We start from the raw sequence: 60,745 nt of genomic DNA on the forward strand, positions 1-60,745 counted from the left end.
TTCTTCGAATTAATAAATGACTTATTAAATGCATAACCTCTAGAAAATATAGGTAGGACAGAAATATTAAAATAAAGTAATTTTAATTCGTCTACAAATTGTCTAAATAAAGGTATCTGGTGAATCAATTACAGATGTTTTTAGTATATTTTAAATACAATTTTATAGTTACACAATAAGCAATAATAATTTAACCATCACACGGTTCCAATATGTCTGGTTTGTGTATTTATCATTGTATAATGAAGAATATTGTGAGAAAGTTTGGCTATTTTTCGAAATTGTGTGTTCTCACAGTGTATCATGAGATATTAAACCAGCATTAAAAAAGGATCTCATAGGCGTGATAATTACAGAGTTTAAAAATAATGCGAAATCGTTCTATTGTTCCAAAAAATTAACATGTAATTAAATGCTTGTAAATATTTTTTTGAAACGTTTATTGATTATAAACTCATGAAATAATAACTGTTTTATTTTTAATGTATCGCTACTTGCATTAAGCATTAGGTAAAATAGTTTATAAATATTAAGGTTAAATACAAATTACAGGAAGCTTTTTTTGTTAGAATTACTTAACACGCTCATGACAATAATATTTCGCTTTATGTAATTTTGTACAACTCTCGGAAATGGTGTCGTGAAAATTGGCTTGTTAGTGATATTATAACGTTTTGTCTGCACTAAGATATTATAGTTTTTTGGAGTTAATAAATGTGTTTATAGCAATTATTCTAGGCTACATCATTTAGACGATTATCCATCATCTCAATCAATGGTACGTTGCCAAGACGATTCTTTTAAAACAATAGTGTACAATGGCATGGCAGATTTTCAGGGTTTAAAATTAATAATTTCAACTTTTAGAAAATTTTTACTTGTTCGAAGCTGCACCCACTCTCTCTCCCATAGGTTGAATTTCTAAGTTAAAACAGATGGAGCTACGATGAAGCGAAATTGAACCACATTTTCATATTTTATAATAATTTTTCGATAGTTCTGCTTAGTTTGAAGACTTGATGGAGTGTCATTTCAGAGTGTGTACAGGGTCAATGACCTACCACCATAACATCAATACGGCCATATTGGATGACCTTAACCCCGTCGGCCATTTTTTAGTCACCCTTTTCGTTACGGTTGCCATCTTAAAAATCTGTAATTTTTAGCTAGAAATTCGGGAAAATTTTAATAAAAAAACTTTAATATAAAAACCATTATCCCACCATTTGAAAATATTGACGTCACCGTTGCACCTTTACCTTTCGTTATGGATGCCATCTTAAAAATTTTAATTATAGTGCAAAAAATTAGTAAACAAATATTTAATTAATAATTGCTGTTAAAACCCCAGTGATGGCAAAAAAAAATGGCGACGGGCCCTTCTTCCACGATGGCAGACTGACCCCCACCACTTTTTTCCCGAAGCATATATGATTTAAAATTCCCCCTCCAACCCCCCAATATCTCTTTTTTTTTTTTCGCAGCCACATAAATCCCCACCACCTTATTATCGGCTGGACCCACACTCCCTTGCGTTCTCGGCCATTTTTTTTATAAAATGTCGCCGACTTCGCGCATGCGCGGATGAATAAAAAAAAATTCAGTTTTCGCGCGGAATTGTGCTGTGCTTCTGCGTTTGCTTTTTGAAGAAGTTTAATTTCTCTCAGCATTGTGCTTTAAATAGCCAAGTCGACGGAGGAAGATAATTGAAATATCACGAATGTATCCATGTTTATGGAATAAATCGAAGGAAGAAATTAGAAGGCAGGATATGCAGGACAATGCCTGGGATTTGATGCCAAAGGGATATTGTCAAACTGAGTTTTAGTTACGTTCTTACTAGTAACTGCTTTATAAAATGATGAAAGCCTTCAATAGTTTTTTTTTTTTTAATTGAATTCATGAACCAATTTCTTCTTACGTTCCTTTACCGCGAGAGCCAGAATCATTACTCGAATCCCACGGCATGCATTTCTCCGACATAACATAGCGTAGCTTCATGTGTGTCCTCGTCTTTAAGATGCATTTCTCTTCCGAGGATTCTTCAGGCTGAAGGGCTCTGTCTAATTGTCTCGAAAAATACTCGGGATTGATTGCTCAATGTAAATGACACTTTCTGACGATTGAAATTTTATTCGATTAGGCAGTGAAGTCGCCTGAAAAAGTAATCCCTTAGCAAGATGCAACGCTCTGCATATTCGATGTAAAATATACTTAAAGGACGTGTCCAAATTCGCCTGAATGTGTACTTAGCACCTATACGAACACGGAAGTGACAAAACTAATTTTGTCCGAACTGGAAGTGAACTATGGAAGTAAAAGAATTAGAGTACGTACTTTTCTCGTACTTGAAAAAAACGTCACCATTAAAAAAAATATTTGATTTAACATTTACGTAATTCAAATAATTGTAAATTCATATTCACTTTGCATTCTACCGATATTATTAAACTAAATAAAAAATCATTCATACATGTTTATATGCATGTTACAACATTTTTATGTATATAAATACCGTTCGTAAAAAAACGAAACTAAGGTAGAAATATAAAGTAAATTACCGTAACTTTGTGTGAAAATTTAGTTGCAAAATAATATGAAACCATCTGTTTGGCTGGCTGATACCGTTTGACGAGGCCAAACATTGATACCGTCCGTAGTCGCCAAGGTCACGTGTACGGGAAGCCTACGATTCACTCGTCCTTGTTGACATACCCGAATACTCACGTTGGCAAGCCTTCTTTCAACAGTCGAGAGAGCCAAACGTCCGATCGTGCATCTTCGGTGTTTCTTTTTTGGTTCATTGTAAATAAATATACAACTCATGATAACTAATTAGGTTAGGTTAGCTACATTATAAATACTTTAAAACATTGTGGACGGTTGATTTGGTTAGGATAGCTACATTAAAGATACTGTGAAATCTTCCCCTGAATAAATACACCTGTTGTGGTACGGAAAAAAAAGCTAGCATGAACTGCGGGGAACTTCGGGTTTGGCTCTCTCGTATGTGAAAAGAAGGCTTGCCAACGTGAGTATTCGGGTATGTCCAGAAGGACGAGTGAATCGAAGGCTTCCCCACGTGTACACAACTGCGTACTTGAATTAGCACACGGCATTACGCTCGCAGTGTTGCACACAATTGAACTTGTCGAGACACGCTCGTTGCTTACCTTCCAGCTGACACGCCCGGCTTGCTTCGTTCGTTGCTTCGCCAGCACTGACATTTCTTCTACTGTTGCTCGTGCCAACCACACGTCACTGGGAGACCCGGAACAAACATCTCTCTCTCCGCCAAAAGCTTTTCCAGCGAAGCGTTCACCGTTTGACGTTCGGTCGACTTCGTAATCGCCATCTTTACTTAGCAGTCTTCGCTTGCGGGCAACTTAACGTTTTCACAATTTCTTTTTAAACTGTGGTAATTGTTACCAATTCCGTATCCAGTTGTATTTTATCATCAAATAACAAAATAATTAAAGGAAACCTTTGTTTTTCAAAGTTGTGTGGTTATCTAAATATATTTGTTTTCGAAAATATAAGACTTTTAAGGAACATGGTGTGACATAACGATTTGTATTTTAAATTAAATATTTAAATAAAGTTTGTGATTGAAAACTGTACTCTTACCAAAAAATAGTTGATTTTAAAAATATGAATTATAAATCTTTGATATAAACTGTATATAAGTTATAAGGAAAAAAATGCAAATAATTTGAACGTTAGTACTTACTGAAAAAGAAATTACGAAGGTTAATTCTAAAAACTTATTAATACTTATATTATGATTACAATTTATGGTAAATGTAAGACAAAATATAAGTTTTTCCTGCTTAAAAAACTACCGACGTAATGTAATTTTAAAATACTGAAAAAAGTGGAAAATATTTTAATTGAAACAAGTTTTGTTAGAGGGTTTGAAAAATAGAATATAAATGCGCACAAGGTCAAAATAATTTTTATTTTATATTTTGTGTTATTTTTGTTTATCGCTTATTTTTTTAAAACTACCTTCAGTACATCCATTGCAGGATAGCAGAACGCAAAGTTTCTTGGTTGAGATCAAACTTTAGGAACATATAAAGAAAAAAAATATATATATTTTTTTTGCTGTAGTACCAGTAAGCCTACTAGTGAAATATGATTTGGTTGGTTCTTTGAAATAGAGACTTTCTCTAAACCAGGCTACCTAATATGTTGATATATTTAAGAGAGGCATAACATTATTTATTTAATCTTTCAAAGAGACCCCGTTATAGGACGTACAAGCTCTAAAAGCAAGAGGGCGCTAAGGGCGACACTGGCTCGCTCATCGCATGCTTCTTCGCCCCTACGGGCCAGGAATCGCACTGGCGTGCAGCCTATATAATACTTCCTATACTGTTCACAATACTGTGTACATAAATGTTCATAAGTAAAAACGTGTGAGACGACACAATTTTTTTTGAGTCTGTAGCATCGTAGAAAAATATAAATGTCAAGAACGGAACCATAAAACTAAACTTGTGTAGGCTAATATAGTGAATTTTATTATTTTAATAATATAGAAAATATCTTAAGCACATTGTAAATAACACGTTAAATTCTAGAACTCTACATGCAGAGTTTGGTAGTCACCTTAAATGATTAGTATGTGTTTTTTTAGCAACTTTTAATGTGGCCCAAATATCAGAGAAAACTATAATTTTTGTTTCCTCAGGACTGACCTCCATTCCGCAGCTGTTAAACTAATCTAATAATAACCTAATGGAATGCGAATACATTTAAGCTAATTGTAAATAGGAAGTGTAATTAGGTGTGTGAGATCTTTGCCATTCAAACAAATGAAGTCACAATGAGAACGAGTTGCAACCCCCCACCCAAAAAAAAAAAACTTTTCCAATCTGGATAGTAATACATATAGGCCTATTGTTTTTTGTGGTTATAATGAAGTTTTATTTTTATTCCTTTATAACGTTTAACCGTTTTTGTTCAACCCGTTTTGACTTGATAACTTCTTATAAATCGATGAACGCCGGCTGCACGCACGAAAAAGCATGACTCATTGTCATGTTCCGCCTGAGCCGAGCGTGCAAGAACCGGCCAACCACCGTGCGAGAAAATCTTCTATAATATCAAACAGGTTAAGGCGGGCTTCTAAACTAATTGTTCTTGATTATATTAAAACAAATTATTTAAATTAAATTTGCAAAAAACTGTAAATAATATTTGAAAATTAAAAAAAAGTATGCAATTTTTCATCAATGTTTTCTTATGACGTTATCACGTAAAATTATCGTCCGTAAACCGACTTTACGGACAACCCTTTTTTTTTTATTAACGAGTTTCTTTTAAGCAAAAACAATTTCTAGCATTTGCCTTTATTCAGCAAGGTTTGTTTTGCTAGACATTTTTCACACTCATATCTAATTAGTGCATTGGCTTAAATATTTTTTCCCTTATCCTCCCCACGGCTCCAGGAATAGGACTGACGAACTTTCGACTCGACGTGAAACGTGCAGGGGTTCAAAATTACAGACGAGAGAATAGGATTGATTGCTTATCCTTATTGTCCAGCGCCGATTTACTGTGGTAGCAGTGCCTTGCAATTAGTTGCAGAGCAGAGAAATTATATTCAGACTATTTTTGGAATTCAATATACAGATATTTTGAAAAGAAACTTGAAGAGGAAAATAATTTATAATCCGAGTTACTTCAACTTCGGAACGGGCACGTGTCGAGATGAAAATGCACGTGCGCACACGGGTGTGAATGCGTGACGTCACCCAGTGGCCAAATCTTCGGGAAGCCTTCTTTTCACAGACGAGAGAGCCAAACGCCCGATCGTGCATCTTCGGTTTTTTTTTGTTCATTGTAACTCATGATAACTAATGGTCAATTAGGTTAAGTTAGCTACATTATAAATACTTTAAAACATTGTGGACAGTTGATTTGGTTAGGATAGCTACATTAAAGATACTGTGAAATCATGTAAGCGGTTTCCTAGCCCTGGATATAGCTACATATTAAAAAGTTATTTGCTAAGCAACCATAAAATGATTTTACAGTATTTTTAATGTAGCTATACTTACCTAACATATAACCAACCATCCACAATGTTTTAAAATATTTATAATGTAGCTAACCTATCCTAATCGACCGCAAAATTTAATGCCACACCGGTTTATACAATGAGATAGAACGGAAAAAAAAGCGAGCATGAACTTCGGGTGTGGCTCTCTCGTCTGTGAAATGAAGGCTTGCCCATCTCCAGGGGACGAAAAGTGGCGCCGCTGGAAAGGAAGACGGACGTACGGGGAACCCCCAAAGCTTTCTCGCAAACCGCTCCAGAAGCCTTTCCACGCTAGCTGATCGGGGTGTTTTTTTTCTTCTTCCTTTCTCGGCACGCCTTTTTCGGACGCGCGGTTAACGTGGCTCGTGAGTCATGACGTACTGCAGCACCGCTTCGCAAGTGGGTCGGGCTGCCTTCTTTCGCCACAGGTCAAACTGGGCCGGTGTTCTCACGCTACAACCTTAACCCCCTGTCCCTGATCGCGAGACGGCTCGATCATCCCATTAGTTTTTTGTTTGCTACATTCAAAAAGAAACTATCCTTGGAAACCCCGTTGACAAAGATAACCCTTGTATAATTGCAAGGCAGGTTTTTTATTTTATTATATATGTAGTTTTACAAAGCCCTGCCTCGTGGTTTTACAAGTGATACCGTTGGCAAGTGCGTTTCCAAGGATTTTCCTCGTGAAAAGTACACATTTTTTACAGTGTATCTTAAGGCCTGGCAGGGCAGGCAAACCACGTGCACACAGTTAAAAAAAATTCACATTAAATTCACGGAGTACGCTGGTTACACATTATCCAGGGATCTTCGTGAGTTTTTCTATTTTTAGTAAACTTACGGGTACTTAGTACTTTAGACATGAATCCACGAGAACAATCTTGGAATACAATCAAATCATTCAAAAATTGGTAGTCTACTGTAAAAAAACACTGTTATTATAGCAAAACAATTTTCTGTTGTAATGAATTTTAACACTAATTCCCTGCTTATGTTGGTATTATGTTTGCTCAGCGATGTTCACTACATGATGGCATCCTAACGATTATTCTTAGCGAGTTATTTGGTTTGACCCCGAAGGGGAATGAAGCCGGATCGCTTTGGTGGGAAACGAGTTAAGTGAAGAATTTTGACGTGACAACGTCTAATAAATCGATGAACGCTGGCTGCACGCACATAAAAGTGTCCCTTTACGCTCATTGTACGCTTGCGTCGCATCTATCTCACTTCCACTCGACTGTTTATAAAGTGAAGTGAAAAGTTAATGTGGTTTTCATTGCTTATTACAACAACAATTTCGGCAAAAAAGGTTAATTATTCTTGCATTTTAAAAAATCTGATCACTAGTATAATTTCAAGTATTTATTCTTTTATTATTAAAATAAAAATTATTCAATTTTATTCATAAAAGTATGCAATCATTTCATCAATGTTTCGTTATGACTTTACAGACAACAATTTTTTTTTAAAGGAATATAACTGTCCCGTTGTTAATTTTGTTTGCATCACTAATGAGCCAACCATCCCCTTTTTGAGGGACTGCCTAGTCAAAGATGTATTAGTGTTAGTGAGGCGGGATGATAAGCGCGGTATCGCCTCTAAGCCCAAGGGTACGGACTAGCGCGTAGTCTTCTCGTCGTCCATTTGACAACTAAGCGATTTTAGTGGTCACCATAATATTATATGGCGGATGAATGAAGGTAAAGGCGAATTGAAGTACCTCCAGTGCTTTCAGTTATCTGTACCTGACTTTTCATGACTGAAAATTATTACGAATACACGCGTTTTAATAATTTTCACACTATTAAAAATAGTTAACAAAAAAAAACGGAATCAGAATACTCATCCGACCTTAGCATATTCTTTTCTCTAACTGACCCCATTCGAATATCATGACCAGTTTTCAATTTGCGTGTTTTTATTCTGAAGCACTGCACACCTCGTGTGCGCCCAGGAAGGCGGGGTCCTTTTTTTTTTTTTTGTTTTTACAAGAATTATATTCATTTTGGCAGAGACAAGAGTTGTGCTTTACTCATAAAATTAAAATAAAATTATATATATTCGTGCCAGACCCAGGACTCGAACCCAGAACCTTCTGTACCGAAAGCCGCGGCGTGGCATTCGCTATTCCTCGTGCCACAATTCAAAAATAGGTTGTTATCATTCACATATTTCACTTTACAGCTTTGGTGTTTACATCAAGACACTTCAGCACTCAGTGCTCTTTTGCCTGATCTATGTTGACAAATATTTACATTTCTAATTTGGTAATCGTTAAACAACACGAGTTGAATTAATGGAAAATTTCAAAAGCCTTTAGTGTTGTGCTCGCACCAAGGAGGTCGACTTCTGACGGCGACGCAGGAGTTACCAAGCAGTTTAATTTCCCGAGGTAATTCCTGTCACAAGCGTGTGTGGTCCCGGCCGCGCGAAATCCAGCGGCAAATGATATTGCGCTTCAGTCGCATGTTAGTCTCGCGTGGCTGCAGTAATGGCGCGGGGGGCGGCGTTTGGCTACGCAGTCTGCACACACTGTTAAACATTTTTCACCTTAAATTCACGAACGACGATGGTTATAAATTATCCAAGGATGTTTGTAAATTTTCCTGTAATCTTAGGAAATTTTACGTTCAGAAAACATTCAAAAATTGGCTGAGATGACTACATATCACAATTACATATTGTATGTGTGTTTGTAACCGGGTTTTCAAAAAAAAACTAGAACCCGGAAGTCGAAATACGACGTTGTTTCTACACTGTTAAAAATTTTCAACGCAGTTAAAGAAGAACGTTGGTTACAAAGTTATTTAGGAAGCTTCATAAACTTATCGTTAACTCCGTGAATTTACGCATACAAAGTTCGCTTATTTTGATAATGAGTCCACAAGAATAAGCTTTATATATATATATATATACATATATACATACATACATACATACTTAAAAACAGGTTAATACTCATGAAAAAACCCGCTCATTTCTTCCAAAGTGTTTACAATGTCTTACTCAAGAACAGAATCCAGGCGGTTGAAATACGGTGTAGGTTACACGAAGATCCAGCTATCTGAAATTACGAAACACCCTTCCTTTATTTGAAGTGAATTCTTCATTTGAAATTCCGTAAATTTACTGCAATTTCCAACAGCGCAGGATCCATTTAACTCTGGTCTCTGGAACCTCGTACACTTCGAGGTTTCCGAGCCGTTAAAATGTCATGCTCATAATTAATTATGAGCGCTACCGTTATATTTTTGAGACGAAATATAATATGCAAGAGTACTACACGTATTTTTTTTAAATTGAACAGAAATAATAATGCGATATTAAAGGTATTTGCTACAAAATAGTGTTCGCAATAATACTGGGTTAGAATTCTTACCCAGCTTTGTGTGCCTGCAATAAAAAAAGTTATTTGTAAACCGTTCCCTGAATAGCTTTCCAGTATTAATTGCGCAAATTAAATAGCATAGTAAAATAAATTAAGTCTAATTATTGAAAATTTTAATATAATTTCAATGGTTTAAAAATTCTTCTTCAATGGAGTATTAATGAAAATATAAAATTATACAACAATGTTTCGTAAGAAATACTTAGTATTATCTCAGGAAACGTATTTCATATATGCAAAAATAACCGTAGCTTTGTTGTGTAAGGTTACAACATCTTTGTTGTAAGGTTACAAATTATTAATTGGCGACAGGTTTTAAAAGTTTATATCTTTGTAAAAGTACAGACATTTTTTTTTCTGTTGGTCGTGAAAAGGAAAATACCATTCTAATAATAGTTAATGGCAAGAAAATGAAATAACCAACAACGTCTCATTGACTTTGGGTTCATTAAAGACGACAGTTGTGATCCATGGGTTGAGAATGGAGCATGTAGGAGTACTGATGCAATAAAACGGTTGAAAAAAATCGTCCGTCTTGTTGTACCCGGTTGCGGAAAATCCGTGTTTTGACCACGCCGGGTATCGAACCCATTGTTATGACCACTTAGACATCGTGGCCCGCTTAAAAAACGAGGTGTGTGTACTTATGTACGCACATTAGAAGTTAAAATTATTTTTTATTTAAGACATTGAACAATTTTGAAATTTACTTAAAAAAACTTAATTAAATAAGTATTCAATATTAAAATAAGTATGGGTATAAAACAATATTATAGCAATACGATAAACAAATAAAATTTATTAATATATATATTTTCTTAAAGCACAATTTGTAAAATATATTACTCTGTAATTAAAAAAAAAACTTTCACAGCCCCACTGCACTATGAGCCTACAATTGAAATACGTATTACAATTTTTATAACTCCAGTAAATCTACTTTTTTTTAAAAACTTGAAACTGCTATTTAATGTTATTATTTTAGTTCACCAAATAGAACTTTTATAATTTTTTTCCATAACGAGTCTAAAGAAACATAACTTAAAAAAAAGTTGGATATTATAAAGATGGTTAAATTAACTTGACATTTGGCTGTTTGCAAGTGTATAAGCTGTCATTGCAAGTTTTTATTAGCAATTGTTTTCCATTGTTATCACGTCTACTCTCATTGATACCAAACGTGCCGATGTTATAGCAAAAAAATGGATGGTACAGATGACAATCACATTAGTGAGTCAATCTAATTCCTTTTGGCTTCGCTCCCTTTCGTCAAGAAAAAAACCTTTCGCTTCAACAGCATTCTTCCATTTCCTCGTTTCGACTGAATTTCAAAATATTACCACGCTACTATCCGTCTATCAGCGTTCCAAAATTTACGTAAACTTTGCGTGATAAAATCCGAAATATCAAAAGAAACATAACTCTGTATTTTAATAGCTAATGAAATAAAACGAAACAGAGCTTAAGCCAGAATTTTATCTGTTTCTGTTTGATTGCAGATTATGTCATGGAAAATTAATTTTCTATCGAACCACTACTTCGTTACTCACTGAAAAATAAGTTATGAGGCGTTTGGTTGAATTTTTTTGGAGCATAATTCTAAAAATTTAGCTGATACAGACGAGCGTAATTTCAGTTGCAATGTTATATACCCGTGGCTGTTGTAAAAAGTCCCATTTCCCCTTCCGGGAAGAAATTAATGATAAAATATTTTTTTTTTTGCTGCCCACACGTACATGGAGGCTTAATGCAGTATTTTTTTTTTTTACCACACGGTAAAGTTCCCCAGTTAAGACGTAGACCAGTTTTGCTCTGAAGTACATTGAAATGCTCATAAAAACTGGAATGAACTGTACGTGTGCATTCATGCACCGTATCCTAGGTCTCCCCGCTTCATAGCGGGAATTTACATTTAGATTGGACGCCGCAAGTGAGCTACACGCAAATTACGTTTCACTGAGTAATTAACCACTGCAGAGAAACCACGCGTGTGAAATACCAATTGGCTGTGGTCTGACGGAGGATTCGCGAAGCTGCAACGCCGATTCGACGTTGGTTTCCCACCCAAACACCCTCAAAAGAAAGGATATTTGATTTGCGAATTTCTCTATGAACACCCATGCTCTTTCTAACGAGCACTATATGGAGTAATGTGTTTCGTAGTGATAAGGCATTAGGACGGTGTCACGCTATGCGTTTCTACCGCAGCGTTCTTGATGTGTAACATCTGGCAGGAGTAAATTCGTGAAATGAACAGTAATGGGAGACCACCGTGCTGCCATCTATGGTGGGTGGCGTGATCCAAGGTTCATAAAGCCAAAAGGAAACTTTATAGTATTAACTGTTTGATGCATTTTTAATAAGATGGGAAGTATTTAAATATAATTCCTTGTTTAGTTTTTTTCTTTTAAATCTCGCTTTTATCTGAGCTGTATCATTGTATAGCTTAACATTTCTCTCTGCAAATCGAAGGATTAGTTAGTCGACGTAGCTGCTCCGGCAGCGAATTCTAGTGGCGGGTGCGGAAACTACGACAGATTTACTTCCAAAAATGTAGTTGAAAACACAATTTGCGTGCATGTTTATCAAGTTCGGCATTATTATAAATAATTATACGTTAAATTTTGTGTCCAAGTTTCGTATTGTTAGCGTATTTTCAACGTGAGAACACGTGAATTGGTTTGTCACCGAGGTTAGATGTTACACATCACTGGCGAGTACTTAAAGACTGGCCAGCAATTCTTTCGATCACATTTATTAGACTGCATTTGATTATATTTATCAAAATCTTACATGCAAACAACTGATCCAAAAGACGTCACCAAGTTGAAACTAACAACCGCTTCGGTTCAGCTACATAATGCGACACACACAGTTCTACAAAGCTGGGAAATCCAAGTGTACGAAAACAGAGATAAACTTCTATCATTGAGGCAAATAATCGGCGTGCATAAAGCACACAACAAACAAATAGGCGTGTATAGAGCACACAAACTTAGGACCATTTGTATTTTTTTTTCCCCACTACACTACAAAGGTTATTTGTCTGTAAATTCTGTTCTTGTTACAAATAATAATAATAAAAAAAATACGCTCCGAGTGAATTAATTTTTATGTGAAGACTAATTTGCTTTTGATATTTTAATATCTATTCTGCCGGGAAATAAAAATTCTCTGTGTGTGTGTTAGAGTTTTTTTGCAAACATATACTGAGCATAAAATATATTAACTTGGTTTGCAGGAATGCCAAATTTATTTCTATTCTTTCATCACGTTGGTTTATATTTCATTTATCATTTTAATCAAAAGTAAGTGAAACAATCACAAAGATTTTTTTTACAACTTCTGCCTTGTGTGCCTTATGAGACCTCAATAACTAACGAGAAAGTACAAAGAGTAATGTCATGCAATTTAATAAAAAGTAAGTAGTTAATTTTAAACTTTTCTCGCTGTATCATTAGAGCCTAAAGGCAGAAATATTTGTCGGAACTGTTTCTATCTCAAAACAAAAATTTAACTCTGAATGTTAAAACAAAATTTAGTTAAAAAAAAACACTAAAAAGTTGAAGTGTTCCACTATCCACCTCATGGCTCCATCATCAGATCACTTCGATGGTACCAAATTATTGTATTGTCATCCGCATTTAATAAACTTGCAAAGTTTTAATTTGATACTATTATAAGAAGTAGTTTAAAATCGACTTCCAAGATTCGTTTACGTAGTTGGTTAGTTAGTTACCAGTGAAGCTAATATAAGTGTGTTAAAAAGTGGCATTGATTAGGGAAGAGATCACAGACTAAGAGTTTTTCAAAGACAATAACAAAGTGTTTTTGACGATATGTTTAGAGTTGCAATTATTCTCAAAATAAATTTAATCTAAACGAAACACCTACCTACAATAAACTTCAGGCATCCAACAAAACTACATGATGTGCTTTAATCAAGACAAGTTTTGAAAATCAAACGATAGAAAATTGTTATGCTTAGATAACGGGCGAAACGAAGATGGAGGTCTATCATTTCTTAACCCTTACATTAAAGAGATAGCCTACAGTTCACAGAGACGAAAGCCACAACGACAACCCGAACAATTTCGAAGTTTACCCAAGTCAAGTGTTAGGTTAGGTCAGTGTAATAAATAACAGTTATTTATTTATTTCTATGGGAGGTTTCGTTGAGGTAACTAAAATGAAAGGTCGGTTATGTTAGGTCAGCGTGATTTACAATACTCTATGATCGTAAATCAGTAGTGATCCTAGACTATAGCTTTATTATATTATGATATTCATTCCTGAAAAATTATCCTTGGGTCAGTTTTATAAATGCTCAAGATCAAATTTCCGGTGTAATCATATCATTATACGTGGCAATAAAATCTTTGGAAGTTATTGACCAGAATTGTTGGTTACAAGATAGTAAAAATTAAATTTTACTTTCCCTACTAATGTAGGCCTACATATTTTCTGACAGTACACTAGACAAAAAAAAGTAAAAAATAAAAGCACCACCGTGGGGCTTTGGACCCGACCCTGACTTGAATAATTATATAAATCCTTGCAATACGGTGATTTTTCAAGAGCGATCGGCCAACTTCGGAGAACTTCGGAACCGTTCGGAGCCATATTTTTTATTACACCGAGTAAGGTTTATACCAACGATTCAAAAGAGATTTGGTGGTAGTCTCGCTCAACGTAATGAAGGCTTAACGTTCCTTCAAAAATAAAGGTTTTTGAAGACATACGAGGGACATACGAGTGGCGCAATACTATTAGATGGATGGTAAGGGGGGTTGTGTGTAAAAGGGCGAAAACGGGAAAATAAGTACCCCGATAAACATGCCGTCTCACGAAAACGTCTGCCATGTTTTCCGGCATTACTCCACCGGGACTCGTGGCATATCGACTCAGCGAAAGGCGAGTTATCTGACCACTCAACCACCAATACCAACGTTGATTAAACGACTTTTTCAATATGTTAATTCTTCCGTATCACACATCCAAGTTTATCCCTCGACCACGGTGATCCTGTGAAATATGATGATTTCTGTCGAAAGATCCAGCTCACAACAAAAAACTTGTGATATAACAATTAATTTTGATCTTAAGTTGAATAAAAAAGGAAGTATATTTTGTATTCAACTTACAATCATAATTATTTATTGTATCAAATTGGTTTTATGTTCAGTATCTTTCGAGGCACTTAATTAAAAAAGCAAGCATCTTGTACCGAAGGACCAAAATCTACAGGATCATGCAATCAGGGATCAAGGTATGAACGGATACGTAAATTAATGTTTCCTGCTAATTACGAACCCTTTTGCCATAAACCAACGCTGAGATTCACACAGCTGTCATGACTAACGAGCGTTGGAAAACATTAACGTGTTATTTACTATAGTGTAACCTCACTGTGCAAGGTGATGCGTGACGGAGTGGAATAAATGGAGTAGCTGACAACTGACGTTTACTTCAACGGTCACCAACCTTCAAAGTAGATTTTCAAACACACCTGCTTCGGCGGCATTGCGTTCCGTCGCTCCCATGTGAACTGCGCGCGCGCGCCAACTGAAACCGGTCAATACTGCAAGCAAGCGGCGCGCTTCACATTGCTGCGTCTTACGCACATCATCTTCGTTATTATTGAATAGTATAAAACAGAATCGCTGTGCGCGTCTTGTATGTTTTTTCTCTTACTTCTTCTAAATAACAGAATGGATTTTGATGTGGTTTTCACCCCCATGTAGAAAATTTATTTTGGAAGGTTTGTGTGTAATACATTCTTATTAAATTTAAATATAGAAGATAAATATCGATGGTTTGTAATCAAGTCATAAAGAAAGTTTTTATGACACTTACATGGCTTATACATCATTAATAAATCAGATTAATGAACTACAGTATTGTAGATCTTAAAAAGGCCTACAGAAATCTCCGGGATAGCATATGTCTATCTTCTAATGATGACCTACGGTAATAATTTACGTCCTTCAAAATTGGTTCAAATATATTGAGTTACTTGCGAAGCTATTTTGACGGACGTAGTATTAATCCTTATCCAATGAAATGCGATAGATACCTTAGGCAACTAATATAGATTAAAACTGGCCTTTACACCATAAATGAAACTTATAAGTAGGCTACTTACTTATTAAATGTAAATGACGTCACATTCACAGACCAAATCCGTGTGAAGCCGGGACGGGTCGCTAGTCATTACTACACACGCATTGCGTCTACACCCCGTGGTCACAGAACATCTCTTTTCTCCAAATAACGTCAGTAATCAGCTCCTTAGTTTATTTACACTTCGTCATGAATCAAATTTTATTTAGTTCCAACGGCGCAGGCTGCGGGGAACAACAGGTAGAGTGCGCACGCAATCTGCGCAGTGACTGAGTCGTGGTTCGTGGTCCCAATTTTCGCTGACACAACAAAGAATTATATTTATAACAGGATAAAGTCCCTCTAGCTACAACCATGCATCGCAATAAGCATTCACTCAAGTTCTGTATAATATTTAACAGAGTTCGCCCTAGAAATAAATCTCGCTTCAATGTTATTGCCAAACTTTGATACGTTTCTGGTGAATCAGATGTTTGGAACGTCCTACTTAACCATCATTTTGTTTCAAACATTACGGAGTTTTTTTAGAATAATATTTTTTTTTTGCATTTAAATTTGAAATTCCACAGCTACTATGGATTTTACTCTAAATATTCAAAGAACCATTAATTTCTTAAGAGATAAAAAAACAAGCTTAAACAAGGGTATGGGATTAAGTTAATTTCCGTCTTGATTTTTCTCCATTGTGTTTTTTTGTTATGTTAATTATGGCCCCTATAACCTTCCATTTGTAATTTCTTAAAGGGGTACGTCCCATTACAGGTTATTATTTTTATTGACGTCAACCACAGTTAAACTTGTAGACTTTTTGGCCGAATTTTAACAAAACGAAAATTATATAGTGCATAACTTTCGTATACTTAGTTGGCAAATATAAATTATAACATTTTTGTGCAATATGGTTAAGGAGAAACAAATTGAATAAATAACTGAAAATTCTTTGATTTAAAGGCAATTGTGATGGCTACTGTGTGGTATGGTCTAAATTTCTTTCAGAAAATTTTATTTAGTCATTTAAAATCCTACAAATTCTGTGGATTTAAAAACACAAGGTAAAATTAAATATTTTTTTTAAAAAGAAATTAAACCATTCCACATATAAGCCAGTAAAATTGAATTTAACTATTATAGTTCCCGTTTTAAATTAAAAATTCATTCTCCTTATCCGAACTGCTCATAAACGTCAATAATTACACTTTTCCAGCTAATTATGAAAAAAGTATGCAATATATCTATAGTGAAAGTTCAACTTCTCAAAAACTTGTGGAAAGTAAATATAACATAATGACCTGTAATGGGGCATACCCCTGTAAGTTGAGTGTGTCTGGGCCTTAATTTGTCAATGTTAACCCCCCAAAAAACAAGCATCCTGGCATTTACAGTCGACACACTGTCGACGTTTTAAATTCCACTCACTTTGTTTTATTTTTTCAGTACACGAAGTGCTTGGCAGTAATTATAGTGGCCTAAGAATATGCACTGTGTCAAATCACAAATTTTAATTTAATATTTTTATTTTTTTACAGGAGCCACGCTGATCGAGTGGTCAGATCGTTCGCTCAAGCAATCAGGTGATCTCACCCGGAGTTTTGAAAGTGGAAAACGTGGCGGACGTTGCCGCCAGCCTGTGGGGTGTTTTCGGGGTACTCCCGCACACCTTCTCCTACAATTAATTCTTTCACTGCTCCATACCTACCTTATCCCACCTCGTAGTCTCTTCAGGACACTACAGGGGAATTTCAATTTAATGATTTTGACATCTTATAATAAAGTATGTTTTATATATATTTATACATAAGTTACGTGTCATTGATTGAATAAAATGTACTGTATTTTTTCTGACTAAATTTAATCTGCAGGTGGTTTAGTTGAAGTTACTTTTTAACCTCACCCTCTCCATATTGTTAAGGAAAAAAAAACATAGTGAAAAAAGTGCTTGATATCGTCTGATGATGGTTATCAAGTATGAACTACGATCTCCGCCGTTAAAAACAGTAACTTCAATAAAAAAAAAACCAATTAAAACTGCAAACATTACAATAATTCAGAAAATGTTTTAGGCGTGTAACCAATATGGTGCAACAGGAGGAGAAAAAAAAATGGCTTCACACACTTACCATGTGATAACGGTACGTGTCTGCCCCTGTAGTGTGTCTAGATATGTAACATTTGACATTAGCTGATAATGGCTTGCCTTCCATGTTTTTATGTATTAATATTTGTTGTACATCCTTGAGGATTTTTTTTCTTTGTCAACCAGTGTAAGCCAGTAATGGAGATTATGCAAGAAAATATATTTTATTTAAATTCTTTTAGAAAGTTTTGTTAGCAAATTGTAAGCCAATGGCGAACACGTGTGCAGAAGACGAAGATCAATCTACCTCATTATTTATCAATGGATACACCCTACCAATGAAATGGCAGAGACGTCAACAGGCAAAAACAAAAAAGAAGTAATAACGCGCTCAGGAAATGTTTTTCTTTTTAGCGTCCAGCAGAAAAACGCTTGATTTGTTATTTTAATTTGTAGCGTAAAATATTGGCAGCACTGAGGCCTCATGAGAGACAAAATGTCTTGTGAATGAGATGAAACCTGTTTTCAAGCTCTCATGGCACCACTGCATGAATCAAGAAGATGACATGTGAAGAAAAATGAGTGCGTAATAGCTTGCGATGAATACTAATGAACATACCATTTAACAGAACTTGGCTTTTGAGAATATCGCGATTTAACGAACCTGTTTCAAATATGGAAATATATCGCCTTATTATTGGCAGATCGAGATTGAACCAGCTTCGCGACGATTAAAAAAAAAAAAAAAAACTTGCCTCGGCGAGCAACGCTGAACTCACAAAATTACTAGCCAACATGTCGCTGGAGTCAAACATTGACAAGGAAAATAAGTTATGTTACATTAAACATTAGAGTTGGGTCAATCTAGAATTCAAATGTACCCCTCAAATCAGAATCCAGGTGTCAAAAGGTCAAAAATGAAATAATATTATTTATGGTATTCAATATTCTACCTTTTAAATGGTTGTTTCAAAAACTCAGTTTTCAGGATCAATACATTTCGTAAATTATTTCAATAAATTCATGTTAAAAGTACTGTATCTTAGGGAATGTTAAGAGGAAAAGTACAAAGAAATGACTTAGTAAACTTCAGACGTAATCAGTTAAAAAATTTTAATTTACTATATTTCCTGTCATATTTTTCTTGGAATATTTCTTTCCTGGAACATCGAAATTTCGAACACTAAAAATTTGATAAAACTAGGGATTTGATTGGCCCAACCATTATAAATATATGTAACTGGATTTTTCATACGATTAACAAAAACGAGACGTGCATGAAAACTTATGATACAGACAGGTACGGATCTAAGCTGTCCTTCTCGGGGGCAGAAATGTTGATTAGATTAGTGGTGTCTCCTCCCCCTCTCCCAGTAACTATTCATGAAATAGAAATAATTGTTTTATCCGAGTCCATTGTTTCTAAAATTTAATGTTAAATTTTACCAAACCACCGTGTACGTAAATAATCGAGCAACATTTTTTTATTGTTAAAGCAACTTCACCCTGAAGTTTTGTAAGCGTGATTCAGCATTTGAAACATTTTTCTAGTGACACCAGTAGGTAAATTTTGTACTTCAAAGACTATTATTTCTCTTTATAAGAGGTTTATAATTAAATAAAATTTTATTTAGTGATGTAAAAGGAAAAACCTTTTCAATAATAATTAATGAACTGAATTTATTTTACATTGATTAAACATTTAATTCCCAACTTGCATAGAATGCAGCATAGTATATTGAATTTTGGCTATATTTTAGCCTATAATGAGTAAAAACATAAAACATATGGTAAACAGAGAGCTCTAAAGATATACATGATTATGCGAGTACTTTGTAACTCCAGCGCTCGTTGTATCCATTACTGAAAACAAGTTTGTGGTCATGATAGCATCGGTAGCTTACTGGAGGTTTGTAGATGAGGAATTAAATTTTTTTTTTGAGGATATTCATGTTTTATTAATTAAGTAATTTTACCCAAAATAATTGTATTTTTATATTGAGCGAGGATCTAACCAAAAACAATTAAAGATCAAATCAATCATTATTTTAATAAGCGATTTTTCGAGATATTAAAACTGTTATAATTTATTGTATAATCCATAAATGTTGTCTCAAACTTTGGCTGAATTTTTTTTTGAAACGAAATACAGTTAAAACAGCGGTTAAAATAATAAAAAAAATATTCAAAACTTCCTCAGCATAAATATAGTTCAATTTTATTTTAAACGATCTGAATATTATCGTAATACCTTGGTCCAAAGCAAAATTTTATATGGCCACGTTATTGGTGCAATGTATGTAAACTAGTGTTTGAAGATCAATGATATTGAATATCTACGTTATTTGGCATAATATGAAATTCTTTCTAAGGTGTTCTATGATGTTAAACCTTTTGTAATATTTTCGCTTTTATGGAAGATGATATAAAGTTTAACAGATAATTTTATTTCTAATATTGGAGAACATAAAGATGTTATGTACATAAGGTCTTAAAATGTTCCAGTAGTTTCCAAAATATTTTTTAGAAGATGTAGGTACTAGAAAACTACCTACGCCTGTAGGCTGTGCCAAAAGGTGTTCCAGTGGCGTGGCAGTTTTCAGCGTGGGAAGCCTTCAGTTCACAGACGAGAGAGCCACACCCGATGTTCCCCGAAGTTCATGATCGCTTTTTTTGATTTTTGATTTCACAGTATCTTTAATGTAGCTTTCCTAACCAAATCAACCGTCCACAATATTTAAAGTATTAATAATGTAGCTAACCTAACCTAATTGACCATTAGTTATCATGAGTTACAATGAACAAAAAAAAAACCCGAAGATGCACGATCGTTCGTTTGACTCTCTCGTTTGTGAAAAGAAGGCTTCCCCTTCAGCGTCGTTCGCAGTGCTACTTCTCCTGCTGTGCGAGCCGAGGAAAGCAGACTGTCAAAGAATTCCACCTCTAGGAATCTTGTAATCTCTTGGTATAACACTGATAAAAACAGCAATTCTGAACCAATTAACACCAATACAAATGTGATTTCTTTTACTGGATCGGAAGTCGATTGGAACGGAAATATGCAAACACGGTGCTGCCCTCTGCGAAAGTTCACAAATCTCGAAAAGATGGCGGACCCGCGCGATTCATCATCATACATAGCTTTCGTGTACGTCGCAGAATTTAAACCATGCATAGGTTAAAAAAAACAATCCTTTGATATTTTGTTATAATTTATAGTCATCAAAAGAAATGACAACCAAAAAATACGTTAGAATCCTGGTGTTACAACCCTTAGTAAACATTTAAATGTAGTGATAGAGCAGCGTTCTTCACGCTGTAAAGAGACTGCAATTTGTGGGCCTACATATATTCGACACCAAGACAAATAAAAGAAATTCGGATTAAAATTTTTACTGTTAAATCTTAAATGTTGAATCAGCTCATTAAGGTTAAGGTTTGTCTATATAAAGTATTGACAAACTGATTTATATGACTATTTTATACATAACATATTTACACGACATTGTTATTTCATGAAAACATTAGACAGTTGTACGTGGCAAATGGCTATGCCTACAGAGCCGCAGTTTACAGCAAATCGTAACCTGAAGAAAATTTTAAACTTTATTTTAAAAATAATGACTTCTGAGGATTTTGTTTCCAATGTTTACGTTTGGTTTCTGCGCCTGCTGCTACTGTTTATTAGTCAGCGCTGATTACCAATCTGAACAGGGAGTTTGAAAAATAAGAAAATTTATACCTTTAAAACTATTACAACATTCTTCTACGATTAACTTTTGTTTCAGCAAGATACTTGTATGACGCCTAATGGTATTTAGGGGTATCTATAAGGTCGGGAATAGGAATCATCTCATTATTGATGTTTAATGTTATGTAAATAACTTTATTTACTAAAATTTGACCAATAAATCACCTGCGGGATATGCCAAAAGATTTATTTTATATATTTGAAATACGGAAGTAAGTCCCAGTTACAAACTATAAATTGCCAGTGTAACATACATACTAAGATGACGCCAAGTGTGTAATAGAAAAAACTAAACAAACCTTTGACTTGAAATGAACTTTTTCATAAACTGTAGAGTTTTATTACCTGATACAGTAAATTATTTTACCTTAACTGATAAAATTTCCCGTCAATTAACTTAAACAGACTATCGAGATAGGTACTCGCAACTCAGACTTCCTAAGGTAAAGTAAGACCTCACACTCTGAGACTGATCTAACTAGCTCGATATTTAAATTTTAAACCATTTTAAATTTGTTTATCTTAATATAAACTATGAATGAAACGAGATTTCGAGTGGCATTAAAAACTTTATCAAGAAACATTTGTCTTATGTGCTCTACATTGGATCAGTGCTCTATCAACAGCTTGGATGCACCAGTTTTCAAAGCAATACCGTTACGTAATAAACAACTTTTGTATCTAATTGTAAAAGATTCAATTTCTATACGTCAGTGTTAATGTCCAGAGAATACTCTGAAAATTGTATAATTATTTGTAATTCCAACATTTAAACAGAATATTAAGAATTTCGTAGCTTTATTTTAAATAAAATCTTCTTTCATTATTATTATTATTTGATTAATCCTAACCCCATATATTTTGTCTACCCATCCTCGTAATTAAGCTCAGTAGCAGAAACTGTAGAAATCTGTACGAACACACAGGGGAACAAATAAGTGCGAGTACTCCAGTGTTGGCGCCCTGTCACACACTGGTAGGCCAGAAGTTGCTGACACCAACACACCTGTGTACAGGTCACCCCTGGCTACCAACTCGCCCTTCAGTGAAGTTGCGCCGTGGAATGCGCGCACACCTTGCAGCTGCGCGAGCGACTAAGCTTCTCACCGAACGGCGTGATGCTATCTATCTCTCTTCGGTCTGTTCTACAACGACGCGGAACGGAGACTGCTTCTACAATGCACGGAAACGTAACAAATGGGTACCTACAAGATTGCATTCATGTTACGAAATATTAGTTTAATATTAAGAAAATAAATTATGCTTCAAGATCATAGCACGGGCAGAATTTACATATAAAACGTAGGGAAAAAAAATCAAAAAAGTTAAAATAGAACATTAGATAATCTCAAACTTGAAAATTTTTTTAACGTTTTGGAACAAAACAAACATGGCTACCGTAGCAGTCAAATACTCCGCTTCTGTTGGTCGCACGGAGCAATATACGGAAGAGCTCGGCACTGCTGAGCTGATCCGTACGCGTACGTCTCCGTCTGCGTGCCATTGTAGAAACTCTGTTCCGTAAGATCCGTTTACGTAATCCAACTCCGTTCCCGTGTCATTGTAAAACGGACTTCAGGGGGGCCACCTGGCCGCTAAGGGTTACACTGGCTCACACACCACACTCCTCATGGCCTCTACGTACCAGGCACCGAAGTGGCGTGCTCTTTTATCGTCGGTTACGCTCGAAAATAAAATACAGTAGTCTCCCTGAAATGCCCTACGCCAATTACAACAACGCTTTTATAATATTTATTAACAAAAAAAGACGGTGAAAACATCCGTTTAAGTCTTTTTCGATTGTCAAAAAAAATATTAAGAAAGAAACCATGAAACGAAAATTGTTTTATATTACTATATTGTTATTATTATATTAATACTAGCTGCAGTACCCGGCTTTGCCCGGGCTGAACACCGGGGGATATATTGTCCGCGAGTTACAGCAAAATGGATAGCGATATGTCCAGTGTGGTAGACATTAAGAAATGACACATAATTACTGTTTGTGTATCTGTGACCTATGGTTTTCTGTTTACCCATGGCGATCGGTTGAAAGGTTTAGAAGTTGATGCGCTACAGCGCCATCTAGCGGCGATTTACAAAAAAAAAATGGTTAGTATAAAAACCTTCTCCATGATAAAAACACTTCGATGTGCCAACTTTCATGGCGATCGGTCAAACAGTGTAAGAGTTTATCGACGTCATACATGCCAACATCCAATTATATATATTCTAATATTTCGAAACTTTGGGGCTTTCACTTTTGCGGAAAGTGGATGTTCAGGACCTCGAATGGTTTGGAACACTCCATCTCGAAAGAATAGAATTTTGAAATTACTGAAATTGTCGAAATTTTGGGGCTTTGTTCCCAGAGGGGGACTGGGGGTTCGAGGACCCTGAATGGCTCGAAAACACTTAAAATCGAAAGATATAGATTTTTAAATTTTTTTAAACTTTCGAAATTTGGGGTCTTTAACCACCTGGGGAGGGGGGGGGGGGGGTGATGTTGAGGGCCCCGAATGGCTCGGAAACACTCCAAATTGAAAGAGATATAAAGGAATATAAGAATTTAGGCATTTACTGTACTCCTATCTACCATAACAACAATATTGACAAATAGAAAGCTTATTACCTACATATGAATACTTATCTAAATAAATTAATAAATAACTGTATGTTTAAGAATTTACGTACATACATAATATTAAACATCAAACTATACACACACAAAAAAAACCAAGGATGTTTGTGAAACTATTTTGTATTTGTCATAATGTTTAAAACATTTATAGGATTTGTTTATATGTAAAACTGTGGTGGCAATATTCCGCTTATCCAAAGGAGTTTAGAAATTTATAGAGATATCACTCCCTGTACACACCACAAAACTTTGAATTAAGTAAAATAACATAGTCCAAAATGAAACAAAAAGTATAAATAACAACTAATTTGACAAAAAAAAATTATACAACTGGAATGACAATGTTAACATCCGCCTGAAATTTAATTGAAGTAGGTAGGTAAGAATATATATAAGAAATTAAATGAAATTAAAACATACATAAATATAATTATCTCACACTCAACCAAACATAATGTTTAATATGAAATAAAGGCAGATGGCAATTACACGTAACTATTATAATTAATAAAAAAAATCTACTTTCCTGAAATAGTACAATTCAAATTTTTCAACAATATATCAACATATTACATAATTGATAAATATTTCTGGTCTTCGGTCTCGGCAGCCCTAAGACTCTTGACGCTCAGCAGATAAATTATAAACACTAAACCAAACTCCTTACAAATAAGTAGGTACTGTAAAATAATTACAATATTTACAAATAGAAAATATTAGTAGGCTCTACCAACCTATGAATAAATTTCGAATAAATTTATATGTTTAAGAATTTATGTACCTACATAATATTAAACTTGAAACTATCCACACAATAAAAACCTAAGAATGTCAGTGAAACTAATTTTTTTTATTTGTCAAAATACTTAAAATGCGTATGTTTCCAAAATAAAGCAAAGTATAAATAATGACCAATTTGACAAAAAACAACTGTACAACTCGAATGACATTGAAAACATACACGTGAAATTTAAAAGAATTATGAGTTTCCTAGGTAGGGAGAAAAAATATATATAGAAGAAATTAAATAAAAAAAATGGGCGCGTGTACTTAGGTACGCGCATGAGAAGTTATACTTCTTTGGCATCATTAAAAAATAGTTTTTAATTGCATGCAAAAATATTGCGTGGAGTCCCTCCGCGTGGAAGAAGTGAAACTTCGTAATGTGGAAATGAAAATAGGAATGGGTAGTAATTGATTTTTAGTGAAATCATATTGTATCAAATCAAACTAAAAACATAAAGGAAATAAATTTGTAACGATTCATAGATTGATCTTCAGAGAGAGCGAGACACCTATTGAATGTCTATAAAACTAACTTTTTTATGAGAGCAGATATTCATGAAATAAATCATGAAATCATTCAACGATAAAAGCTGTTTATTTAAGTAAGCGGACGGGTTCGCCCTAAGGAGAATATTGATGCGACGAGACCTCCTGGACATAGAGAAATGACACACACTCACTATTTATGTGTATATAAAACATTATTTTTTTCTGCAATTTATTTTTGTAATATACGAAAACGGTATTGAAAATTGAAACAAATATGGCGACACTACAAACTGTCAAGATATTTATTTTTTTCTTACTCTCTACAACTTAGTTCCTTACAATAGCAAAACGTAACTTAATGGCTTGAAAGCTATTGCTCGGCAGACATAGAGGAATGACACTAACAGTTTGTATATCTATGACACACATTACATAAAATTAAGATATATTTTTTTAACCCGTTTAAAATTTATTTTTTTAGACAAAAGATAGCCTATGTCCATCCCCAGGATATAATCTATCTCCTTGCCAAATTTCATTACGATTCGTTCAGCCGTTCAGCCGGGAAAAGGTAACAAACAGACAGACAGACAGACAGACCGAGATACTTTCGCATTTATAATATTAGTAAGGATTACAAAGAGCAATTACTATACTATATTAATATTACAAAGAGCAATGGTTTATAAATAGCAGCTCGTCGTCGTCAAAACAACGTTTATCAGCACGGGTAATTTTGTTTTCATTTAAACAATGACTTATGTTCCAAAAAAAGGTAGCTTTAGCATGGATACTGTTCTGTGAAGATTTTCGGAGTACGTTCGACAACTCGAGATTTCTTAACAGATATCAAGCCGATTCGAAGAGAAGCGATGCAAACGTGAGTGTTTCTAGTCGACGGCCAGGCGACGCGAGTGCAAGAGGCCTCGTGGGTAGAGAGATCACACTCCCGCCTCTCACCAGGAGGAGGGGGGGGGGGGAGATGTCCGGGTTCGACTCCCGGGTTGGGTCGGACCACGAGTGAGAGTCGAGGCAGGCAATGCAGTGAGCCGGTGGTTCTTGCGTGAGTTCACACGCCCTTTCTTCCCACAACCACTAGTTCCACCCGTGGTCCATCTCATTTCCAAAACCCCACGTCTTCTTGAATGATCCCGACGACGACGGGACTTCAACACAAACTCACTGATTCATTCTCAATTGATGGGGCAGTTGTTAAAAGTCACGGAGGTTTAGGAAGAAATGGAGTTGGCGTGTGTATCCTTTGCCATGTTTGTGCTCTGAAGTCAAAAATGAGATCAACCTTCCTCCCCCCTCCTCGTCATCAACCAATAACTGGACAGCAAAAATAATTTTTGGTTATATAATAGGTTTAGCGCTAATTTCTTCAACTTGAATTGTCGCCGTGTTGGTTTTAAGTGTAGTTTGCTACGGAAATTGCAGTGTCAAACGAAATGAAGTCGTGTTCTTGCTTGTCAACCATCAACCACGCGATATCAAGCACCATTTACGCAAGGTTTTGGGTGTTGTACATGACGATTGTGGGGTAGACTGCCTCTCGTGGCCATTCTTAAGATAATTGTTAGCATGCTAAAATACACGCTGAACTTTGGACGGTAATATTAGTTCCACGTATTAATGGGCCTGTAGAATTCAGGGCAATAAGAGTTTCTTAGAAGTTTATACAAGGAACGAGTAAAAAAAAAAAAAAAGGGTGGTTTGTAAAACATTCTTGGAACGTCCTGGTCAATCAAAAATGGTCCTTACGAAATCTTTCTGGCCTGGGAATTTTGCTAATGTAAGTTATATACGTACAAACAACCATGTTACTTGACTGAACTAATAGCTACGTATAATTTAGGGTTATATAAGGAATACTTACAATTAAATATTCCAATTTACGATTAAAATTCACTAATATAAAAAAAACAAAATAATTAAAAAAAAAGGTCGCCCATTGGCTATCAACAAACTTAATAATTCCAAAGACATTGAAAATAAATAAAATAAATATTGCTAAAATTAATGCACAGATGCAAAACACTTAATTACAAAGAGTAATTCGGAATAAGACATTAAATATAAAGCAAACAATTCCGATAAATTATATAATTTAAATAAGAATATTCCTTATAACACATACGAGCAAATAATTAATATTTTTTTTCAGTTAGGAAAGTATGTTTGTTCTCTGTAGGACACCGTGGCATTTTTCTTCTTCACGACAGATTTTTCAATAACACCATTGAAAGACTGTCTCATCTTTTAAATGGCTCATGATTACAGTAGGTACTTTTCAGCCTCAAATTATACTTCACTGACCAATCTTGTTCCAATCTTCTTCAGTTAATTAAATATATCCTTCTTCTAGCATAAGTTATGAAGATACACTCATTTCTTGCCGATAAGAGAGCCGTTCAAGTAATAAAAAATATTTTGAAATTGCACGGAAAGCTGAATTTGCCAGGTGGCATCCATTTTAATTCGGCCTGAACGCACCGTGAGCAGTCATTAGGTAGTTTTGCACGTTGGGTTGATATCTAAGCTTCTCGCTTCGTAACAGTTTTACTGTTGGAGACATTGAGCTATCGAATCTCGACCTTAACTAGCGAGCCAGAATGTAACACTAGCGGGTGCGCAGCAGGTGAATGGAATTCGTCATTGTTTCCAAATGCTGTCTCAATCTGTCAATACTAATAAACCATGCATGACACTTTATCACAGCGAAACACCAAGAGAAATGGGTCAAGGAACGGAAATGTGTAACCAAAACAGTGCTGCCACATGTGGCGGATGCCAGCGAATCAAAGTTCACAATACCACAGGAAAACTTTATAGTTTTAAATATTGAATGAATTTCAAGGACAAATACAGTAATGCAAAAAAAAAATTATTGTCGAAATTCAGGTACAAAACCAGGATTTCGTAAATTTTGAACTTTTTTTCTCGCTATTTTTCGGTGACATTTCATTATAAAATTTAAAATTTCATTCTGTTAATCAAACGATTCATAATCGACGCAAATGCTCCGGGAGCAAAAAAATAATATTTATCACACTCCGAATTCTATTAAAGAATTCTACGTCAAATCTCGTGCCCGAGCTTTGTGTTATAAGCGTATTTGTTACACGAGAACACACGAATTTGCCTAGTTTCAGAGGACAGATGTTGGTACACATCAGTGGCGAGTACTGAGAGACCCACTCACTTTATTTATCACTTTGTGCCGGCAGTGGCGAGGCGTCCTCGGACGAGAGTCGCGAGCCGGAGTCGCCGCCAGCGACGCCCAGGGAGCTGGGCATGATCAAGGAGGAGATTCCTACCCTCAGAGGTAACTCAGTACAGATATGACCGCCATCAGAGGTAACCCAGTACAGACATGACCACCCTCAGAGGTAACCCAGTACAGATATGACCGCCATCAGAGGTAACCCAGTACAGATATGACCGCCCTCAGAGGTAACAAGGTACAGATATGACCGCCCTCAGAGGTAACAAGGTACAGATATGACCGCCCTCAGAGGTAACCCAGTACAGATATGACCGCCCTCAGAGGTAACAAGGTACAGATATGACCGCCCTCAGAGGTAACAAGGTACAGATATGACCGCCCTCAGAGGTAACCCAGTACAGATATGACCGCCATCAGAGGTAACCCAGTACAGACATGACCACCCTCAGAGGTAACCCAGTACAGATATGACCGCCCTCAGAGGTAACCCAGTACAGATATGACCGCCCTCAGAGGTAACAAGGTACAGATATGACCGCCCTCAGAGGTAACAAGGTACAGATATGACCGCCCTCAGAGGTAACCCAGTACAGATATTACCGCCCTCAGAGGTAACCCAGTACAGACATTACCGCCCTCAGAGGTAACCCAGTACAGACATGACCACCCTCAGAGGTAACCCAGTACAGATATGACCGCCCTCAGAGGTAACCCAGTACAGATATGACCGCCCTCAGAGGTAACAAGGTACAGATATGACCGCCCTCAGAGGTAACAAGGTACAGATATGACCGCCCTCAGAGGTAACCCAGTACAGATATTACCACCCTCAGAGGTAACCCAGTACAGACATTACCGCCCTCAGAGGTAACGCAGTACAGACATGACCACCCTCAGAGGTAACCCAGTACAGACATGACCACCCTCAGAGGTAACCCAGTACAGATATGACCGCCCTCAGAGGTAACCCAGTACAGATATGACCGCCCTCAGAGGTAACAAGGTACAGATATGACCGCCCTCAGAGGTAACAAGGTACAGATATGACCGCCCTCAGAGGTAACCCAGTACAGATATGACCGCCATCAGAGGTAACCCAGTACAGATATGACCGCCCTCAGAGGTAACCCAGTACAGATATGACCGCCCTCAGAGGTAACCCAGTACAGACATGACCACCCTCAGAGGTAACAAGGTACAGATATGACCGCCCTCAGAAGTAACCCAGTACAGATATGACCATCCTCAGAGGTAACCCAGTACAGATATGACCGCCCTCAGAGGTATAAAAGTACAGATAACCACCTTCCACACAGGAACTTTCTGTTTCCGAGCACCTTAGCGGAGGCCGTACAAGGAAGTGCAGAGCTCCACGTGATACAAACCGCCTGGGACTCATTAACAGTGTCAGATCACTAATATCATTTAAAAACCATTTTTTTTTTCAGACATGTTGCGTTCCATGGTTTCCTCTATAACGTGCAATTTATTTTTGGATTGTGAAACAAGACCGAAAACGGTTTTTTTTTATCCTACATCATTTGGGTTTGAATAATACGAGTCACATAAATGTAAGGTGTATAGGAACGTGCAAGGAGGGAGCTTTGTTCTTTAATGTTCCACCACTAAATGATAGGGTCGACTCTACGAGTCTGGCGTTACTGGCGCGAAGACTGCGCGCCAGTTCTGTGCCTGGCGCTTTAGAGGCGAAGATACGAGTGATGCGCGAGCCAGTGTCGCCTCTATCAACCCCCGCGCTCTTTTAGAGCTTAGACACCTTCCAGTGTCCCACCCACCTGTGAACTTATACGGTGTGCAGAGCTTAGAAAAAAAAAACCACGAGATTTAATAACTGTCCGATTTATATTTGTGATGCGTGTTAACGTTAAGCATTTAAAAACGTTTTGAAGTTTTATGAATATTTCTGAATTCTGAAAATATTTTTTTTAAGAAGATTGATAATTGGCTAAGACATATTTTGTGGATAATTTCTTTTAAGGATGAAACATCCCGTACATATTCTTAAAAACACTCAATAGACTTCCATTACAGCTTTATGTTCATTTATTTTTCATAAAATATTATGGTAACCGCACATAATATATCATAGTTGCTCTATGTACGACGAAAAAACTGCTGACTATTCACACCCTTGCGGTTAGAGATACCACGCTAGAGGATCTTGCGATCGTCGCGCTTATTCCGCGTCACGAACACAAAAACACCCCTAAATAGTGAATTCTGCAAAAGGCCTTTTTACCTCCTGAAGCATCCTAGAATATAACACGCAAAAGGCAATCATAAATTTTTGTTAACATTCCGAATAATTATAACGAAGCTAACAGAATCTCCGAGACGCTGACATCATTATAGCATCCTTGTGGCTCTTCGCCATTCTTTAGTAGAAACGTAGGCCTAGATAGTTGGACTATTCACGTGTTGTAAGTAGATTTCTAAATAAAGGCTACCTGATGTAGCCGACATCATGTGATGACTTCCGGAAAAGTATTGCAAACAAAAAGTTTATATACACACACACACATATATATATCACATTTTCATGGACACGGTAATTACCAAATTTTACATGAATCACTTACAAACTGATACATTAAATAAAGTAATGGCAAATCCCAATCGATTTCGTCAATGGGTTAATTTCTCCAAACGGAAAAAATTGGGAATATTAAAAAACCTAGATAAATAGCTTTAACTTCATTAATATCATAGTCATTGCAACCATGTGACGTTAACATATCTCGTTTGAGTAATACCGAAACTTTTGTCTAAATAAATTTTCGATACGACAGATCATAACTTGAACGGGTGGGAAAAAAAGGGCTCTAAAGACAAAAAAAAATTAATAAATAACTTCCTTAGTAGGCACATAATCGAAAACTGTTCAATTTGTTTGTAAATATTATAAATATAATCTCAAACTTTTGTCTGAAACAAATATGAACTATCTTACAAGAGACTGAAAGACACGGGTTATAAACCCAATAAAATTTCATAATCAGTTATTTATGTTTTAAAAGTTATAGATAACATATACAACTTTCTTTTGAAAATCATCTTTATACAATCAACCAATTCAGCAAAGGAGGAAAAACAGATGTGAATGGACAAAAAAGTCTTATTTCCCATAATACGTAAAATATCAAACATCTTAAAAATTATTATAGAGCTATAAAGCCTTTATACTTATAATAATTTTTAAGGTGACAAACTAATATTGCAAGGTGTTAAAAAAACAGGGGTTGAAATAAAAAAATCATACCTCACTTATACCACGTACACTATCGAATCCGTTCTTATTTATTTTAACTTATTTATATAGAACATAAGTTAATTTTTATATAACTGATCTTTACTGGAAGGGGTGGAAATATCAAGGATTGAAGGACAAAAAATATTAGCAATCCTTTAGTATATACATACCAAATTCGTCATAATTTACTTCAATAAACCTAAACATTATCCAAAACTTTAGACACATTTATTTTTTGTAAATATAAACTATTATTGCAAGGAATTAGAAAAGGGGGTCAACTAAAAATTTCCTAATACGTACACAAATAGATTCGTAAAAACTTATTTTAACTCCTAAATATGATTTTAAATCTTAGCAAAAAACAAATTTTTATAAGTCCAAAACTTTTAGTGCATGGTATGAAATATAGTGTTTAAAGGTAAAAAAAATTCATAACTAACATTAGAAGGCATATTCAATTCTGGATACATTGCATCAAAAATATTAGAAACATTTTCGCTGCATTGAATATGAGTAAATGTTTTTTTTTTTTTTTTTTTTTTTTAATTTTGAGTATTGGAGAACATATAGTAGCAGATATTTCTAGAAGTTTCCACAATGTTTTAGAAGAAATGGGTACTTCGAAGTCTACCCATTGTTGTAGGCAGTGCCGAATGGATGTGAGAAACTTGGAACACGTGCATTCAAACATTAACTGGAGATAAATTGCAAATAGATCTGCAAACGGAAAACTCCTGACCGTTCTAAATGTATTTTGTTTTGATACACCAGAAACAATGAAATGATTCTAAAATTTTTGATCACTAGTTTCTCTGTACCATCCAATATATTAAATAAAGCTTTAATCAACGCTATAGTGGTTAGTAAATCATCCTTCCAATACGGAAGCAGATAGTGTTGATCTTTGATAGCAATGCTCCACAAGTCTTAAAAAAAAAGATTATAATTAATATGAAGAATGGGTTAGTTTTGAAAAACTAGCTGCTATTTTGCACGGAATTTAGTAAAAATGAAAAATTCCAAATTTACATTAGAAACAAATTATTTATATGCATTAAATACTAATAAATGAAGGTAAAGTTTAACCAAGAAGTTAACACTTATTACTAAAATAAAATTTTAACCATCATTGTATATAAGCAGAACTAAATTTTTGATCAAGTAATCATTTTAAGTTGTCATTTATTTTTTCATCTATTTTTTTAAAAAAATAAGTCCTATACATTTACGGTTTAAAAGGGCCCTCATGCGTTTAACACCAAACCCTCTGAAAAGCATGCTAAACTTCATTCAACTTTTTAAGATTCTAATTTAGCAATGCTAGGAATGTGCCTTTAAACGATCCAGGCACGATGGTGTGACTCAAATGATTCGTAACAAATTAAGAGCAATAGTTTACTGGCCTGAATAGAGTCGTCCAACGAGAGCTCACTAGAGACATCATGTCTTTGCTTCCAGCCATAGACCGCATCTTCAAGAGGGTGCCAGCGGCGGCCAAAGACTACCACGTGAGGGCCACGTGTGCAGCCATGGAGGCCGCCATGTTGGACATACGAGAGATGGAGTACGAGTTGGAATTTTTTGGTAAATAATCAATCTCGTCCCTCATAAGACTCTTGGGAAGATATTAGACTCTGTATTCGCACAGATTCTGTGAAGGTGATTGATTGTTTGGCTCACTCACAAAGTTGCACCATGTGGATATTATCGATACCACTCTAATCACAGGGGGGTGCTAATGAAGTTATTCATCATTAAGGCCAATAAATATTAGCTCCTGTTTTTATATCGCTCTAGCTGGAAAAAAAACCCAGTCTTTTGAGGTTGATACAAGATGTATATGTAAAGTTAGTATCTCGTAACTGTTCTCAAATTTGACTTTTCACGAAAAGATATATAAATGATACTTCAATTCACACACTATCACTTTCAAAGCAAAAAACGATTTTTGTTTACAAACCAATAAAGTTCATGCGAAGTTTGTTTACAAACACTTTTGACAGCATACGTAGAAAAAATTGTCATCACTCTTGAGAAATGACACAGAATTAATAATGTAATTTCATTCTGTAAGGAATGAATATTGCATACTTTAAAGCTTTGTATAACTGTCTCCAAAATAAAAAAGCGTATACCGGGTGTTACTTGGAGATGGCACTGGAACAGATAAATATAACATTACTAATCGTGCTTCGCAAGCATTATACGTGGGCAAACAAATTATTTAACCTTTCTTAGATTGTAATATAAAAATGGCATAGCGTATGTAAAATCATTGAAAAAGGACATGAAGAAAGTAAGGCATGTGAATACATCTTTTAATATACAAGTCCTCACACAAAAATGTATATCAAATGATAATAATGCAAGAAAGATAATATTCTTAATATAAAATTTACATGGGCAGTTTAAGATTATAATTGTTAACACACATTCACTTGGTTACCGTGCGCACAAAAGGACTAGTGCCAATAAGATACGTAATTACCAACCAATGTTAAAATATTAATATATGATCTGAGAACCGCGCGTGTTCAGAGTAAGTGTTGGGCAGTTACAACTCTGTAAGTCTTTAAATACCACCACTTGGTTCTAGTGGTCGTGAATCTCATCCTAACTCGCCTTGGTTTCCGCTGCTATGCGGGCGAGTTCCTATTCACTGGCGCCGGCTCTAGTAGTCGCGAATCCTTCGACTCGCTGCTATTTCGTAACCGTAAAACCTCTTACGTAACTCACGTAATAACACGTAAGCACCGTGGTCTCGTCCACAAAATTAATCCAATATACATAAAAAAAATTTCCTAATACGTAACCATATAATTCGTACAAACTTCTAAATATGATTTTAAATCTTGGTAAAAAATAAATTTTTAAACGTCAAAATATTTAGTGCAATGTATGAAATAATATGTTTAAAATGTAAAAAAACGTCATAACTTCCTTAGAAGCCATATTATGAATTATTTTCCCTTGTTGTTTAATTAAGGATAGGCTACACTGAATTCAAAATATTGGAAACATTTTCGCTGCATTGAATATGAGTAAATGTTTAATAAAACAAAATTGAATCTTGGAGAACATATAGTACCAGACGTTTCTAGATGTTTCCGCGATGTTATAAAAGAAATACATAATTTGAAGTCTATCCGTTGCTGTAGGCTGTGCCGAATGGCATTGTTTAAATATTGTTCTGTGAGAAAATTGGAACACTTGAAAAAAAAGTGAGATAAATTTCATATATATATATATGCAATAAAAAAACCACTGACGGCACTAATATATATATTTTATTTTGATACACCAGAAAAATGAAATAATTAAAAAATAATTTAACGACTAGTGTCTCTCTGAATCAACCATTATATTAAAGAAATCTTTGGTCAAAACAGCAACGGCAAGTAAATCATCCTTGCTATACGGAAGCAGCTAAAAATGATAGCAATGTTACATAGTCTTAAAATGTCTATAATTAATATGGATAAAGCGTTATTTGTAACAAACTAGCTGCTAATTGTCAGACAATCTTATGAAAATGAAAAATTACAAATTTACGTATTATTTCAATTGTGAAAAAATTTATCGTTTTTCCCAGTAAGTAAAGTTTTAATATATTTCTCTCGGTAGGCCTAATTAACTCAATTTATAAAGTAATGAAAATCTGTGGGCTTGGGCTGAAAACAAAGCGACTTATTAATTTTGTTAAAAACTTATTATATCTCTGTGTCAAAAATTAATTGATGAAGGTAAATTTGTCCAAAAGGTTTGCAATTCTTACCATAATAAATTAAAAATCAGTGTATACCAAAAAATTAAATTATTGCAAAAACACAGTAATAGTTAAATAGATCGTAAAATTAAAAATTGTTGAACAAGTTACACTTTTTGAAAGAGCCTTCATTTAGATGGAAAACGTTTGTATAAGCTGTATAAACGACGTTAATATATCTTATAAAATTATTCATTCGTTTAACATCAAAACACTCTGAAAACTAGGCTACATCTCATAAAAGATTTTTAAGATGCAAATTTACTAATGCTAGGAATGTGCTTTTTAAAGCTCTAGACACGATGGTGCGCCTCAAATGATTCGTAACACAATAGGAGCAATAGTTTACCAGCTTGACTGGGGTCGATCAACGAGAGCTCACTAGAGGCATCATGTCTTTGCTTCCAGCCAAGGACCACGTGTTGTGCAGGGAGCTAGCGGCGGATGAAGACTACCAGGCGAGGACTACGTGTGCAGCCATGGAGACCGCCATGTTGGACATACGAGAGATGGAGTACGAGTTGGAATTTATTTGTAAATAATCAATCTCGTTTCCTCATAAGACTCTTTGAAATATATTCGACTCTGTTTTCGCACAGATTCCGTAAAGATGACTGACTGTTTGGCTCACTCACAAAGTTGAATCATGAGGATATTCTCAATACCACTCTATCACAGGGGGGTGTTAATGAAGTTATTCATCATTAAGGCCAATAAATATTAGCTCTTCGTCTCATAATGCTCTCGCTGAAAAAAAAAAACAGTCTTTTGAGGTTGATACAATATATAAGTAAGTTATATGTAAAGTATCTCGTAACTGTTCTCAAATATGAATTTTCTCGAAAAGTTATAGAAATAGTACTTCAATGCACACACTATCACTTTCAAAGCAGAAAACGATTTTTGTTTACAACCAATAAAATTCACGCGAAGTTTGTTTACAAACTCTGTTGACAGCATACGTAGACAAAATATATTGTCATCACTGTTGAGAAATGACAAAGGATTTATAATGTAAATTCATTCTGTAAGGAATGAATATTGCATACTTTAAAGCTATGTATAACTGTGTCCAAAAAAAAGCGTATACCGGGTGTTACTTGGAGATGGTAATGGACCAGATAAATCTTACATTACCAATCGTGCCTCACAAGCATTATACGTGGGCAAACAAAGCAATTAACCTTTCTTAGATCGTCATGTAAAAATGGCATAGCGTATGTAAAATCATTGAAAAAGGACATGAAGAAAGTAAGACATATGAATACATTTTTAATATACAAGTGCACGCACAAAAATGTAGATAAAATGATAATAATGCAAAAAAAGATAATATTCTTAATATAAAATTACATGGGTAGTTTAAGAAAATAATTGTTAACACACATTCACTTGGTTACCATGCGCACAAAAGGACTAGTGCGAATAAGATACGTAATTACCAACAAATGTTAAAATATTAATATATCATCTGAGAACCGTGCGTGTTGAGAGTAAGTGTTGGGCAGTTACAACTCTGTAAGTCTTTAAATACCACCACTTGGTTCTAGTGGTCGTGAATCTCATCCTAACTCGCCTTGGTTTCCGCTGCTATGCGGGCGAGTTCCTATTCACTGGCGCCGGCTCTAGTAGTCGCGAATCCTTCGACTCGCTGCTATTTCGTAACCGTAAAACCTCTTACGTAACTCACGTAATAACACGTAAGCACAGTGGTATCGTCCACGAAATTAATCCAATTTACATAAAAAAATTTCCTAATACGTACCCATATAATTCGTACAAACTTCTAAATATGATTTTAAATCTTGGTCAAAAATAATTTTTTACACGTCCAAAATATTTAGTGCATATAGAAGCCACAACTGACAGGCTACCTCTACGAGGATGTGAGTATCTTTTCTTGCAAAGTGAATGCCCAAATAGCAAAATGAAAAATCTTACCTCAAGCATGAATATAATTCTGCCATTACAAGCCGTCAATCCTAAAACAAACTTGCTATGGCGCAAATGTTAACTTGAAGCAGGCTTGTTGTATCATTTTCAATCTTGTTTCAGCACGTTCATTTTTTGTGTAGGAAATTTGTTACAACTTGTATATTAGGTTTTCTGTAAGCTACTTGTTTTAAATAATATATACTTGCAGCAAACTTGTAACGTCATGTGCATTAAGCTTGTGGCAAACTTGTTATGGAGTGTATGTCAAGCTTGCAGCAAGCTTGTAATTGAAAATAATTTATGCTTTAAGTACCCTGTAATGAAATGTAAATTAAGTAAGTAGCAAATTTGTTATGATGTGTATATTAAGCTTGTAGAAAGCTTGTTATGTCAACTATGTTGTGCTTGCAGCAAATTTGTAATGGCGAATATTTAGCTTTTAGCAATATTGTAATGAAATTTATATTTGTAATGGCATGTATTTAATCTTACAGGAAGCTTGTTATACCGAATATGTTATGATCCAAGCAATCTTGTAATGTCAGGTATATTAAACCTGAAGAAAATTTTTTTTTTGGCATGCATGTTATTCTTGTAGCCAGATATGATACACAAATTATATTATTCTAGGCAGCAGTATTGTAATAGCAAATATATTTATGTTGTAGCAAACTTGATACTGTGTGTATGTTAAGCTTAAAGCAAGCTTGTAATGGCGAGAGTTATCTTACAGCAAGCTTGATTAAATGTAACCACTCTCCAATGCATCAAGCTTGCAGCAAAGTTTGCTATGCCAGCCCCCAGAAAATGCAACACAGCATCTAGGTGCAAAGATGAAGCAGAATTTTAGCCTTCTGAGAGCTTGTAGAAATAAAGTCTCAGACTAAATCAAGTGGGCCGTGAGAATTATGTGTCGAATTGTATCACTGGATCCTGCAAGAGTGGTGGGGGATGAGGTTTGCTTCCTAATAAGTCCCATACACTTGCGCTTGGTTGAAGAAAATATATAGCCTATATATTTTTTTAATTAAGTAACCCCTAAAGTAATTTTTTTAGGGTTTTATTTTTGGTAATGAATCGCAATTGTAAGAAATAATTGTGTTGAGCCTCTTAAACAACAGTAGTGACCCACTATTTTAATCCTCCGATGGTTTGTTGTATTCAAAGGGGGACGCACCACAATGCCAAAATACCACAACGCCGAACGTACAATAACGCCGAAAACCATAACGCCGAATGCCAAATTGACTATAACGCCGACAGCTAGAAAACTGCAGTGTACCACTACGCCAAAATACATTAATGCCGAAAAATGACATTGCAGGACTGCCACAAAGGTTGGGTTAGGTAAGGTTAGCACACAAATTCATTCAGTTGTTTTTCATTTTGCTCCTGTGGCCCCCCACTCCCCGCAGCAACATTTTTCGGCGCTACTGTATTTCGGCGTTGTGGTACACAGCAGTTTTCTAGCTGTCAGCGTTGCGGTCTATTTGGCATTCGGCGTTATGGTATTCGGCGTTATTGTACGTTCGGCGTTGTGGTAACGACCCTATTCAAAGCTACATCTCGCGATGGCTGCACGTGTTGACTGAAGTTAGACCTGCTCTGCAGATCGCTGGTGGTGACATGGGTAACCATGTGTGGAAGTGTGACGTGGAGGGGTGTGGCTGTCCACAGTGGAGCAGGCCCCGGAGATAAGCCCTTGTCGAGGCATCAAGCAGGGGCCCTGCAGCGCTGCATCGCTGCTGGAGGCCAAGTCGGCCAGGCGTTACGCGGGCTGCTGAACGATAAAAACCAAACTAAAAGAACGCAGCGACACATAAAAAAAATATTCACTTACCATCGAAAAAATGTCTATAATGTTTCCACAGTTGTAATAATTGAATTAAATGGAAATTATTTTTAAGCTAATGCTTTTTTTTTTTGTCGTTTCCAACATGAAATGTAGCACTGTATCTTCGCTCCATTTAACGCTTGCCCAAAAGTGGGGGGGATATGACGCCCAGTAATCCCCCTTCCCCTCTCCGACATCGATCGCCCCACTCCTTAGTTTTGGACTTTCGTTACGCTCCTGAGAGTCATCGCCTTGACCTACCCTACCAGTTGTTAATAAATTAAACTTCATAAAAAAAAGTTTAAAATCTAGCTAATGCTTTAGTCTTAAATTTAAAAAATATGTTTTTATAGTGAGTATAATTTTTAGGTGTGTTTATAGGATGTCACATAACTCAACCTAAAGAAAAGAACAGTTTATAGGACAATTAATCACGGTTCCGAAAAAAAAGGTGTCGCAGTTTTTGTTTTATAAGGCTTTTTACTAAAATTGTTTTTATTCCCAAATTGCACCAAAAGTTTAGATACTATAAATCAAAATTTTTGCTGCGCTGATAAATTACCCTACTATTGATAATAATTCAAAATAAATTCAAATATGCTATACTTATAAGTAAAAAATTAAGGTATTTGCTTTAATTAGCCATTTTTTAAAAGTATTACCAGTACAATTTATTACAATAGTTATGCAACAATAAGTCTTCCAAATTTTTTTTAATGAAAGTATAGAATGTTATATTAAATTTTGAATTGTTATCAAAAAAAGTGTTAATAATGATTGAGTAGAATTTTTAAAAAAATAATAGTATCTAATAATTTGGTGAAGGGTGAGGATTTGAAAACTTCTAAATAATACTTGTAACTCGAAAACTACGACATTATATATATATATATCTTATAATATATATAAATCAAGTGTCCTGATGTTTTTTTCCAGTGAACTCTTCACAAAGTCAACCGATTTCGATGAAAATTGGCATTTATGTGTAATTTTTTCCAATTTGAGAGATATGATTGTTTTTATTTCGATTAATGGTCTTAATAATTTATTATTAATAATAAACTGATTATCAATGTTGATTGGTGTTTAAGCCCGGGAAACAGCGAGTACTTCGTCTCCATGACAACGTTGCGTGCTCGAGAGTCGGGAAACCATCGGTGCTATTGGTTTTTTCTTCGGTACATTACAAAGCATTGTATTAAGTTTTTGTCAAAATTAATTAATTTTTATTTTATTTCATTTATTATAACTGTAAATAAGAGATTTGGTCTCATTCCCCCCCCCCCCCCCACCCTCATTAATACAACCGTGCGAAGCCGGGTCGGGCAGCTAGTATATATATAAACATATATGTATATGTATATGTGTATATATATATATATATTCATAAATGTAACATTAACTGGTATATCAACTGTACTCGGCTTGAGGTTGAGTTATGAAAAACACTGTATGAATATATCCTGATGAAACGAGTTTGACTCTTTTGCGTAAATTAATGCGATCCCTACCGTTATTACTTCTGGCGGCGACGTTCGCCTTATAGCCGCACTTCGCATCGCCTTGTGGTTCTGACAACCGCATCAGTTAGGAACTAAAACATTTGCGACGTATCGACTGGCTTCGACCGATTGGTATAAAAACGCGATCTGCGGTCGAGGAAAGCTCACAAGATCCCCCGACTTTCCTCGAAGGCTTCAGTGTTGTGTCAACTGTCTCTGCGCTCCAGGTAGGTGTCTCATATCAAGTGTGCACACGAAAAATAAATAAATATGAGCGAGTCTTTCAGAAAATATCAGTAGCGAGCAAATTCACGTGTCCTCGTGATGTTCATGTTTGCAAATCAACTTAGCTGTAATACCGAAACATGGGCGCTAAAATTTAACATAGTATTCTTTAATTTAATGCTTAGCGTGGTTATTATACGAAAATTGTGTTTGAACTTCAATTCGCACGTACTTTCTGCTGTGCTATTCAACAAGCACGATCTCCCTTTAAAATTCAAGATGGCGGCCGACGAAAATTCAGCATTTTGTCGCCATTTTATTAATTTAGACTAACACTGGCTCCCTAAAGGCAAAATATAAAAATAAATAAATAAATAAATAAATATTGCGGAAGGGAATATTTCGTATACTGGAAAGTACATCCCGACCTGGACTCATTGGAATAATTCACTTGTTTGTTTGTGATGTAATTTCACGTCGTGCGTACATGCACATGGGCTACGGCACACCCTAGATTATTGTAGGCTCCGTACGACTTGAGTGATGGAATATGAGTCATGATGAGGTGTTGGGATCACTCTCACCATCCTCGCCACATGAGTGTGGTGCATGTGTATCACTTGCAGTGCAATGAGTAGTCTTTTGCTTTAATTACATTATCTAACTAATATTTTACAGAATATTTTTTTTCTGCTCTTTTTTCTTCTCAGTGTTAAATTTTACTCAGTTCATATTAAATATCCAATATTAGATGACTGCCTTGCACTTTAAACGTACAAAATGATACGAGGATTTATTACTTCAGAATGGTAAAGCTTCAACCAAACAACATTTTGTTGGATCAATCAGAAGAAAAAAAAAGTTTAATGTTTGTACATTTAATATTTAAATGTAATGAATAACATGAGCGGGGAAAGAAAAAAAAAGCCGGCTTGTTAAAAGTTTACAAGAAAGCAGTAACCAAACTTCTCTACCAGCAACAGAATATAAAAAAAAGTGATGCAGGTACCGATGAATGGTACCCCATCAGATAAAAGTCAGTACCCACATATTTACAGTCTGTGTGTACATAATTATTATGGCTGCACCCATTCGGTAGCCATGTGGTCATTAATGCATGGGGCCACATTTTGTCCAAATGAAGGCCTGCGCCATTTTGACGAGACGCCCGAAACATTGGACAAATTTTTGTTTTTGTATTGCAAAAAGATAAAAATTAAATTACCGGTTTTTATGGCAGTGAATGTGTTTATGAAAATTAATAATTAATTATAAACTGTCATCAGACGTGATCAGGTACCGTTTGGACTTCGATTTTGGTGCTGCGATGGTACGGTGATAGCAATACAAAATTTTATTTTGACCACCTTCTGACAGTTCCTTAAACCATGCCTGCTATGTGTTATTTTTACAGTGTGTGCACTTTGCATGTGGCGACAACATAGCCACCAGTCTATGTGATAATGTATTTTTGATGTGTAAACATATTATCTCTCGGTATACTGCATTTGCTCGGAGTAATTTCGTGAATGGAACGGAAGTGGAATGAATGGAAATAAATAAATAGAAACGGAAGTCGAATGAACAGAAATGTGGTACTAACGTGCTGCCATCTGTGGAAGTATCAGAAATATCGAAAAGATCCGTATATATTGCTTCCGTGAACTTCGCAGAATTTACACCACGCGTAAGTAATAAAAAGTAAAACTATATGATAGTAAAACTATCCTTTAATATTTATGTTATAATTGGTAGTCAAAAAGATATAACGACAACTTAAATACGTTAGAATCCAATCCTGTCATTAGAACCCTTAGTAAACATTGAAATTTAGCGTTAGCGCAGTGTTAATCATACCGTAGAGATAGGCACAACAAACTGTTACGTCCATGTATTCGACGCCACGAAAAATAAAATAATTTCTTTATTAATTTTTTACTCTTAAATATCAATCCTGAATCAGCTCATTGAGTTTAAGGTTTGTTTGCAGGAAGTGTTTACAGATTGATTTATGTTGTTTAAGCAAAAAATAAATATACAAACATATAGAATACTTAGTGTTATGACATGAGTGTTAAAATGATTCAGGTTAATATATTTTTATTTTATTTTTAATAACACTGCGTTAAATCTCGTGTCTGAGTTTCGTGTTATAAGTGTATTTGTGACATGAGAACACATGTATCTGCTCGTTACCGAGGTTAGATGTTTTAACACATCTCTGACGCGCACTAAAAGGCTCATTCACATTTTATTTTTAGAATACTGCAGGCAACTATGATGTTCCACGGCATTGCTTTCTCTCTGCTGATGCTGACTCTGGCGCTGATGTCGTCTCTGGCGCACAACCTGAGGGTTCCCATGAACGGGGGCATGTATGGGAAGAGAGACGGATCTTCTGGTGAGTTCTCGTCGAACCTCTTCAAGTCTACTGTGACGGCGCGGCTTGGCTTATGTCGTCGCTCGTTAGTTATCATTCGTTCTCAGCAGAATGATGGTGAGAAGTAACGGAGTGTTGGTGTGCACATTCTTTTCCATGTTAATATTTGAAGTCAAGACGAGAACATTCCCAACCTGCTTTCCTATCTGCACAGCAAAATCATTTTTGGTTGTGATGAAGTTTAACGCTAACATCTTGCACGTGCGTTGGCATTATGTTTGTTTGACGATATACACTCCATGATTGCATCTTCACAGTTCTTCCTAGCGAGTTCTTTTAAATTTACTAACCAAATTTATAGCATATTAGTCTTAATGCAGCTACGATTTTTTTTGTCATACAACGTTTTCAGAACAGACACCCACTATGCTTTACAGTTACATGTTTTGACGTCATCGAAGTGAAAAATCACAGCTATTTCTGAGACAGAGTGGGTAAGCTACTGAAACTAGTAAATTATTTTAAAACATTTTTTATAAATGGTATTATTGTACGTAATGCTTCTACTTGGAAGCTAAGCTCGTTCTAGAATTATAAGAGAGGAGAAGAAACAGAGTAAACCGAATTGGCCCAAGCGATCATAGATAACATACTGAAAGATTTATTCTGACCTTAATTTCGTCGTTTCTCCAGTCAAGTCACTTCAACACCGAGTTGGACGAATGTCGATATAACTCGATGCATGTGACTATAAACACTGAGGACTCACGGTGTCCACAATCTCGTGAATCAGAATGAATCAGGGAAGTTGAAATGGTCAAACCGTGACATGGAATTCACTTGAAATCTCGGAGAAGTCATGGAAATTCCCCAACGATAGTAATTTCAGGGGACAATGTCATGCTCAAGTCTGTCAGCACGTGTACATGCAAGGTTCCGTGATAACAAAGCCAACTATGAGAATGGTGGAGGTTAGGTTTGTTTGTTTATATCAGAAAAATCGAAAAATAGGTAAATTATTTTTAAAACATAGAAAATTTTGAAATTTTACCCAGTGTAAAGTCAGGGAAACTACAGATTTGTGTGGAAATCCTGTAAATAAATGGATGATTTGATAACTTCGGATTATTTACCAACAATTATAATTATTCATTTTCGTGATCTTAAAAAGAACCAGGGTGGTTTTAGTGGACACATTCCTTGCAGCTGCTAGGACTTGATTTCCGGTAGGTTAAAAATGTGGATTTTACACTTTGTGGTGAGCCAGTAAGTTTACTTGGGGTACTTCAATCTTCCCCCCTTTTTTGTTTTCCAAAATTAATCTCTTTATGCTCTGTTCTCATATCGCCACTTCTGGTCGTCTTTATCGTGCCTCTTGATCTTCGTTTTTATTCATTTGAAAACTTCGCAAAATAAGGTTTATATATCGTTTAAATCTTCATTACGTGCTACAGAGAATCCTGTCCTTTGTTAAAATTTCTGATGCATAAAAAATAAGGTTAGGTCTTACACGCCGTTAATGATTTTTTTTAAATTTCTCTGCTCTATAGTTTTGGGTTATTTCTGTACATATAACACTACATCTCTTTTGAATTTGTCTTGCCGTCACAAATATTTTCAAGATATAATTACTAAGTATTGTATAATGAGTGTAAAATGTCGCGTGTTTGTAATTGTTATAAATTGCTCCAATTCTTATAGCAATTATATAACACTTAGTAAATATCTCTTAAAAATATTTTTTGTCATAATTAGAAATAAAAAAAAGTATAGTATTTAATTTACAAAAAAAAAAAAAAGCTCTGAACTATTAATGACCAGAAAAAAAACATGGCAGTGACAACCCACATTAAGGACCCCACACGCACTCAGTTTATGTATTAGTTTACTTAAATTCTGATCAATACAATAAACTGAAATATTAACTTAATTGAGTCATTGTAGCTAGAGCACGTTTTTCATCCTGTTTCTACGGGTTTTTCTTAAACTTTTCAGTACTCTGGATATATGAGCTAAGATTATTTGTTTTGTTGCCGCTTCAATAATAGTCCATGATTCAAATACTTTTAACTTTTCCTTGAGTACGTCTTAAGTGGTGATAGCCTGTTTAAACTCATAGTTGTAGTTAATATTTGCCATCCCCAAATGTTTCACGTAACTTACAGGACTGATCGAACACTCAATCGAACTGTCAGTGGACCAAAGGAAAATGAGTTTGTGTCCGAATTCACCCGAAGTATACACTTGTATGTACCTCTCCCTGTAAGTGACATCGCAAGGGCTGTCCTAAATTGAAGGGAAATATGCAAGTAAACGAGTCTGTGTACTTATAGAGTATTCCGAGCTAGAGAAATGTCGGCATTTTGAAGGAAAAAAAAAAATGTTTTTCGTAGATTATGTTTGACTAGCTGCAGTACCCGGCGTTGCCCGGGCTGAAAACAGGGTGAAGGGTACCTTTTTCGAAATCAGATGTAGTTAGTATTTGTCTTCTTAATTTGAATGTCAAGTGTGCAACATAATTTATATCACTTTCAAATCCCGACAGACTTTGTTCTGCCATTGTATAGTTATTCACCTGTATATATCTAAAAAATTGGTGGTCTGTATGTAATCTAGACTCTATAAAGTACTCTAGAAAAAAGCTGAAAAATAAGAGATTACTAATATTGAAAAGATTCCATTATCTAGCTAATGCTCGGCATGCATTGCAATGCCTCTATAAGTTTTTTTTTAAATATGTTTGAAGTAGTTCCACATATAAAAACATCAATCCATCTCTCTAAATATATATATTTATCTCTATACATATATATTTATATCTACATATATACATATATACCTCCCACTATAGTAGTATATGAATGTATTTCCGGCGGCAGGATTCAGGTTGCGGAGCTGTGTGTCCTTTCCGCCATCTTGGATTTTGACGTCACGGCGGCCATCTTGGACGAGTGTAACGTGACAATATGCGTAACGTGACATTTTTCGTGCATGCAGCCGGCGTAACGGGACACAGCGTAACGGGACATAACGTAACGGGACAAGTAGATCACGGCAGCCATCTTGGATCCGCCATCTTGGATCCGCCATCTTTGATGATGTCAATTTGTTTTCTAGAAAATTCCGGCATTGTGTTGTCCACCATATTGGATGATGACGTCACCGTTGCAATTTCCGTTACGGCCGCCATCTTTAACTTTTTTATTTATTATCCGATTTTAATGAAATTTTTTTTAAAATTATAAAAAAAATTAATTAATATAAATTTAATAAAATATTTATAAAAAACATACTTTTTAGACACGGAGTTCGGAGTCCTCGGTTCGAACCCGACGAGGTCAAAAAAAAATTAAAAATGGCTACCGATCCTTCCCTCACAGTGGACGCAGGCAGACTGACCCCCACCACTTATGTCAAAGTATACATATCTTCACCTAGTATGACGTCATGTCCGCCATCTTGAAATTTGGACGTCATCTTGAAAATCTTTATTTATTATCCGATTTTAATGAAAAAAATTCCAAAATTCATCAAAAAATTAACGTATTTGAATTCTGTTTGATTATATCGATGTACGTCCTTGGTTCGATTCCCGGCGAGAGTAAACGGTTGATCCTTCCTCCATGAAAGCTACCTAGACTCATATACCACCTCCAGTACCAAGGTATATTTCATCAACTGGTATGACATCATGTCCGTCATCTTGTATTCATACGCTGGAGACCGTCATCTTGTTTTCATCTGCTAGAGTGTGCCGATACCATGTAGTATAATTTTATGTTCACCATACCTTTGTCCTCTACTGTTGACATTGAACTTTGACCTTGACCTTGAACTTTGACCTTGACCTTGAACTTTGACCTTGACCTTGAACTTTGACCTTGACCTTGAAATTTGACCTTGACCTTGAAATTTGACCTTGACCTTTAAATTTGACCGTGACATTGAAATTTTACTTTGTCCTTGAAATTTAACTTTGTCCTTGTCGACCATCATGGATCCGACATTTTATGTTCAGTACATGCTACCAGGAGCTACCACCTGCCAGAGTACTCCATCTTGTGTGTGTACTTGTATTATGGAGTACATTTCCATCTGGTTAATTTTATTCTAACCCGCTACAGTGCAGTAATCATTTATTACCGAGGTGCCCCCGCCATCTGGAAATTCGACCGCCATCTTGAAATCATGTAATAATATAGCTAGAAAAGCGGGAAAAAATCCAAAATTCATTAAATAAATCACTCATTAACTTACATATTGATTCGATTCGCTACAGTCCTTGGTTCGATCCCTGAATGATGCAAAACATTTAATTTTATATAAAAAATAATTTCAATAAACCATGTTCAAAATTCTTAAAGAGACTTTAAATCCTCTACTACCATCATCCTATCAGACATCAAGACCACCATATTGGAAATTCATAATTGTAATGCTAGAGATTCGTGAAAAAGTTCAAAATTCATTAAATAAATTTGTAATCTATATACTGATTGATTAAATCGACTAAGGTCCTTGGTTCGATCCCTGGCCGATACAAATCAAATTTAATTTTAAAAAAATACCAGAAAAGTGTAAGGTTCGAGAAATAAAACACCTCAAAGTCTTTTACAAACATAATATTTATTACACAATTTCTATCCTACTACAGAATCACTTGCGAAAGCCAGCAATCTTATAAACATTTAGCCCTGCATAGACGTGCATCGACTACTTCTTAGCTCCAAATGGCTCCAAATGCTTCAAAAGGCTCCAAATGCTCCAACAGCTCCAAAAAAAGGCTCCAAATGCTCCAATAACCACCAAATGCTTAACACAGCTCCAAATGGCTCCAAATGCTCCAAACGGCCTCCAAATGCTTGACAGCCTCCAAATGCTTGACAGCTCCAAATGGCTCCAAATGCTCCAAACGGCTCCAAATGCTCCTAATTTCTCCAAATTGCTCCAATTGCTCCAAACGGCTCCAAATGCTCCAATAACCACCAAATGCTTAACACAGCTCCAAATGGCTCCAAATGCTCCAAACGGCCTCCAAATGCTTGACAGCCTCCAAATGCTCCAAATGTCTCCAAATGGCTCCAAATGCTCCAAACAGCTCCAAATGCTCCTAATGTCTCCAAATTGCTCCAATTGCTCCAAACGGCTCCAAATGCTCCAAATGCTCCAAACGGCTCCAAATGCTCCAAATGTCTCCAAAAGGCTCCAAATGCTCCAAACGGCTTCAAATTCTCCAAATGTCTCCAAATGCTCCAAACGGCTCCAAATGCTCCAAATGTCTCCAAAAGGCTCCAAATGCTTCAAAAGGCTCCAATTGCTCCAAACGGCCTCCAAATGCTTGACAGCTCCAAATGCTCCAAATGGCTCCAAATGCTCCAAATGGCTCCAACAGCTCCAAATGCTTCAAAAGGCTCCAATTGCTCCAAACGGCCTCCAAATGCTTGACAGCTCCAAATGCTCCAAATGGCTCCAAATGCTCCAAATGGCTCCAACAGCTCCAAAAGGCTCCAAATGCTTCAAAAGGCTCCAATTGCTCCAAACGGCCTCCAAATGCTTGACAGCTCCAAATGCTCCAAATGGCTCCAAATGCTCCAAATGGCTCCAACAGCTCCAAAAGGCTCCAAATGCTTCAAAAGGCTCCAATTGTTCCAAGAGCTACATCTTCAATTGATTCCAACTGATTCCAATTACTTTTCTTATCGAACTTGGCATGGTTACTAACATGTCTTTATTAGTATACATTTTGACTGGCAGTGGTAACGTATTTTGCACCTTTAAGTTATAAGTTTTATTTAGAAATCAGATTTCGATAAATGGTAGATACCATTTGGAAAGAAAATATATTAATTTATCTTCAAGTTTATACACATTTAATTTAAGCCATTATTGTATGTAGCCAGCTTCCCTCAGTTCTTTGAGTATGAAGGATATTTCTTTAATGTTCGAATAGTTTCCTGCACAAAGCGAACCATGTAGTAGTCGTAGCCTGTCAACCAATATGTTAGGATCTTCCCATGAGGTATAATCAAACTCTTCTGCTGCGTTCATCATCCTTGCATGTTTATAATAAATATTATTATCTCTGGTGTCTATCGTTTTAACACCAACCTCAAGGTCACTTTCGTCATCGTGCCAGTGATTATCACAAGCTTGATCAGGATAATTTATTTTATTACGACGTTTCCATCGTTTTGGTCTCAAACCACCATCACAGTCTTCGCTCTTGCATGCTTTTGGTGCTTCAGCACAGTACTCAATCATGTCAGCCTTAGATGTGTCAGCACAGTCTACGTTCACGCCAGCTTCTGATGTGTCACCACAGTCTTCAATCATGTCAGCACCACAAACTTGATCAGGATAATTTATTTTATTACGTCGTTTCCATCGTTTTGGTCTCAGACCGCCATCACAGTCTTCGATCTTGCCTGCTTTAGGTGCTTCAGTACAGTACTCAATCATGTCAGCCTCAGATGTGTCACCACAATCTTCAATCATGCATGCTTCAGATGATTCATCAAAGTCTTCGACCTTGTAAGCTTCAGATGGTTCTCCATCTTTCTCATTTTCATGGAGACGACTAGATATTGGAGTAAATATATTTTCATTTCTAATGTGGTTACAACTTCCTTCGTTTGTTTTAAATTTTAAATTATTATCTTGATCTAGATCAGTAATTTTAGCATTAGCTTTTTCGCCTTCGTTCCTCTTCCGCGATGTTGTAGCCCAGTCTTCGTTATCTTTATTCATCTTAATTGTACAGGTCTTGTAATGTCTATCCAAGTAATATCTTCTACCAAAGGATTTCTGACACTGACTGCAATGAAATGGTTTTTGACAAGGACCCAAATTACACTCGCTTCTCTCATGTCGTTTAGCGTTCTTTCTCAAGGTAAACACCTTGCTACAGTATCTACAGTGATGACGTTTCGATACAGCGTCAGATCCTAAATCGGAATTCATATTAGTTACCGAGACTAATGCCAGATGCAAACTAAGAGTTTTAAATTAGATATATTACTTAAATAGAATTTTTTAATTATTTCATCAGCGAGAATTAATTTATCTCATTCAAAGGTACTTTTTGCAAGTAGTTCTGCTTTTCAACAACAGATGTCGCCACATGTTACTTGCAGGTAAATAATATTTAGTTCTTTTATGCGGGATGCAGGATGCTCACTAACGATCGAAATAGAACGATGGCTTCGCTAGACTCCAAGGAGAAGGAAGTTCGTCCATCCTGTTAGTGCTTCTTAGATTTCTCAGAAATTATTTGACTGAGTAATGATAATTTTTTTTAATTTCCGCCTGATAAAAATATTACAAGTAATGATTGAGTAGCAGAAGTTCACTAATTATATGCAACCTTGAATAATAAATGACATGCTTCATTAAGTAAAAAAATCCTTCATGCAGAGATAAATTCCTCATCAGTAACCAGAAGCACTCGGAGAAATAAATAAAAATAAATAAAATAAATAAAAAAATACATAAAATTCTGGCTTGTACTAGAACTATATCTTTTCTCAACAATGAGAAGTTCACAAGCTAGCAGAATCTGTTTATGAATTATTTTATTTTATTTTTTTAAATTTTTTATTAATTTTTTTTATTTTTTATTAATATTTTTTCCTGAAATTTTATGATATCAAAGAAAACTTGTGGCGGTTTTCTCCGTGTGCTTCCGATTATTCTTGTCAATATTATGGCGGTTTTCTCCGTGTGCTCCCGTTTATTCTTGACAGTATTATGGTGGATTTCTCCGTGTGCTCCTGATCATTCTTGACAATAATTTGATGGATTTCTCCGTGTGCTCCTGATTATTCTTGACAATATTTTGATGGTTTTCACTGGGTGCTTCTGATTATTCCTGACTAGACATCTGATGGTTTTCTCCGAGTGCTTCTGGTTACTGATGAGGAATTTATCTCTGCATGAAGGATTTTTTTACTTAATGAAGCATGTCATTTATTATTCAAGGTTGCATATAATTAGTGAACTTCTGCTACTCAATCATTACTTGTAATATTTTTATCAGGCGGAAATTAAAAAAAAATTATCATTACTCAGTCAAATAATTTCTGAGAAATCTAAGAAGCACTAACAGGATGGACGAACTTCCTTCTCCTTGGAGTCTAGCGAAGCCATCGTTCTATTTCGATCGTTAGTGAGCATCCTGCATCCCGCATAAAAGAACTAAATATTATTTACCTGCAAGTAACATGTGGCGACATCTGTTGTTGAAAAGCAGAACTACTTGCAAAAAGTACCTTTGAATGAGATAAATTAATTCTCGCTGATGAAATAATTAAAAAATTCTATTTAAGTAATATATCTAATTTAAAACTCTTAGTTTGCATCTGGCATTAGTCTCGGTAACTAATATGAATTCCGATTTAGGATCTGACGCTGTATCGAAACGTCATCACTGTAGATACTGTAGCAAGGTGTTTACCTTGAGAAAGAACGCTAAACGACATGAGAGAAGCGAGTGTAATTTGGGTCCTTGTCAAAAACCATTTCATTGCAGTCAGTGTCAGAAATCCTTTGGTAGAAGATATTACTTGGATAGACATTACAAGACCTGTACAATTAAGATGAATAAAGATAACGAAGACTGGGCTACAACATCGCGGAAGAGGAACGAAGGCGAAAAAGCTAATGCTAAAATTACTGATCTAGATCAAGATAATAATTTAAAATTTAAAACAAACGAAGGAAGTTGTAACCACATTAGAAATGAAAATATATTTACTCCAATATCTAGTCGTCTCCATGAAAATGAGAAAGATGGAGAACCATCTGAAGCTTACAAGGTCGAAGACTTTGATGAATCATCTGAAGCATGCATGATTGAAGATTGTGGTGACACATCTGAGGCTGACATGATTGAGTACTGTACTGAAGCACCTAAAGCAGGCAAGATCGAAGACTGTGATGGCGGTCTGAGACCAAAACGATGGAAACGACGTAATAAAATAAATTATCCTGATCAAGTTTGTGGTGCTGACATGATTGAAGACTGTGGTGACACATCAGAAGCTGGCGTGAACGTAGACTGTGCTGACACATCTAAGGCTGACATGATTGAGTACTGTGCTGAAGCACCAAAAGCATGCAAGAGCGAAGACTGTGATGGTGGTTTGAGACCAAAACGATGGAAACGTCGTAATAAAATAAATTATCCTGATCAAGCTTGTGATAATCACTGGCACGATGACGAAAGTGACCTTGAGGTTGGTGTTAAAACGATAGACACCAGAGATAATAATATTTATTATAAACATGCAAGGATGATGAACGCAGCAGAAGAGTTTGATTATACCTCATGGGAAGATCCTAACATATTGGTTGACAGGCTACGACTACTACATGGTTCGCTTTGTGCAGGAAACTATTCGAACATTAAAGAAATATCCTTCATACTCAAAGAACTGAGGGAAGCTGGCTACATACAATAATGGCTTAAATTAAATGTGTATAAACTTGAAGATAAATTAATATATTTTCTTTCCAAATGGTATCTACCATTTATCGAAATCTGATTTCTAAATAAAACTTATAACTTAAAGGTGCAAAATACGTTACCACTGCCAGTCAAAATGTATACTAATAAAGACATGTTAGTAACCATGCCAAGTTCGATAAGAAAAGTAATTGGAATCAGTTGGAATCAATTGAAGATGTAGCTCTTGGAACAATTGGAGCCTTTTGAAGCATTTGGAGCCTTTTGGAGCTGTTGGAGCCATTTGGAGCATTTGGAGCCATTTGGAGCATTTGGAGCTGTCAAGCATTTGGAGGCCGTTTGGAGCAATTGGAGCCTTTTGAAGCATTTGGAGCCTTTTGGAGCTGTTGGAGCCATTTGGAGCATTTGGAGCCATTTGGAGCATTTGGAGCTGTCAAGCATTTGGAGGCCGTTTGGAGCAATTGGAGCCTTTTGAAGCATTTGGAGCTGTTGGAGCCATTTGGAGCATTTGGAGCCATTTGGAGCTGTCAAGCATTTGGAGGCCGTTTGGAGCAATTGGAGCCTTTTGAAGCATTTGGAGCCTTTTGGAGACATTTGGAGCATTTGGAGCCGTTTGGAGCATTTGGAGACATTTGGAGAATTTGGAGCCGTTTGGAGCATTTGGAGCCTTTTGGAGACATTTGGAGCATTTGGAGCCGTTTGGAGCATTTGGAGACATTTGGAGCATTTGGAGCCGTTTGGAGCAATTGGAGCAATTTGGAGACATTAGGAGCATTTGGAGCTGTTTGGAGCATTTGGAGCCATTTGGAGACATTTGGAGCATTTGGAGGCTGTCAAGCATTTGGAGGCCGTTTGGAGCATTTGGAGCCATTTGGAGCTGTGTTAAGCATTTGGTGGTTATTGGAGCATTTGGAGCCGTTTGGAGCAATTGGAGCAATTTGGAGACATTAGGAGCATTTGGAGCCGTTTGGAGCATTTGGAGCCATTTGGAGCTGTCAAGCATTTGGAGGCTGTCAAGCATTTGGAGGCCGTTTGGAGCATTTGGAGCCATTTGGAGCTGTGTTAAGCATTTGGTGGTTATTGGAGCATTTGGAGCCTTTTTTTGGAGCTGTTGGAGCATTTGGAGCCTTTTGAAGCATTTGGAGCCATTTGGAGCTAAGAAGTAGTCGATGCACGTCTATGCAGGGCTAAATGTTTATAAGATTGCTGGCTTTCGCAAGTGATTCTGTAGTAGGATAGAAATTGTGTAATAAATATTATGTTTGTAAAAGACTTTGAGGTGTTTTATTTCTCGAACCTTACACTTTTCTGGTATTTTTTTAAAATTAAATTTGATTTGTATCGGCCAGGGATCGAACCAAGGACCTTAGTCGATTTAATCAATCAGTATATAGATTACAAATTTATTTAATGAATTTTGAACTTTTTCACGAATCTCTAGCATTACAATTATGAATTTCCAATATGGTGGTCTTGATGTCTGATAGGATGATGGTAGTAGAGGATTTAAAGTCTCTTTAAGAATTTTGAACATGGTTTATTGAAATTATTTTTTATATAAAATTAAATGTTTTGCATCATTCAGGGATCGAACCAAGGACTGTAGCGAATCGAATCAATATGTAAGTTAATGAGTGATTTATTTAATGAATTTTGGATTTTTTCCCGCTTTTCTAGCTATATTATTACATGATTTCAAGATGGCGGTCGAATTTCCAGATGGCGGGGGCACCTCGGTAATAAATGATTACTGCACTGTAGCGGGTTAGAATAAAATTAACCAGATGGAAATGTACTCCATAATACAAGTACACACACAAGATGGAGTACTCTGGCAGGTGGTAGCTCCTGGTAGCATGTACTGAACATAAAATGTCGGATCCATGATGGTCGACAAGGACAAAGTTAAATTTCAAGGACAAAGTAAAATTTCAATGTCACGGTCAAATTTAAAGGTCAAGGTCAAATTTCAAGGTCAAGGTCAAATTTCAAGGTCAAGGTCAAAGTTCAAGGTCAAGGTCAAAGTTCAAGGTCAAGGTCAAAGTTCAAGGTCAAATTTCAAGGTCAAGGTCAAAGTTCAAGGTCAAGGTCAAAGTTCAATGTCAACAGTAGAGGACAAAGGTATGGTGAACATAAAATTATACTACATGGTATCGGCACACTCTAGCAGATGAAAACAAGATGACGGTCTCCAGCGTATGAATACAAGATGACGGACATGATGTCATACCAGTTGATGAAATATACCTTGGTACTGGAGGTGGTATATGAGTCTAGGTAGCTTTCATGGAGGAAGGATCAACCGTTTACTCTCGCCGGGAATCGAACCAAGGACGTACATCGATATAATCAAACAGAATTCAAATACATTAATTTTTTGATGAATTTTGGAATTTTTTTCATTAAAATCGGATAATAAATAAAGATTTTCAAGATGACGTCCAAATTTCAAGATGGCGGACATGACGTCATACTAGGTGAAGATATGTATACTTTGACATAAGTGGTGGGGGTCAGTCTGCCTGCGTCCACTGTGAGGGAAGGATCGGTAGCCATTTTTAATTTTTTTTTTGACCTCGTCGGGTTCGAACCGAGGACTCCGAACTCCGTGTCTAAAAAGTATGTTTTTTATAAATATTTTATTAAATTTATATTAATTAATTTTTTTTATAATTTAAAAAAAAATTTCATTAAAATCGGATAATAAATAAAAAAGTTAAAGATGGCGGCCGTAACGGAAATTGCAACGGTGACGTCATCATCCAATATGGCGGACAACACAATGCCGGAATTTTCTAGAAAACAAATTGACATCATCAAAGATGGCGGATCCAATATGGCGGATCCAAGATGGCTGCCGTGATCTACTTGTCCCGTTACGTTATGTCCCGTTACGCTGTGTCCCGTTACGCCGGCTGCATGCACGAAAAAATGTCACGTTACGCATATTGTCACGTTACACTCGTCCAAGATGGCCGCCGTGACGTCAAAATCCAAGATGGCGGAAAGGACACACAGCTCCGCAACCTGAATCCTGCCGCCGGAAATACATTCATATACTACTCACTATCTCTATTTCTTCTATATATAAATCTCTATATAGCTCTATACATCTATATATCTCTTTATCTAACCCATTTCATTCTCTATACCTCGCTACCTTAACTTGTCTCTCTCTATATCACTCTATCTCTGACTCTCTTTTATATTTAAATAAATTGTGTCATGCGTGCGCACTTACACAACAATAACAGACGAAGTGCCGCTATATGTATAATGTGAAATAAACACATTTTTTGAAACGATTCGTGCTCCAACAATTGTAAAATAGTTATACCGTCTCAGAAACCTTCACGGGCATGCGCATAACAACTCACCAAAATTTCATCTCAATCGGATGAATGGTATAGGAACGCATACGACACAAACAAACGAAAATTAAAGACATGACAAACACATCAAACGATGGTGTGTTTAAAATTCAAGGCAGCTCTATCTATTGACGAAGTTAAGAACAAAACTGTTATTAGCGCCTTTATTTTGCTAGGCGCTGCGAGCTCCACTAAGCGTGTTGGTCTCACCAAGGAGAAAAATATGAATTTGCCCGACCTTACTATGTGTATGATCGTGTGGCAGACATAAAGAAATGACACTCACTATTTGTATGTCTTTGACCTATGATTTTTTTTCCTATTTTAAAATGAAAATATCACTTTTCACTCCCTTAGGGATAGAATTTCATACTAATATTTGGTCTATGTATTAATCCAGGTTATGAGCTCGCTGTAGGCCAAATTTCATCCAGATCCATTCAGTAGTTTTTACGTGAAAGAGTAACAAACATCCATCCATCCATACTTACAAACTTTCGCGTTTATAATATTAGTAGTTTGATATAATATTTAAGTAGATTATAGATTTGCAAAATAATTGTGATATTGAATTTGTCTGTTATTAATTAATTGAACACGAAAAGAAATATTTAAACATGTTAATAAGAAAGTTTACACAAAATCGTACTTGCACGTATCCTACATACAGATCGTAACTGAGAAACAAAAGTAGAATCATTAAGTGACTGACCGTGATTTAGTGTGGCACTATTGTGTTTAAAATTGCTAATTTAAGTATAACGGTTTTTTAAAATTAAAAATGTAAACAACCCGTAGAGCTGGCCAATACCGTTCGAAGAAGCCTAAACATTCAACCCGTCCGGATGCGTCAAGTACGCAACACAGGCAAGTGAAGAACGCAACTCGCAAGTGCAAAACTGCGTGCATGAACTCGGACAAGGCCTGTTGTCCCGGAGACACAAGGTTTCGCCGGACAGAACTAACTGCTCCACTAATTCCGTTAATCGGTCTGACATGACGTACGCTTGGTAAACTGACAGGTAAACTGAGCTCGTGAAGGCCCTTTGTTCCTCTAAGGTAACCCAAAGTTCACAGGTATGAAAGCCGCAACCACAACCCGAACAGTTCCGAAGCAAGAAAGGTTAGGTTCGGTCAGAGTTAGAAATAATAGTTATTTATTTATTTTTCCCTGGTAAATAGGGTTAGGTTACGCTATCGTAGCTGAAATGAAAGGTTGGTTAGGTTAAGATAGCGTTATTTAAAATTCTCCACGACCTTAAAATATACAAATCCTTGCAATGTGTTGTTTTTCCACGAGCGATCGGCAAACTTCGGAAAACTTCGGAACTGTTCGGGCGCGGCTCTGATCCCTGTCCAGATACTAATAAAATTCAAAGCAGACCGCGAGTCCAAGTGCCCAACCCCCGCATGGTAGACTCTTTTCTACTCTGTCCAACACTTCATCCAGACCATCCTCTGTCTCCTGTAAATTCCTACACGTAATGCATGCCAATTTGCATCCGGCATGAATGCGCCCAGTGTTTTCCCTGCGTCTATGCAGGTTTTACCTGGGCCCAACCTATCTCTTAGTTATAGTCTATATTTAAGAGTGAGGGGAGTTAGTCATGGCGCCAATCGTTGCCATGGCTGGCCAATCCCCCTCCTAGCACATGATGCATGCGACCCTCTCCTTGCATGGCTAATCCCAGCATGACTAGGCGTATAGGCTACGGCCTAGGTCCCTCCCTAACCCGGACCCCTCCAAAATACACTTAGTTTTAGTTTAGTTAGAAAAAAAAAATCTCTGATCCCTGTGAACTGTTAGCTTCCCGTTCCTCTAGGCTTTCTAATCTTGAATCAGAATGATAATTAAGAGCGCAGCGCACGATCAGGTTTGTCTCGTGCGACGCCAGGTGGCTCTGTGTGTGTGCAGAATACGACGCGAGGAGCAAAGCTGTGTCTACCATGTGCGAGCTGGCGACCGAGGTGTGCTCCGCTTGGCTGGCGCAGGCAGAGAGCAGCTGACTTCTTACGCCAGGTCGGCTATATACTTTTTCCTAACCTACTTGAAACTAAGTGTATTTGGGAGGGGTCCGGGTTAGGGGAGGGATCTAGGACGAAGTTCAACAGGGAAGCCTAAGATGTCCAATAAGTTCTATCCCTGTCCGAACACGCCCAAATATTCACCTTCGGCCAACCTCGGGTTTATTTATATATATATATTTATATTTCTCTGTTTATTTTAACGTAGCTATACTAACCTAACTAACTGTCCATAGTGTTTTGATGTAGCTGACCTAACCGACCACTTTTAATATTTGAATTCGTTTTTCCTGCGCAAAAATAAAACAAATCCCGAAGTTGGCAAGGTGAATTGTCCGGGTGTAATCGGGAATGGCAGAACTTTATGTGCATCTTAGGTCTCCCAAAGCCAACACGCCTAGTCATGCTGGGAGAGGATCGCATGCATCGTGTGCTAGGATCGGATTGGCTAGCCATGGCAGAAATTGGTGCCATGACTAACTCTCATCACTCATAAATATAGACTATAACTAGAGATAGGTTAGGCCCAGGTAAAACCTACATGGACACAGGGAAAACCCTGGGCACTGTCATGCGAGGGGTGCAAGTTTGCAAGCATTAAATGTAGGAGGATACAGGAGACAGAGGATGCTAGGTTGGCTACAGTACACTCGAGTTTAAATGTACACACACACACATGGCTAGCCTAAAGTTCACAGAGATGAAAGCCACAACCACAACCCAAACAGCTCCTGAATCAGCCGTGTTAAATATTAGGTTAGGTCCGGTCAGCGTAATAAAAGAATAGTTCTTTATTTTTCCGGGATGGTAGATAAGGTTAAGTTGCAGTAACAAAAATATAAAGTTGGTTTAAGTTACAGTTATTTAAAATAATCCATGCCCGTAAAATATATAAATCCTTTCAGTTTGGTGTTTTTTCACGAGCGATCGGCAAACATCGGAGAACTTCGGAACTGTTCGGTTGTGGCTCTCAACACTGTGAACTTTAGGCTTCCTTACATGCATTTATATACACACGCACTGCACCCGGAGATGAGCAATTTTCATATTTTTTTATTTTAAGGTTTCTCGCTAGTAATAGTAATTGCTTTATAAAACATTAAAGAAATATTATTGAACTTCGTTACTATACAAAAATTGTAAATTCAAGATAATTGACCAAGCGAAGCACTAGGTTTCAGTAAATATTAGAGCGAACGGCGTTTGTACGTTTGTATGTATGTGATTTAGTCAGACTATAACTTTCGAACTTTTGATTAGGTTTTTCTTAAAATTTGTTAGGTAGGCAGGTTCGTGTATGAGAAAAAATGGTTTGTTTTATATATAATAAATACACATGCAGCTCTAAAAAATCAAACGCTCTACTTAAATATCTTTCTGAGAACCCAAAGAATATGGTGCTCATATAGATAGTAATACTAAATGCCTCAAAGAGAATTAAAAAAAAAAAATTATATGAATTTTATCTGCTACTTCTATAAGAATGTATTCGTTACATTAACTTAAAATTTTGCTGAATTAGATACGTTATGAATTATTTAGTTGTTTGGTTATCGGTTATATTGCAAATTGTAGTTATATGGTTTGCATTATTTTAACTCAAATCACTCCCTTGTTTTTTTATAAGTTTCTTTATATCTATATGTACCTAAAAACTAATATCAAATAAAAGTTATATTTTTCTTCGAATTATTATAAGATTTAATTCTAAAAAATGTGTGTTGGTTGGTAGTTTTTTTAACTTCAAACTGTTACCTTGGTTTGATCTGATAAAAAGTACGTAGGTAGGTACTCTTTGGTAAGTACGTAGGTAGGTACTCTTTGGTAAGTACTTAAGTACAAAAAAAAAAAACTAACAACGTTAGGTCTCAATTTGGTTCGAACTACTAGTAAATTAATGTTTTCATCTTGGAATTTATTTTCGAGAAAGTGTGTCGTAGGGTTTTGTATCTAAAATTTTCAATTCGAACATTATGGTAATGAGTCTGCTATACCAATATATAGAGTAAAAATATAGATCATGTACATGTTGCCAACTATATTTTTTAAGCAATTAAATATGCTCTAACTGATCGCCTATCACTAACCACATTTGTGTTAGATAGGGGAAATGTTTTTTTTTGGGGGGGGGGGGGAGGCATAACCAAGGTATCGCTAAAGCATTCGCCTGAAGTGTATGTGGAAAACAACTTTAGGGTGAAAATCACGTCCACTACAGATGACCTGCAAGTATGTAATATATTTAGGGACATTTATATCTTAAAAAATTCCCTACTTTATAGAAAAAAACAGCCTGCAGAGATTTTGAAAATAAATGTTACATAATTATTGCTTAAGATAAGTGTTCATCGGTTTTGGAAGTTTATCAATCATCTTGAAAATCATAAATTTACATAAATTATATTTATGGGGAAACAATAATTTTAAGAATGTTATGAAT

The 60,745-nt window shown here is 36.0% G+C and overlaps 1 protein-coding gene across 2 annotated transcripts; it reads left to right on the plus strand.

Moving 5' to 3' along the window:
• Positions 1-26,018: 26,018 nt before the first annotated feature.
• On the plus strand, positions 26,019-39,413 carry LOC134539751 (uncharacterized). Of its 2 annotated transcripts, none has more exons than XM_063382023.1 (5): positions 26,019-26,181; positions 28,532-28,629; positions 33,263-33,388; positions 35,979-36,104; positions 39,183-39,413. In XM_063382023.1, the coding sequence occupies exons 1-5, from the start codon at positions 26,174-26,176 to the stop codon at positions 39,287-39,289; spliced, it is 465 nt and encodes a 154-aa protein (XP_063238093.1). In that variant the 5' UTR covers positions 26,019-26,173; the 3' UTR covers positions 39,290-39,413. The 2 variants fall into 2 exon arrangements, with proteins under 2 accessions (XP_063238093.1, XP_063238092.1); XM_063382022.1 differs by having other exon boundaries at positions 35,979-36,084.
• Positions 39,414-60,745: the final 21,332 nt, after the last annotated feature.

The sequence above is a fragment of the Bacillus rossius genome, chromosome 15 (genome assembly GCF_032445375.1).
Source record: "Bacillus rossius redtenbacheri isolate Brsri chromosome 15, Brsri_v3, whole genome shotgun sequence".
In the NCBI taxonomy this organism is placed as follows: Eukaryota; Metazoa; Arthropoda; class Insecta; order Phasmatodea; family Bacillidae; genus Bacillus; species Bacillus rossius.

Excerpts from the sequence above, each read along its gene's own strand:
- LOC134539751 (XM_063382022.1), top strand. Across the intron at positions 33,389-35,978 it reads GTACGAGTTGGAATTTTTTG|CCAAGGACCACGTGTTGTGC; the intron begins GTAAATAATCAA and ends CTTTGCTTCCAG. Across the intron at positions 36,085-39,182 it reads TTGGACATACGAGAGATGGA|TGGAGCAGGCCCCGGAGATA; the intron begins GTACGAGTTGGA and ends GGCTGTCCACAG.